Here is a 71278-nt window from a genome sequence, read left to right as displayed (position 1 = left end):
ATGACGAAACGTGACGGATGGTGATGTGAAAAAACTTTCATCACATCATTGTCCCTTCACGCATCCCAGCATATGCAAAAAAACCGTCACGTTCCCGTCATCGTCCGTCCATAGAGCGCCCCATCATGTCCCCGTCACCGTGATGACGTTACCGTCACCGGTGATGTGAATAAAACCCTACTTGAACGGAGGGGTAAATCTCCAATTATTTCTAGGAGGCGTTGGTTGGTGCGCAAAAAAAAGGGATTTCTGTGCAAAATGCCGGGAAATCGAAATGGCCACTTCACGTGGCGAAATCTCAGCGCTCTGGAAAGATTAGAAATAATTATTTTATATTTATTTTCTATCCTTTTTAACTTATTAGAAATTCCGTCATGGCCGTGATTTGTGATGGCCGTTCCGTCATGTCATGTGTCCAGGGCACCCATCACCGTCACGTCCCCGTCACGACTACTTCATCATCAGTCGCCTTCACCGTCACGACCACTTCATCATCAGTCACTGTCACGGACACCTACAACCGTCACCATCACATCATCCGACGCATGTCCGGTGACACGTGACGTGACAGATGACGCGTGCCGATCCCTAGTTTGTCTCCAAGACCCAACCCAGGACAGTCCCAAAAATCCCAACTTTCTCATCACAAAACAGCCAATTCCTCCCCCACCAGCGCTTCCAAGGACAGATGCTACGTCTCCTCCAAAACCCATCTCCCCTTCTTCGCCATCTCTCCACAAGCGCACTGCAAGACATTCTCTGGGGCAAAAACAAACCGCAGAGAAGAAGAAGAAGACTCCCCCCTTCAACCCACCTCTCAGACCATCTCCTCAACACCCTCAAAGCCGCGGTAGAAACCCATCGTCTAGACGAGGCCTGGACTGCTCTAGACCGTCTTCACTCCTCGACCCTTCTCCCCCCTTCCCCCCTTCTCTGCGCTCTCATCTCCTCCGCTTGCTACCACTCCAACGACCGCCATCACCTCTACAGAGCTGCCCAAATCGCCCACCGCTGGCCTCTCCTCCTCCACCACCATACCCTCTCCTCCCTCGCCATCTCTCTATCTCGTTCCCACCTTCCTGGGCTCTCTGGCGATGTCCTCAGACTCATGTTACAATCCAACAAGCTCCCCAATTCTCCTCTCTGGCCCCTCGCCTTCACCCATCTCGTCAGAAGCCCGGCAGGCTGCCATGTCGCTACCCATGTCTTGCTTCATCTCTGTGAGCTCTTTCTTTCCTCTACTGCTCTCTCCAAGAGATGGGATTTGCTCAAGCCTGATGTCTCTCTCTTCAATCTTGTTCTTCTGGGGTGCGCCAAGTTTGGGGATTCTCTTGTTGCCCACCAGGTGTTTGAGGTAATGCTGAAGATTGGTTTGACTGCGGATTTAACCTCTTTGGCTGCTATTGCTAAGATCTGTGAGATGAATGGGCTGAGGGAAGATCTGAGGAAGTTGAGTTCTTTTGTAGATTCTGCTGCTAGCTTGAGTTTGAACCATCACTGCTGCAGGTCTTTCTATGAGTCCTTGTTGAGCTTGCATTTTAAATTCAATGACTTGGATGCTGCTTCTGGACTGATTGTGGGCTTGTACCGGCGATCTGGGGCGGCTTTGCCGCGTGCCCAGATTCCAGAATCTGCTGTTCTTCAGGTTGGATCTGGGAATTTGAAGGCAGGGTCCAAGCTCTTGATAAAGCTCTCACCTTTGGAAAGGGGTCTGTTTATAGAGCCGGAGAGGCGGTCTGATTTGATTGTTTTGGAGGGTGGTAACGTCTTACCCAGCAAAAGGGCTGTTGCAAAGCTGGTTCTTGGGTATATCAGACAGAAGAAGACTGGAGATCTTGCAAAGGTGCTGGTTGAAATCCAGAAGGCTGTGGGATTGTCTTCGTTGCTGAACTTTAGTTTAGGCTTTGAAGTTGTTGTTTCCAGTGTTGAATTGGGCTGGCTTGAGGCGGCTCATGACGTTCTTGACGACATGGAGTCTGCAGGATTCTTGTCTCCGGAGGCGGTTTACGTGCTGCTTTTAAAGGCCTACTTTGACAAATCCATGGTCCGTGAAGCCAGAGCTCTTCTTAAACAAATGAGGGAAAGAAAATTGATCAAATTTCCAGATGAAGATGAAGATGAAGAAGAAGTCATAAACTCGTACCTTGCGCAACACGAAAAGCGCGCTTCGCCGGTTGCCAGCTCATCCCTGACTAAGCTCCTGGAAAAACAGTCCAAGGAAGGAGGAGATTCTCAAAGTCATTTGACTCATGAGTTTAATTTCTCAATTTTCTTCTTTTGCAAAGCAGGGATGATGGAGGATGCCATAAAGACTTACAGGAAAATGCAAGAAAAGAGGGTCCTGCCTAGCATTCAAACCTTCAGTCACCTCGTCAACGGGTACTCGTCTAAAGAGATGTACAGGGAAATAACCATAGTCTGGGGAGAGATGAGGAGGAGATTGGAAGAAGGGGTTTTATCTGCTGATAGGGATCTATTGGGGTCCTTTTTGTGGAATTTTATCAGAGGTGGGTACTTTGAGAGAGCTATGGACATTGCTACTTATTTGGAAGACTCAGGCATATACATTGATAAGTGGAGGTTCAGGGAAGAGTTTCTGAGGCTGCATAGGAATCTATACAGGAGTTTGAATATGTGTGATGCAAGGACCGAGGTTCAAAGTAAAAGGCTTGAGCATGTCAGAGCTTTTAGGAAATGGGTAGGCATTGATGGGGAAAAGAGGACCCGAGCTCGTGGTTAGTTTGACAATTTGTTCATAAATCACCCTTCTCTGCCTTGAAAAATGGTTGTAAATAGAAATTTGCTTTTCTCTGGAGGGGTTATACTTCGCAGCTTCAAGGCCTGGAATTTGTTTAAAAATCAAATCAATGGGAATAACAGTAATTTCTCTTGATGGTCTTCCCTTTTGTTTCTTTATTTATGGTCCATCTTTGTAAATTTTAAAACAAATTTTTAGAATAAAAATACAAAATTGAAAGGAGCCAATAGTTGACTGTAGATCTTCACCCCATTGATATTTAGATACCAGTCATTCTCATCTGAGAATTAAATTCACATCTATTCGTGAATCATGACTCTCTGTCTGTCTCTCTTTCAACCTCTCCCTTTCTGGATGTGTGTTTTTATGTCTCTCTCCCCCTCCCTTGCTATCTCTCTCTCTCTTTCTCCCACTATCCTCTATCCAATTTGTTAGTGAGACATGTCCTCTATGGGCTAATGGGCCCTGTTCTATAAGCCCATTAGCCCTATTCTCTATTCTATCTCTTAAGGGTATATATACCCCTCTTGTAGCTCTCATTCATTATGTCATTACATTCTATTCTCCTTCAACCTCTCTTCTCCCCCAGACCCTCTAGGGTTTACATGGTATCAGAGCTCAAGCTCTTGATCCTAGTGGAGGACTTGACATCATCCTCCGGGTACACGACTCTAGTCGTGTTCGCCATCCAGCCTGTGTGCAGCCCTAGCCGCACACAGACTGCCGCCCGCAGGTAGCAGTCCGCGCAGCCCTAGCCGCGTGTGCAGCCCTAGCCGCGCGCGCCGCGTCGCCGCGCCGCTTGTCGCCGCGCAGCTGCTGTTGGCCGCGCCCTTGCCGCCCGCGCCCGCAGACAGCAGTCCGCGCGCAGCTTCCGCGGACGTCCGCCTGCAGTCGTCGCCCGCCCAGCCGTCCCGCCCGCAGACAGCAGTTCGCACGGCCAGCCGTTCGCGACGTCGTCCGCCCGCAGGCAGCCGTCCGCGCAACCGTCCGCCCGCAGCCAGCAGTCCGCGCGGCCAGCCGTCCGACCTCTGCTGTGCACCCATCTGCTGTGCATTACGCCCGCAGGCCGCCGTTTGCCCAGCTAGCAGCCCGCCGATCGCCGCGCGCGCGCAGCGCACAACTACTCAACACTGCGATTTTTCGTCTAGATTTCGTGGCGCGGCTTCCGATTTCGTCGAGAATTCTCTGACGTCGACTTCCTCGAAAACCGCTTTCCCATAAAGTGGTTAATCCTCAGCATCCACCCGACGCGGGCGTCTTCCGGGCCCAATGTTCTGAAATGGAGCCGCTTGTCGAAGTCTCACGCGAGAGCTCGACAACTCTTCAAGCATTGCACGGCTCCAGCTCTTTCGACCTCCCACCCTCACTATGCTGCCTGGGATGCGGAGGAGCACTTTATCTTAAATTGGCTTCGCCTTCACACCCTTACTCCGGAGTTTGCGGGCACATTTCCTCAGCAGGCCACGGTCAAGGGTTTTTGGGATCAAGCAAACCTCTTTTGCGGCAAAGATGGGGACAATTGGCGTCTCCTTGACTTAGTGGACCAGGCATATTCCCTCCGCCAGGGATCCATGTCCATTATGGAGTATGCCCTGGCCCACAAACGCATCTAGGATGAGGTTGATCACTAACTCCCTCCGGACACCTCCAGCCTAATGTATCAACATACGCTACGTCTTCGCTTGCTGGGCTTCATCAGGGGGCTGAATCGAGAATATGAGCACATCCGACGCACTGCCATGTACCGCACGGAGGGTCTGCCCACCATTTCCGAGCTGGTGAAAGAGCTTCAAGAAGAGGAGAGTCATATCCTGAAGTTTGGCCGTCAAGCTTCCGAGGATCCACGGGACTCGACGACCCTCCTCTCTCGGCCCTCCTCCACCCCTGCATCGACCCAGGAAGGCGCTGCCCCGGTCTGTTCCTACTGCAGCAAGATTGGTCATGTGGAATCCCGCTGTCGGAAGAAGTACTTCGCTGAACAGAAGAAGAAGAAGAAGAAGAAAGAGTCGGCTTTGTTTGCTCAGTCTACTTCCGGCGCTTCTCAGCATGTTACGGCAGAACAGTTTGACCGTGTGCAGGTCGAGCTTGCTCGGCTCACGTCCCAGCTCTCTGCTCTTCAGACATCCACCTCGGTGCCCTCCTCGTCTTTCTTTGGTGCGTGCTCTACCCTACCCACTACGGAGTGGTACTGTGGTCATACCGCCTTTACGGCTCCCCTGGTTGCGGATACGACTTGGGTAATTGACTCGGGGGCAACGGAACATATGACCCCCTTCAACCACCGGTTTGTCTCGTACGAGCGACATGGTGGGGGCCGCACTGTTCTTACTGCGGGTGGTGGACGTCTTCCCGTGGCGGGTATTGGGGCAGTCTACATCGATGGTCTGGGAGTGGTTCAAGGGGTTCTGCATGTTCCGTTGCTGCGAGCCATTTTGATGTCCCCTCAGCGTCTTGTTGATTCTGTGTCTTGTTCTTTTCACCGACACACACGGAATGTCTCTGTCTAACAAGGTGGGGAGAACTACACCGATTAGACGCGAGCACGGGTTGCTGCTGCCGGACGATGGGGACCTCGCAGTGCTTCCGGTGCAGCCCAGTCTTCGCCGGCCGATGAGCAGCGGAGGGGTCGACTACATCTGACCCATCAGCGCCTCGGGCATCCGTCATTTGCTATTTTAAAGCGTTTGTTTCCGACTTTGTTTGTGGGTTTGGACCCGAAGACTATTGTGTGTGAGGCTTGTCAGTTGGCTAACCACCGCCGGTCGTCTTTTCCCTCATCTCAGTCTCATACCTCGACGCCACTCCTCCGCATTCACAGCGATGTCTGGGGACCGGCCCCCAAACCGAGCCTGCAGGGTAATCGGTACTTTCTGATTTTTGTTGACGAGGCCACCCGTGCACGTGGACGATCTACTTCGGGCCAAGTCCGATGTGTCGTGGTCTGTTCGACATTTTTGTGCCATGATCCAGACCCAGTTTGGCCGTGGCATTCAGCGCTCCGGTCGGACAATGCCCGTGACTTCTTCAATGCTGACCTCGGCGTTCTTTGCGGAAAGAGGATCTTGCATGAGTCCTCATGTGTTGCTACACCGAGCACAACGGTATGGCAGAAAGGCGGATCGGCTATGTGACCTCGACCGCTCGGACACTCTTGGAGAATTATACGGTTCCGTGGACATATTGGGGTGAGGCGATTTTGACGAGCACCCATCTCATCAATCGCCTCCCATCCCAATCCTCGACTTTGCTACGCCTCTTGACCGTCTCGGTGCGGCGTTCCCGGGTTCCATTGAAGACCGGCCTTCTTCCACGGGTATTCAGATGCACGGCGTCGCCCACGATACTTCACCGACCTTGTGACGGCTGGATGCTAAAGCTCTACAGTGTGTGTTGTGGTACTCGACTCTCCAAAAAGGGTACCGGTGCTATCATCCGCCTTCCAGGCGGTTCTTCGCTTCGCGAATGTTACCTTTGCCGAGCACGAGCCCTACTTTGGAGATTATTCTTCCTCACCCCGCCTTCCGTTGGATGAGGATCCTTCGGTTCCTCACTTGGAACCGGTTCCGTCCGCGGAGCCCACTGCTCCGACCGTGTCATCGTCTCATGATCTATCTTCCTTTGACCCTCCAGTCCCCTCTTCGTCATCTCTTGAGGTTCTTCCAGCACCTCCTATTCCCGACTTCGATGTCGCTCCCTCTTGGTCTCCTCCTGAGGCCTCTTCCTCTCCGATGGTTGACACTTCCTCTCCTCTCGGCGAGTCATTGCTGACTCCCGACGAGGATTCTTTTCATGACTGTTCTCCTGATTTTCCTCCTACTCAGGCTTCCGCTCCCTCTTCTTCCCGCGATGGACCTCCTTCCTCCGATGGCAACGATGATCATCTTGGCTGGCCCATCGCCCTTCGCAAAGGGGTTCGCAAGTGCACCCGCACTCCCCTTTATCCCATGTCTCATTATGTATCTCTCGCACGGCTGAGTACCCCCTACCGGCTGTTTCTTTCCCGCATGGAATCGGATCCCATCCCTCGCCGCATCACCGATGCTATCGCTTCTCCTCATTGGAAAGCGGCGATGGACGAGGAGATGCAGTCCTTGCTCAAGAACCACACATGGGATGTCGTCCCCCTCCCTCCGGGCAAGAAGGCGGTGGGTTGCAAGTGGGTCCACGCCAAGAAGCACCACGCAGACGGGACCCTCGAGCGCCGCAAATCTCGACTTGTGGCCCGGGGGTTCACCCAAGCTTACGGCATCGACTACTTCGAGACCTTTTCTCCGGTGGCGAAGATGGAGACTATCCGTCTTCTCTTGGCATTGGCGGCTCACTTCCAGTGGGTAATTCGACAGTTCGATGTGAAGAACGCCTTCCTGCACGGGGATCTGACTGAGGAGGTCTACATGCAGCAGCCTCCGGGCTATCCTCTCGGCCCGCCGGGCACCGTCTGTCGATGCGTAGTCTATCTATGGACTGAAACAGTCCCCACGGATGTGGTTCTTGCCGCCTCTGTCATGAAGGCTGAGGATACACCAGAGTAATGGGGATGCCACCATGTTTTTCCGGCATTCGTCCGGTGGTGTCTCCATTCTTGCTGTCTATGTGGATGATATGCTGCTGACGGGGTCTAATATGGTCGAAACTACACGTCTTGCTGCCGCTTTGGCTAAGGAGTTCGAGATCAAGGCCTTGGGCCAACTTCGGTACTTCCTTGGCCTTGAAGTTGCTTACTCCCCTCGGGGTATCTTCGTCTCCCAGCAGAAGTACTGCATGGACTTGTTGACTTTGACCGGCATGACGGAGTGTGCGCCAGCCAGCACTCCTCGACCCTAACGTAAAATTGGGGAAGGGGAGGACTCGCCTCGATGGATCACTATGAGTACCAGCAGATTGTGGGAAAATTGATCTACTTGACGCACACTCGGCCCGACATCAGCTTCGCCACAACCTCCCGAGCCAGTTCATGCATGATCCACACGCCATTCATCGCCAGCGGTCACTCGGGTACTTGCGTATCTGAAGGGCTGTCCAGGAAGGGTGTACTCTTTCCTTGCAGCTCGGACCGACGGTGAAGGTCTACACCGATGCAGACTTCGGGGTCCCTTGTTGATTATCGCTCCACGACCGGGTACTGCACCTTCGCTTCGACAGCCTGGTTAGTTGGAAAGCAGCGCAGGACAAAGTGTCCCGCTCTAGTGCCGGCAGTACCGAGCGCTTGCTGATGGGGCCTCGGAGGCTCGGTGGATCTATGGGATACTCCATGACCTACGGGTTGAGTATGCCGCCCGATTCACTTCTTCCGTGACAACAAGTCGGCAATTGCACCGCCAAGAATCCGCCAGCAGGGAAAGATCAAGCACATGGAACGTGACCGCTACTTCTTCAAGGAGCGGGTTGACGAGGGCATCTTTGACCTTGATTTTGTTGCTTCCTCTGATCAAGCTGCTGATGTGCTTACCAAGGGCCTATCCAGGCCTCTCTTGCAGCGTGCAGTATCCAAGCTCGGTATGGACGATATCCACACTTCGCTTGCGGGGGGCTGTTAGTGAGACATGTCCTCTATGGGCTAATGGGCCCTGTTCTATAAGCCCATTAGCCCTATTCTCTATTCTATCTCTTAAGGGTATATATACCCCTCTTGTAACTCTCATTCATTATGTCATTACATTCTATTCTCCTTCAACCTCTCTTCTCCCCCAGACCCTCTAGGGTTTACACAATTTTCTCTCCCCCCCTCTTCCTTTCTCCCTCTCAGAATTTTTCTCCAGAGCTCTCTGAATCGACTGCCCATCTGTAGGGTTTCTCATCATCAATGTTAATGTTATAAATATCATGGATATTGAAAATTAAATTGCCACATTTTAAGGTGTTTGATGTCATCTATGATGTTTAGGCGGTTACGTTTGATCGTTGATGTTGACTACTTTACCATTAACAGTTTATGTTTATGAGGTTACTGTTGAACAGATAACACACATGATTGACTCCATCCATCTATATCGGCCATCAACTGAGTGAAATTTTAGATAAAAGGGTGACCCCCTAGTAGACGTAAATGGTGATGTTTACAGATATTTGCTACCAGTATGGATGGTTGGAGGTGAAAATGATGTTGATGCATGTTGATGCTGATGATGTCATTGGCAAACCCTCATCTAATATTAAATTCAATGCCATACTTCGGCGTCATCAGAACATGCTGAACCTTATTTCGGCAATAGAAAGTCTGTCTATTCGAAAATTTTAATAACTTAAAACTTGAAATTATGGGAGAGATAGGTAAGACATATATAGAAACTTCTATAGCATTGGATGAGATATGTGGAGCTACACGCATAGCTTATAGAGTGTAATAAGTATATTATAGAGAACTTGGAGAGACGTAACTATGAAATACTTAAATCCAGATTTTTTAAAAAGATATATAATTTTTTCATGATTTAAGCTGTTTTGAGACACAAGATATACTCCAAATTCACTAATGCCATCGACTCTTCATTCCAAATCATCTTGCCATCATCATTCAGTTCAAGATTGGGATGATGATGATGTACCCATCATCATCTCCCCCCACTTGTCATCGTGCCCATCCACTCATCAGCCTTTGATTATCAATACAATGAAAACTGGGTGGACATTGAAGATAATAAAATCGTCATTGTTTGTAAGCATTGGTTATGAATTAGAGAAAACGACCAGAGTGCTATAGATGTTAGATGTTAACTAGCAGAGATGTGGTTGGAGGATATAGTCTATACAAAAATGGCCGAAGAGGGGAAATTCATCATGTACAAAAGATTTGAAATTTTTTATTTTTGATGCCAATCTCAGAATCATGCCATGAGATCAGAGAGACTATGATTTTTTTCTTTTGAAAAAATGGACTTAATATAAATAAAAATAGGAACATTGTATTGAGTGATAGCATTTTGAATATCAGTATCTGAAATGACTCTACATTGTACAATTTGATATATAGAGAATTCATACTCATTATAACAGTATTCTTACATAATGTACGAATGATCATTTAAAAATTTAGAAAAATGTAGTTTGACTAGATTCTCAATTTCTTTTGACATATAAAGACACCAGAATAAATCTCTGACTTCATTCTATCTCTTAATTTTGTCTTCCACATGGTTTGAATCTGGCTTAAGGACGCATTATTATTCACACTAGTTAATTTTTTGAAATTATAGTTATGTTATCTTCTGACTTCAAAATAAAAATTAAGGTAGTGTCATGTAATTTTTTTAAAGACGCATGAAAGGAATTCTTTGCAGTAAAAAATAATAGGTAGGTTATAATATCACTTTGCTTGCACCAATAAATCATTTAATTTCCCTATTAATCATGATATAACTATCAAAGTCCTAGTGACACTAAGCAAAAGTCGAAAACTCTTGGATACCCATTTGAATGAAGTGATTATATTAAAATCCAAGCCACTGAGAATGTTATGTACCTTTAAGTATATGACAAGTGGTCATTTAATATTTAGACAATTAGTAAAAATTAATCGCACACATTGTTAACATGCATAAAAAATACAATATTTTCTAATAAAGTTTATGTTTTCGATGTTAACCATTTACATATTTATACTATTTCAAATCATGTAAAGGTGACATTTATGTTGCCTCACGTTGAAAAAAAAATAGAATCATAATAAATTCACACAGATTTTTATGGTTAAAATTGATTTTTTCTCCATTGCCCTTGTTAGTCTAAAAATATTTTCATTACAGAGATGAAATCTGAGTGAATCGTAAGAAGTAATTATATTTCCCATTTACTAAAATAGACCTCTTATTCTAGCTATCAAAACCTTAATGACGCCTAGGGTACCCTTTTTTAACACAAATATGTGAACCAAATTATCAAGATAGAGTGTCATCTATTAAGCACTTAATACGTTCTTCAAATGTGATCAACATTCCTGACACGTTTAGGTTAAATTTAGCCCTCATGATTTATTCATTCAAAACATAATATAATCTAGGGCCCATGCTATGCCTTATTTTTATCATAATACATATTTGATGTGCTTTAAAGCCTTTAAAATATGAATATATTATGTTCTTAACACAAATTGTCGAAGATTCTTTCAGATATTACATTTATCATTATTTTCAAAGTATTATATTTACAACTAGCCCTGTTTGATGGACTTCATAGAAGTCAAACAGTCTAATTAGCGATGAATATCTTACGTGGATGATTACATGACTTAAATGGGAGAATTATCTATGGGGTGAAACACTATGTTGGAGTTTTCAAGGCACTGCCAATTAGAAGTCAACACTAAAATGATCACATTTATGAAGAAAAATATTCTTAGAGCCATATTGTTTAAATTAACATCTCAAAATGTTACCATGTTCAATCATATTGACTTGCATATTTTGACTACCTCATGGTTAATGAATGAAAATATTAATCACCCATATATTGATGAATATTATGTGGTCAAGACAATCAGACCACTATGTTTTATTTGAGTTAGTTAAAAGAAATGTTTATTCATTATTAATCCCGTGTGATGTTTATAATGAAGTCCATGAATATGTGAAATGACCTAGTGAATTATGATGAGATCATAATATAGTGATCACTAATCATTAAACATATATTATGAATATTCATATTCGATGAATAGAGATGTACATCAAGTTATCTGGATAGAATAAAACTACCTAATCCTACTTATAATGTACGTATGCCTGACCCTATGGCCGTTAGTTGTAGATCCTCTTTGGAGAAAAAGTAAATTGAACTGATCGATTTGAATACCTGAATTTTATTATACCTAAATGTAAATAACATTGATTCATTCAACAATTTGATAATTGATCCATTTACCTAAGATACCAAGGACATCTCGTGGATGGACGACTATGTTTTGGCTACGGCTTGTGAGTCTCTAACCATGGGATTCAAACAAGTCTTGCTGAAATATAGTAAGAAATGCATAGAGGTGATTGAGTGGCCAAGACATGACCGTCCACCCTTGATATAGAAGGATATTGACTCAAGAAGGAAGATGAAGTTAAATACTTTGACATGGTAGTGAGGATATTGGAGGTGGTGTCATCTAGTGATTTGGGTTGCACATCAATACTAACTGAATGACAGATTAGGGTTTGATCATTAACCATACCATGAGTCATTCAAGAGTCTCATCAAAGGATTATTCATGAACAGTAATTAATGATGATAAATGTAGAATGAGAGAGTTCATGTGATATCATGTATCTTCTAGCACAGGAGTGTAGCTTGGCACCCCACATGCTAGAAGCTTACCATATTGATTGTGTTAAATTGATCCTTAGTTAATCAATCTGTATATTGATATAGTTAATTAATAAGGTTTATCAATAATTTTTATTGGTCCACTAAAGTTATTGATTAGAAAAGATATATGGGCCTCGTGGGACACATGCAGAAGATTATAGAGGTATTAACGAATATACTTTTACTTGAGGAATTTTGTGAAAAAAAAATAGGGGCGGGGCACCCATCATCGCCAATACCCCCCTTACTATTACTTCTTCTTTTCCCCATAGCCAAAAAGAATATATTGTTGGTGCGAAGATCAACAAGGTCCTGAATAAGAGTCAGAGAAGAGGAAGTGGGGATCCAAGAGCACCTTGATCACACGAAAACTTTTAGAGGACGAACATGTGCACGGCTTCAGAAAAATCTCCAAGGAAGGCAAGACAAGGGTACATAACATTCGATTTGTTTAAGAGACCAATGTGGAATTATGTTAACGTATGCTGCACCGAAAATAGTTTTCTAGCCTTCTTTCTTATTTATCCAACTACTCCCTATATTCTCTCTCTATCCATACACCTATCTCGCCATCACTCCTCACTCTATATCTTTGTTACTCTCACTGTCTTCTCTCTCTATCCTTGTAACTATATCCCTCTCTTCACTCTATACCTCTATTACTCTCTCTATCCCTATAACTATACTCCCAATCTTCACTATATCCCTATAACTATCCCTCTGTTACTATATCTATCTTCTCTCTCCATCCTTGTAAATATATCTCCCTCACTCTTTACTCTATAGCTATGTTACTCTCTCTATCTTCTTTCCCTATCCCGTTGACCATATCTCTCACTCTTCACTCCAAATTACTATTGCTCTCCATATCTAGTCTCTCTCTCTATCTTTGTTTATCTCTCTCTCTCTTCTCTATATCTCTGGCACTCTCTCTCTCTTCCCTCTATATCTCTGGCACTCTCTTCACCATCTTTCTCTATTACTCTCTCTCTCTATATTCCCTCTACATCTCTGGCACTCTCTTCGCCATCTATCTCTGTTACTCTCTCTCTCTTCCCTCTACATCTCTGTCACTCTCTCTTCACCATCTATCTCTGTAACTATCTCTCTCTCTCTCTTCCCTCTATATTTCTGGCACTCTCTCTCTTCACCATCTATCTTTGTTACTCTCTCTCTCTCTTCCCTCTACATCTCTGACATTCTCCCTCTTCGCCATATATCTCTATTAGTCTCTCTCCCTCTTCCCTCTATATATCTGGCAATCTCTCTCCACCATCTATCTCTGTTACTCTCTCTATCTCTTCCCTCTATATCTCTGGCACACTTCTCTTCACCATATATCTCTATTATTCTCTCCCTCTTCCCTCTACATCTCTGGCACTCTCTCTTCACCATCTATCTATGTTACTCTCTCTCTTCCTTATATATCTCTTGCACTCTCTTTGCCATCTATCTCTGTTACTCTCTCTCTCTCTCTCTTCCCTCTACATCTCTGGCACTCTCTCTTCACCATCTATCTCTGTTACTCTCTCTCTTCCCTCTATATTTCTGGTACTCTCTCTCTTCGACATCTATCTTTGTTACTCTATCTCTCTTCCCTTTATATCTCTGACTAGGGATTGTCCGTCCGATATCCGTCTGATATCCGGTATCAGACATTCGATATCCGATAGATGATATCGGATGATATCCGTCCAATAGGTGAAGACGCAAATCGGAGACAGATATTGAATGGGTAAGGACGAGATGGATATCGGATTTCGATATCTGGATATCGAAACCAGTATCCGGATATCGATATCCAGTATCAACAGAAAAAATCAAAAATTTCATCATTTTAGATAATTTATGCTAGCAACGCCATGTGTTTTTAACATGTATTGTATCTCGTTTATTATATAGAGCTTAAACTTTTGATTTTTTACCATATGGGATAACAAGATTCGGAGTTTAACATTAACTCCGAATCCTATTGTCCCATATTGCTCTCCATATCTAATCTATCTCTATCTTTGTTACTCTCTCTCTCTCTTCCCTCAATATCTCTGTTACTCTCTCTCTCTCCATCATCTATCTCTGTTACTCTCTCTCTTCCCTCTATATCTCTGGAATTATCTTTCTTCTCCATCTATCTCTGTTACTCTCTCTCTTCCCTCTATATCTATATTACTCTCTCTCTCATGTCATCATCTATCTCTGTTTCTCTCTTCCCTCTATATCTCTGGCATTCTCTCTCCACCATCTCTCTCTCTCTCTTCCCTCTATATCTCTGTTACTCTCTCTCTCCATCATCTATCTCTGTTACTCTCTCTCTTCCCTCTATATCTCTGGAATTATCCCTCTTCGCCATCTATCTCTGTTACTCTCTCTCTTCCCTCTATATCTCTGGAATTATCCCTCTTCGCCATCTATCTCTGTTACTCTCTCTCTTCCCTCTATATCTCTGAAATTATCTCTCTTCGCCATCTATCTCTGTTACTCTCTCTCTTCCCTCTATATCTCTATTACTCTCTCTCTCTCTCTCTTCGTCATCTATCTCTGTTTCTCTCTTCCCTCTATATCTTTGGCATTCTCTCTCCACCATCTCTCTCTCTCTCTTCCCTCTATATCTCTGACACATCTCTCTCTTCCCTCTATATCTCTGGCATTCTCTCTCCACCATCTATCTCTGTTACTCTCTCTCTTTCCATATTCACTCTATCTTTCTGTCACTCTCTCTCTATCCGTATTAGCTCTCTCTCTTTCTTCACTCTATCTCCCTGTCACTGTCTCTCTCTCTCTATCCATATTCACTCTCTCTCTTTCTTCACTCTATCTCTCTGTCACTGTCTCTCTCTCTCTACCCATATCCACTCTCTCTCTTTCTTCACTTTATCTCTCTGTCACTGTCTCTCTCTCTCTATCCATATTCTCTTTCTCTCTCTCTCTCTCTTCAAGTCCATGCTTTTGTTACTCTCTCTCTATATACATCTTCACACTCTCTCTCTTCAACTCTATGCTTCTGTTTCTCTCTCTCTCTATAAATTTCTCTCTTATAAATTCAGAACCTTTGCTTATAAACTGAACTTGGTTCTCCCCAGAGAATCTCTCGCAGCCTGCACCCACCATTCCAGCGAGAGACAACCATCGCAGGGAATGTTCATCCTGCAACGCCGATTCTCACGTCCTCTCCAACCCCTTCTCTTCCCCTTCAATCTCCGATCATCAATCTCGATCAGAACCATCAAATCACAGACATCCTACGATCCAATCTCTACCCACCACCCTCTCCTCACAGCTCTGCCCAATTCCAGTTCTTTAGCTCAGATTCAACGCCTCCATTCAAAATTCATCGTTTCCGGCTTGACCCACCACCCCTTCGTCGCCAGCAAGCTCATCCAAGCTCTCGTCTCCCTCTCTTGCCAGGATTACGCGGACTTCATCCTCTCCACTACTCCCCATCCTACGCTTTTCACTTACAATATTCTCATCCGGGCACACTCGATTTCTCCTACCCATGTTCTCAATTCGTCGTTTTTGCTCTTCCGCAGACTCTTGGAAGACCATTCTCGAGTTACGCCCAATCAGTATACTCTGGCGTTTGTTCTGAATTCCTGCTGCTATCGTCAAGGGATGGTTGCAGATGAAGAACTGAGATCGATTGCTGTGTTTGAGGCGGATCAGATCAGGGGACAGGGCGTTCGTTTGGGTCTGGATTCGAATTTGTTCGTATGTAATGTGGCGATCAGAGTGTACGGCAGCTGGGCGATGATGGAGGAGGCAGAGAGAGTCTTTAAGGATTGTTCTTCCAGGGACTTGTTCTCCTGGAATTCGATGATTGGTGGGTATGTTAATGTGGGTGACATGAAGCATGCTATGATGCTGTTCGAGGAAATGCCGAACAGAGATGTGGTTTCTTGGAGTACTGTTATTTCAGGATTTGTGCAGGTGAATTTTTCTTGGAAGATTTAACTTGGTTTTCTATGCTCTTTAATTCAACTATGGGTATAAAGTTGAAGGAATAGTCTGGCTTGCGCAGGTTGAGATGTTTTTCTACACTGTTGGGTGTTTTTACATCTTTGTAATTAGTGAGCAGAATCATAAAATCCAAGTTAAATGAGTTTTGGTAGTCATTCGTTGGTGGTAGTGGTTGCAGACAATGGAAAAAAAATCTTCATTGTCTTCCAAAACCCATCATCGTTATCATCATCTTCATTGAATACCTGTCATCATTATCGTCATCTTCATCGTTTGCAGCATGGGTGATGGTGATGATTTTGCAATCATCATCATAATTTTCATCTTACCTGCAGACGAGAGAGGATGATGATATTGTCATCATATTGTCATCCTGGCCAGGACAAATGATGAGGATGATGACGTATACTTGTCATCATCGCATCACTGAGAGAGTAGAAAGAGGGAGAGAGATAGAGTGAGTCACATTTAGAGTAAAAATTGTATAAATTGAACTAGTTTTCACATTGTCGTCGTCCACATCATCGTCATCTTGGACACCAAAAGCTTTCTTGTCTACACTTCTCTTTGTCTCCCAGTTTCCCCGAGCTTTCTTTAAAATTTTATCATGAGTGCATTCTTTGAGAGCTAAAATTATTTATTGTAATGCTTGCTTTTAACTATTTGAAGTTAGTCTATCCTTCCTGCACTTTCCAATATGATATTTTAATTACATTTTCTTTTGATGTAAACTTACCCTTTGTAGAACTCTTGACGCTGAGGGTGGAATGCTTTTTTTTTTAATGTTTTGAATATCAGGAGGGTTCATTCATGGAGGCAATGGAGTTATTTCATCAAATGCAAAGGTCTGGTGTTACACCGAATGAGGTTACTTTTACTTGCATACTTACTGCGTCTGCCAACCTAGTGGCTCTGGACCAGGGAAGGTGGATTCATTCTTACATCAAAAAAGCAAAAATCGGTGTGAATGAGAGACTACTCTCTAGTCTTATCGATATGTACGCAAAATGTGGTGAGATAGTGGCTGCATTGAAAACCTTCAATGATGGATTTCTGAAAATGACAGTTTATCCATGGAATGCCATGCTTAACGGCTTCGCCATCCATGGAATGGCTGAAGATGCGATTGATCTCTTTGAGAAAATGAGGTCTGAAGGCATTGCCCCCAATAAGGTCACATTCATATCGCTGCTCAGTGCTTGCAGCCATGGCAACTTTCTGGATGAAGCCAATGCTTACTTTGAGTCGATGAGTGCAGTTTATTGGGTTCACCCTGAAATTGAGCATTATGGGTGCATGGTGGACTTGTTCGGTCGAGCCGGGCTTCTGAACAAAGCCGAAAAGTTCATATCTCTTATGCCCATGCCGCCTGATTTCATTATATGGAGTTCATTGTTGAATGCTTGTCGAATACACCGAGACGTTGCGAGGGCGGAACGAGTAGGAAGAATCATTAAAGAGTTGAACCCTGAACAGGCTGGATGTCAAGTCCTACTGGCAAACATTTACTCAAGGTCTGGTAAATGGGCTGGTGCCAGAAAGGTGAGAAATGAGGTGGAAGTCTTTCGGCCAAGGAAGATACCTGGCTGGAGCAGCATTGAACTGGGTGGAATCTTTCATCAATTTCTTGTAGGAGACAAGTCACATCCTCAAACAAAAGAAATCTACTTGTTCTTGGATGAGCTCAGCATCAAGTTGAAGAGGGCTGGTTATGAGCCAGAGCTTGAGGAGGTTCTTGTGGATGTAGATGAAGAAGACAAGGAGACTGCCCTCGGCATGCACAGTGAGAAGTTAGCCATTGCATTTGGGTTGATGAACACTGCACCTGGGACAGTTATTCGGGTTGTGAAGAATTTGAGGGTCTGTATTGATTGCCATCAGGCGACGAAGCTCATCTCTAAGTTGTACAGTCGAGATATTATTGTAAGGGATAGGGTTAGGTTCCATTATTTTAAAGATGGTTCCTGTTCTTGTAAAGATTACTGGTGATATGGGGCGTATTCTGGGCGACATTGAACCACAGATCTACATTAATCCATTGAAAGGTACTCATATGAATAGGACAGGTAAAAAGTAGGGTGATATTCTCTTAGGTTTTGATATGTTTTTAAATTTGAAGAATAACATACAGTTTCATATCTAAACTACACAAGCATTGTCTCTGTTTTGTGTCTTCTGAATTAATATTAATGTACTGTTTTATTCTTTTGAATACTAATGGATGTAAATAATTTATTGGAAAAAGAAATGGATGTGGAGAAGTCGGATCCTGCATAATTCGTTTGAGTGAAAAAAAATTCTGATAAATATCCCATGGAGATCTACCAAGGATCATGAAAAAATAGAAGAAGACGAAGAGGAACAAATGGGAGGCGAAAACAGCCTAAGCCTCAAGAGTTTTCAAATAGAGAACCTCTTATCCTAAAAATTGCTAAACAACTCAATAGTGACAAGAAGAACCTCAATGATCTTTCATCTGATGCATGTTGGATGTCTTTACACAGTGTATTTATAACCCTATGATTACTCAATAATCTGTTATTTTTCCTGCCTAAAGCTCAGTCGCTGATTGAGCTTACCAATGATTTATCTTCTGTGTAAGGTCTTAAGAAGTACTGTATCAGTTTCTAAGGCAGAAGTTCAATAATTAAACATGATCCGTTATTCTCTCCCTCTCTCACTTTTCGTCATCATCTACCTTCTTGTGCATTAATTTCACCAAAAGATAGTGGAAATTGATAAACTCAAAATTAGGTGTAAATTATGTCGATGTTGGATTTGAGTTTGTTAAATAAAATTTATATACCAATACTCAAGTAAATGTACTATATTGTGGGTGTGTAGGCCATCTCCACAAGGAATGGATCTTATGGAAATAACTTTCTCGATATGGTGATTTTAAGAGGACAAGAATGAATATGTATAAGGTAAGAGGCAGTGGTAAGGTGAAGATGGTGAGATGAGCAGGGGATAAAAAATATTTAATTATAATAAGATTGATATTACCGAAATTGGTAATAGTGGAACTTGAATGCAACGAGTGAAAACGAGAGAGGGGGATGAAGGAAGGCATGAAGAGATGATGATGAGAAAATGTGATGAATGAGGGGGAATGATAAGAAATATCTAAATTATGGTTTAATGTTTAAAGTAGGATTTGTTGGAAGACAATACATGATGAAGATGGCAGAAATAGGAGCAGGGATGAAGGTGGTGGAGGTAAGGAATGAGAGAGGAATGAGATGAAGGTAGTGTTTTAGGGTTTGTTAGGTAAATAGAGCGGGAAACACATGATGAGATGATACATGAGGTAAGTGGTGGATGATGATGGAAGGTAATGGATGGTGGTGAATAGAGATGATGGAATGAATATGCTCTACCTAAATGAATGTGTTGATGAATGATCAATGTTAGGCAATAGACTAACCTTAGATCTCTATCTTCCTAATGCAGATCGGCCTCCCCATTTCTCTGTTGACCTTCTCCAAACACTCAAGACACCAAGAACTCCCTCAATAGACCTTCAAAACCTCCCTTTCAATCTACCCCTATAAGAGGAAGTGATTTAATGATTTTTTTACAAAGATCGAGGGCTCAATTTGTAGATCCAACCATACAGATTGATCAGACTTCTGGACTGTCAGATATCAAGCACTAAAGTTGGATAGTTCCTACCCATAGATTTAATCCAAAGATTTCTCCCTCGTCGTCCTCGTCATCTTTGTCATGTTATTTTTAGGGTTTTTTCTTCATCATGGAATTAAATGCAATCATTCCCTGTATCATCCTCGATCAATGGCTCTTGTCAAGCTATGTGTCTTGAAAGAAAAGACGAATATTTAAATTAAAGTATAATATTATTTTATTAATATATTAAAGGAACATGCAGGTGACATGGCAGCGCATGAGCACACAGCCACGTCAATGCTTTTCTTTTAAAGCCTAATGAAAGAGGGACATGTGTGTGCCATATGTCGTGCAATGTATTATCATCACACAATATTTGACCAATCAAATGATTAAGAAAATGTTTATTTGAAAATTTCCACCCTCAACCTACGCACACAATTATTGTGAAAAGGGCATCTTTTTCTGATTGGGCCACACCACCTTGAAAATATTGAATTAAGAAAGATTAATTGTTAGCAGTAAATACCATTATGGCATTGCTATTCGGGATGCCATAGCGGTTTCACTTTTAATGATTCGCCGACACCAATCATTAACAAGGTTTAATGATTGTAGTCTCCAATCATTAATAGTAATCATTGGTTGGTAATTGATTGATGAGTCAAATGGCAACACATGGCATGGGAAAAACCAATAGAATATCATATAATTCATGTTAAATTAAATATAAATCAAGAAAATATGCATAAATTTATATTTTTTGACTTAGAAACATATATCTTTATGTATATCCTGTAGAAAAAATTGGAAATTTTTATTTTCTGACTCAAAAATTTATTTTCTTTGAGAATATAAGGTCTGAAAAATCCTTAAAAATACTTCAAATTTCACAAATTCAAAACATCATTCATAAAATGGTTTTAATTATTTTCGGCTTGATAACACACAGATCTAATCAATTTAATGCAGATAAATATGTAAATATCATCTTATAATATGTTAGTATTATATGTTGTAGGATATGGAGCAAACAACACACAGAGGGTGATTTTCATAATATAGTTGTTTTTTCTTCAGGTCTACACCCTTTTGGTACCAGAGTTCTATGTGTTTCAAACTTATGAACCCCTTGCATTTGTGATTTCCTTTCCGTATATTTTATCTCGCATGATCTTCATTCATTTTTTCCATTTAGACGTGCTTATATGCAATTGTTATACTTAGTTTTTTACTTTGAGAAGAAATGAGCTGATGATACTTTCTGTTTACTGCCTATGTTTCTTAGATTGGTGGAACTCTCTTAAAATTCTCTACAACTTCTGAATATCCTGCAGCCATTCTTTAATCTCATCAGTTTTATATTGAAACCTATCACCTTTTCTTTTATTTATTATGGGGCTATAGTAAGCAACCCTCTAACAATATGATACCAAAGCCATTTGATGAAGCTTGTTTTATGCTTTCTTCAAAGATTGTTATCGTCATGGATAGGCATTTTTATTTTTTCTCATGTTTTATCCAGATAATAAATGATAAAGCTTAAGAATTGATTGAATATTTTATTCATCTAAGATATTTGTGTACTTAAACCTTTTGCTCCACAGATGGGCACATGCATAGAACATGTCGAAAGTGGAGATTTATGTTGTTGGGCTCTAACAAATTCATACATATCATCTACCTTGCAGGACCATCGCATGAAAAACCTTTGAAGAAATTTAGAAAAGCTACTGACCCTTGCACATTTGCTTGCTTTGAAAGGTGCCACATAGGCAGCCCATATACTAGGTACCCAAATAAGATGGATGCTAAATGGGGCCATCTAGGATCATGAAATTTTGGGAAGATTCTTGTAAAAAGGTCCTCAGACCCAACACCTTATAAGCCCTATGCTTAAGTAGTCAATATACCTAGAAATGATGGAGTAGAATTTATGGACCATTATTAAGCTGGGCCAAACAAATATACCTTAAAGGCCATAAGTATATAACTCGACCAGGTTTCCAAGAGGGACCCATCAAGTGTACAAAGCCAACCAGGGTTGTATACTCGTCATGGGTCCCACTGGGTTATAATCTTAACATGATTTTGATGTACCTAAATAAAGAAATGTAAGTTTTTAAAATGGGGAATTCAAACCACTAGGTGGATCCATTAACTATGTTTTAAATCCTCCAAAGCTTACTTTACACTAAGTTGAAGGGACCCTTAGGATATTGTTATGCGCTATTTGTCAAAATACTCTGTGCATATTAATGTTCAACTCATGAATATCTTCCTAGTTTTTATTGGGTTGAATGTCCCTGAGTGTGATAAAACCAAATCAATACATTCAATGGAAAACAAATAATATAATAATAACAACACTTACAAAATGATGATGACATTACTTGTCCACTGATTAGACATGTGATTTATAAGTTTCTCAAATGAGATGTGTTGAGCTGCTTAAGTCTAAAACCTCTAAATGTATCCATACAAATCCTAGCACATTGAATATCCTCCCCAGTATTGAGAAGCTTGTACTATCTCCACCATCATCAGTATGCCGTTTCCAATTCATACTGTGGATTTGTGCAAAGGGGATGGAGAGGAACAAAGGGGAGAAGGGAGAAGAAGGCTAGAGCCTTATTCTCCTATTAATGATCAATTCTGCATGGGGTAAATTTTTTTAAGGTTGTCCCACATTTAAAATTTAGGATTTTTCATAAAAAACCCTAAATTTTAAACATATCTTCCAATGTCTAATAGTCCATTTGTGCGTGACCCCCTCGGTCGATGTAATTATCTAGTGAACGACTCAAATGGCCCAATAACTTTTATTAGCATTTCAAATTAATTATCAACATCACCGTACATATTAATTAATGTTGAATTATTTATTCCACTTGAGGTTGAATCACCAGCATGTGAGGTGCTAAGCTACACCTCGTGCTCTAGAAGATACAGAAGAGTGCATTGACTTGCACGTAGATAGTTTCTGTCATCAATTATCACATACATATGGTTCCACATTTGCTTGATGCTCCTAGGATGAAATAGGATATGGTAAATGATCGAACCCTAATCACTTACAAAAGTTTGTATAGATGTGTTAAAAAATCGTTGGAGAACTCTTCTCCAGTATTTCACTACACTAGTGAATACTTCATCACATTTTCTTCCTTGAGCTATCTCCTTTGAGCTACAGGATGAAGGGTGACCTATTTGATAACCCTATCATCTTTGTAAACTTCTTGCTTCACCTAAATACAAACGATTTAGAATTATATGATTAGGAACTTGTAGGTCATAGTCAAAGTACGATCTTTTGTGCAAGATGTCTATGGTGTCTCAGTTTTAAGGACTACGTTGACAACGATGATGTGTATCAACCCATTGGATAGTCTAGTAGAATACTATTGGGGGATTCTTTCCACTAAAAAAGCACCCAATATCTATCCTAAGTGTCTCCACACTAATGGTTATGGGATCAACCATACTTATTATATAAGTGGGACTAGATAATATTATTTTGTCAAGATACTTTGATGTCCTTCTCGAGTTTCATTTGAATATGAATATTTAGAGTACACTCTTAAAGACTAATGATCTCTCTATTATGATTTCATCATAATTCATTAAGTCAGATCATATATTAATTGACTCCATTTAGAAGCATCACACATGCACTATAATGAATACGCTCTATTAATGACTAATGAACACAATATTCACTTGCCAACCATTTATACTTCCTTTAGTTTCTACTACCCACACATATTGATTTTGTACCACCTAATATTTATTTCTTTAATAGAGAGACGATTACGAGATAACATTCTTTTTTCAAAAAGTTTGGATTACCCCACAAGCACTTTAATTTAGGGGATATTTCTTTTGTTAGTGTCTCTAAAATGCTCCACCAAATATTTGCCTAAGTAGGCCACTCCATAAGTCACACAAACTTACTTTTGGACATAAACTGCCAAACAAGTTCTTCCATGGCACATGTTATTCACCATTTCCCTTGATATTAACACGATCCACAGAAAAAAATACAAATTAAATATCTCGAAGGTCTGACCATATCAACAGAATAAACCAATTGTCAGAATACTAGGCACATCTCAACTATATGCAAGTACCCTTCTCAATATATCACACATAGCTCCCATATATGTTTTCCTAATTTCCACTTTCCCCACACACATAAAACTTAGTATCTCCTAAGTAATCTATATATTCAAAAGAGGGATGAGTAAAATTTGACACACTTATTTTTCAACTTTGGGTTACTCTTCTTTTGCTAGTGCCACTTCATAAGCATACTTTTTCAACACAAGTCACCATTCAATTTTTTTCCATGGCTCATCTGCTTCACCCATTTGCCTAGCAATTTGCTATGATTCACATGATCTACAACAAATCTACCAGTTTATACAGTGCAGGGACGCAGACGGGACGGTTTTTTCTTCCCAGGATGAAAAAATCATCCCGTCCGTGAGATTGGACGAAAACCGGGATGGAAATTCGTCCCGGGATGAACGAACGGGACGGTTTTCCTATTATCGGATGAAAAAACTTTCCCGTCCGAATGTCTCGGAGGATGGACGGCGAGGGATGGACTAAGATCCGTCGGATTAGCTTCCGACGGTTGAGATCTTGCGACGTGGCATCACTTAATTAATTCATTGACATTTTGCATCAAAGTCTCGGGACAAGAACTTGATCTAAGCTCCACAACCAAACCTCGCTCGCTCTTCGGGCGGTATTTATAGTCCTCATCCGATGCGCATCACCACCGTCCGATTCACACTTTTCTGCTCTGTTCGACGGCTGAGATTTGTCCACGTGGCAGGACTCGCGCTTTTGGGCTTTACGGTAGGCCCAATAAGACAAGATCCCTGCTTTTTTTGCACGCGCAAACTGACGTCGCCGAAAAGTAATTGAACATATGTCCCTCCGTTTTCTCTCTCCTCTATATTTCCCTAAAAAACTAAGAAAAATATATTAAAATTTTAAAACAAGATTTTTTTCCATCCGGGACGAGGGACGGGACGGTTTTTCTCCGGACGGGACGAAACTGGCAAAGTCAGGACCCGGATGATTTTTTTCTTCGACGGAAAAATCCCTGGACGAAGTTGGACAAAGTTGAAATATCAGGACGTCAGACGGGACGATCTTCATCCCGTCCCGTCCATGATCCACGTCCTGGATGATCCGGAACTATACTAGTATATTCGCGACAGAAATATCTCACAACTTTGAAGATTTCAAAGAAATAAAGCGCCATATTTTATCCTTAATAAATTAAATTTATCCCACGTGCGACTCTCTCTATCCACACGCCTGACCTAACTATCTTATCGGGTACAAAGAGATAACGACGGATCTTGTCTTATTGGGCCTACATAAAGCCCAAAAGCGCGATCCCCGTCACGTGGACAAATCTCAGCCGTCGAACAGAACACAAAACCGCGAATCGGACGGTGGAGATTCGCGCCTGATGAGGACTATAAATACCGTTCGAAGAGCCAGCGAGGGTTGGTTGTGGAGCTTCGATCGAGTTCTTCGCGGGGAGGAAGAAGAAGAGGAAGAGAGGCGTAGAAATCATCAAAGATGGCGTCTTTGCTCGGCGCGGGGAGCATTGCGGCGTCGGCGCCATCGTTTGGAGCTCGCCAATCCGGAAATCCGCGAAAATTCGCGGTTTCGGCGTCTGGATCGTCGTCCGTGGCGTCGGGATCGGCTTCAGCTTCTTCGTCGTGGAGCACGGAGAGTTGGAAGTCGAAGAGGGCTTTTCAGCTGCCGACTTACCCCGATCAGGATGCCCTAGAATCGGTTCTGAGATCGTTGGAGAGTTATCCGCCTTTGGTTTTTGCTGGGGAGGCGAGGAGATTGGAGGAGAGGCTGGCGGATGCTGCATTGGGGAAGGCGTTCTTGCTTCAGGGCGGGGACTGCGCGGAGAGCTTCAAGGAGTTCAATGGGAACAATATTAGGGATACGTTCAGGGTTTTGCTGCAGATGGCCGTGGTTCTCACCTTTGGAGGGCAGATGCCTATTATTAAGGTCGGGTTTTCATCCGTCTGTTCTGCTGATTTTGATCGATTTTTTGGTTTTTCTTTTGTCATTTCTTTTATTGGAATGAATTTAGTTGGAATGTCTTAGTTTTAATTTTTTTTTTTGTGTGTTATTGTTGATTCTTTGATGGGTCATCACTGCTATTGGAAGATCGTGTTAAGCACGAGCTTTCTTCTTTGGTCTCCTTTTTGTAGACTTATTGTTTCATTTAAACCAGGCAATAACCTTCGATTTGTGTCTACCCCTCAGCTAAAGTTCTTTAATATCGTCCTTCTTAATTTCATTAATGCCCAGAAAATGCAGCTGAAATTTCTAGAACTTTTTTTCTTTCTGTACCATGTAGGTTATTGACAGATCTTATTTCTTTAATGTTTATCGGTTAATAACGGATCATAATTACTGACAGAGGATCCGCTAGATGATACTAAACATCGGTCAATTGTAGGAAGAGTTTTCTCTCTGTTTTTTTTTTAAATATCCGTTGATGTTGTTTTCTCCTGGAATATGATTAAAACGAATATCATCAACCCGCATAGAATTGTCAGCGTAGAATGATCTTTTTTACATGCTCTCCATCTCGATAGAATTGTCAGGCATGATGCGATGTCCATTATGTTCTTGAAAGGTACTCAGTCGGTCGACATTTTCCAAACCATTTTCCTATATTGGTAGGGAAAACTATTATGTTTTGTCCTATTTTCTTATGCATGCTTTCCTAAGATTGACTACTTCTCTGGTAATCCCTATAGAATATGAATGTGCCATCCGTGCTTTCAACTAGCCATGTCCTAGAAAATTTAAAGATTCCCAACACCTCTCTGGGGTATTTTCGTTTTTTGTTCTTCTAGATGTTCCCTTTAAACGCATGTAGCCCTCCCCTTAGGAATTAGTTGCATCGGTTGAGGATTCTATGATCTATCTGGCCCTGTAAGCGTTGCTTTTTTTTCTATTCTATCATTCTCTTTTTTCTTCAGAGGTGGAAACCTATTCGAAGATATCTATCAAATCTCTGTATACATCTCTACCTCTCTTTAATTTTCTCTTTACCACTGTCTATATCTCTCTCTGCCTCTCTATCTCTATGTATATCAGTCTACCTCTCTATCTCTATCGATTTATCTCACTGTACCTCTCTATCTCTGTGCATCTTTCTTGATCTATATCATTCAGATTAACCTTTTAAAATTTATAAAAGAGTCATTTTCTGGTAACAGTAGTACTTGGCCATGCTGTTGGAGTAAAATGTTTAAAATTTGCCAAACATTAAATCTAAGTCGCTCCTAATTTATATGTCAAAGTTCAGTGAAACAAATTACGTCTTCGGATTGGCCATGTATCTCACTTCAGTGATTTCTTAGAAGGTTTATTTAATTTTTGATAACATTTATATATCCTTGAATTTTTTGTAAGAAATATATCCCATTTGTTTTAGATGAAAACTTTAAAAAATTTCCTATCTCTCTGTATCTTTTTCTTTCTCGACCTCTACCAATATCTCAATATCTATCTTTATGACTATCTCTATCTCCATCGCTATCTCTATTTTTGTGCTAATTTTTAAAGTCTCTATCAGGTTGGGAGAATGGCTGGCCAATTTGCAAAGCCTAGATCTGATAATTCGGAGATCAGAGATGGAGTAGAGCTGCCTGCCTACCGTGGTGACAACATCAATGGTGATGCTTTCAATGAAAAATCGCGCATTCCAGACCCACAGCGACTTCTAAAAGCCTACAGTCAGTCTGCTGGAACCCTAAATCTACTTCGTGCCTTTGCCACGGGTGGCTATGCCTCGATCCAACGAGTCACCCAGTGGAACCTCGACTTTCTCCAGCACAGCGAGCAGGGAGACCGGTAAGTGCCTGCATTCAGTTTATGCCCTTCTCTGATTGGTAATAAAACTTAGAAATGAACCCTAAACTCATATCTGTGATTCTTCATGGAATGGTATAATCGAATTAGTATTCTGATACGTCTGACTCGTATCAAGGAATACTGTGAAAGTTTGATTTTGACAAAGATTACCGATTATGGACAGTTGACTTCGAGTCCACGGATTGGTCTCAACGCATCTTACACATGCAAACCTAGACAAGGAAGATGTAGTGAGAGTCTCCTGCAAGACTCCTCCCTCCCTGAGGCAGCGGCCCCTGCTACTGCTCTGGTCTCTTGGTTGCTCCTGATCAATTGAAAAAGGATTCACGATCACGATTTTCACACCAGCTTGTTTTTTTTAAGAAAATATGGAAGGCCACCCGGAACCAGTGGCCAACCCGCTATCATTAAAATTTTTTTCACACCGCTTCTTATTTAAAGGATTCCACAGTAGTGAGCTGATCCACGCATGCGACTAACTGGTGGGGCTTTTATGTGCCTTCTGTGATATGTTCTTGAAGATAACACATTATAGTCTGTGGCTTTAGTGTCAAGATCAAGACACTCTTTTTATATTTTTGCCGCAGATTGCATGTTTACATCAGTGCTAGCATCTGAAACCTTAAACTTTGAACCCTATATTCAAGTCTGCGATGTGATATAATTGGACCTATTTGGCTTTTTTTGTGAAGACTTGATGCGGAACAGTCAAATTGATGTCCTTAAATTGTATGTTTATTTCTGTAAACCATTTAAACCTCAAAACCCTAAATCCTAGACACAAGTCTGTGGTGTGATGGAACTAGACCTCTTTGTCGTATTGTGAGCACAAGAACCGCAATTTTATCAGGACTAGAATTCTATTGCTTTTATTTCATGACGTCAAATGTTTGCATTTTACTTGAACTCTCTTCTCAGATTTGTCCATTTAACTTGCATGTTTTCTTCTGCTCTAAAACCCTAATTCTGAAACACTAAACCCTAAAAATGTGATTCAGATAGAATGGAATTAGAGCTCTATGACTTGTATACCAAAAAATAGTCACATCAGTCATAAGATCCTAAACCTGAAACCCTATTCCCTGAAAACGAGACTGTGACTCGTGACGAGATGTATGTCATCGGATGGAACGTAGTGAATTTTATTTGAAGACATTTGACGCGCCTCTCAGATTTGTCCCTTTAACTTGCAGTTCACGTCTGTCGTAACGTCCCAAATCCAACACCACAAATGCTAATACGAAATCTGTCTTTTCAGTCAAATGAAATCAAAACTTTATTACTTTTATGTGAAGAATTAAGGCACAGCTTAACTTGCATGTTCTCAGCATCCAAAACCCAAAACCCTAAACCCTGAACTCGAGTATGTAGTTCTTGACCTGAATATCGTCAGATGAACTGAACATTGAGTCGGTGTTTGTGATTGGCAGGTACATGGAGCTGGCACAGAGGGTGGACGAGGCAATTGGCTTCATGACGGCTGCAGGGTTGACTCCAGAGCATCCTCTTATGACCTCAACAGAATTTTGGACCTCCCATGAATGCCTCCACCTCATGTATGAACAAGCGTTGACTAGAGAGGACTCCACATCTGGGCTCTTCTACGACTGCTCGGCCCACATGCTCTGGGTTGGCGAGCGGACACGTCAGCTCGATGGCGCTCATGTGGAATTCCTACGTGGCGTGGCCAATCCCCTTGGCATAAAGGTCACATCATTAATTTATCCTGGAGGGAATTTTGGAAGTTTGAATCTGTCAGAAGTTTAGGGCTTATTACTGCTAAAATCTATGGCTGATAACAGCAGCTACTTATATTCTTGTCATTTAAGCTGGATCTTGATCTCCAACAGTATCAAAAAGGTGTTTTTAGTTCTTAAGTCAATGATTCATGAATATTTTTGTGCAGGTGAGCGACAAGATGGACCCGGCAGAGCTGGTTAAGCTGTGCGAGATCTTGAATCCGCACAACAAGCCCGGACGCTTGACCGTGATCACGAGAATGGGAGCGGAGAACATGAGGGTCAAACTACCTCATCTGATCAGGGCCGTCCGTGGGGCCGGGTTGATTGTGACGTGGGTCAGCGACCCGATGCATGGGAACACCATCAAGGCCCCGTGCGGGCTCAAGACCCGTTCTTTCGATGCAATCAGAGTATGGGCTCGTCTCCATTTATCTCTTTCTCTCCCAATTACTCTTTCTATATATACATCTATGGATACATCAATCCCCATATATCTCTCTCGACCCATGGGCTTCTCTCATCACTATTTTTTATCTTTATGCATATCTGCCAATCTATTCATGATAAATCGAAAGACTATCGTGGAGAAAGATGAGAACAAAAGTATCCCTTTTTACTCAAAGAAAAATCAAAATCAATAAACAGCATGTACAGTTCTGGGTTTATAGGGCTCGGAGGAAGAGAATATGACCGTTGGATTCAACGGTCATATTAGGGCATAGACTGAGAAATAAGGGAAGTGGGTTGGGCCCATTTATAACACATGGGCCCAACCCTTACAACATGAAGCAATGCAATCTTGACTGGGCTTAATGGGCCCTAAGTGGGCCTCACTGTCTAACACCCCCCCGCAAGTTGGGAGTAGATGTTAAACATTCCCAACTTGGACACAAGTGCTTGAAACTGTGGTCCTGAAATGCCTTTGGTGAAGAGATCGGCAACCTGCTCTGTTGTCGGAAGATAGTGGGGAACAATGTACCCCTCATCGATGCTTTGTTTGATATAGTGTCTGGCTACCCGAGCATGCTTAGTACGTTCATGTTGGACCGGATTTTTAGCCATCGCAATGGCCGATTTACTATCTGAGTATAAGATCATCCCCTCTCCAGGGAACAAATGCAAGTCTTGGAGAATGCCCTTAAGCCACATACCTTCACATACGCCCTTTTTTAGTGCCCGAAGTTCGGCTTCTGCACTTGATAGCGAGACTTCCTTTTGCTTCTTACTGCGCCATGTTACAAGGTTTCCCCCAAGAAAACTGCAATATCCGGAGGTTGACCGACTGTCCTCAAATGAACCTGCATAGTCTGAATCGGTATACAGTACAACGGTGGAGTGCCTCCTTTCTTGAAGAGTAGACCTTGACCAATAGAACCCTTAAGATATGCTAACACGCGATCAGCTGCCCTCTGATGAGATTCCCGAGGGTCAGTCATGAACTGACTTAAGGAATTGACTGCAAAGGCAATGTCGGGACGAGTATGATTCAAGTAGAGAAGTCTCCCTATGAGACGTTGAAATGAGTGCTTGTCCACGGGTGCGTCCTGCGCATGTTGTTCTGCTCGAAGCTTTATATTCACGTCAACGGGAGTGGCAACTGGACGACAATCTGATTTTCCGGTGTCCCTTAGCAAATCAAGGATGTATTTGTGTTGAGACAGTATTATACCTGACTTTGAGTAGGCCACTTCAATGCCCAAGAAATAAGTGAGGGGTCCGAGTGCTTTGATGTCAAAGGACTTGGCCAGATAGACTTCAAGTTTCTGAATTTCCATGGTGTCATTTCCAGTGATGATAATATCATCGACATAGACGAAGAATGCTGACTTTTCCATCCGGTTGTGCTTAATGAACAATGTATGATCCCCTCACTCTGACTATACCCTACTGCAGTCATAGTGTTAGAAAACTTACTGAACCAAGCTCGAGGACTGCTTGAGTCCATATATCGACTTTCTCAGACGACAAACCCGACTAACATCCTTGTCATCCAAGTATCCAGGGCGGCGCCATGTAGACTTCCTCCTCCAGTTCTCCGTGTGAAAAGCATTCTTCACGTCATACTGGTAGAGCTTCCAATCGAGTATTGCTGCTAGGCAATCAAGACTCTGATGGTGTTTAACTTTGCAACTGGGGCAAATGTTTGGTGTAGTCAATCCCGTGAGGATTGAGTGTACCTCGTGCCACCAATCTGGCCTTCAGCCTGGCAATCGTACCATCGGAATGGTACTTTGGTGTGAAAACCCATCTGCTGCCTACTAACTTCTTCCCTGGTGGTAGATGTACCATTTCCCAGGTATTATTTCTTTTTAAGGCCTGCATTTCCTCATCCATGGCTGTCTTCCAGTCTGGGGATGCCAATGCTTCCTTGACATTCTTCGGAGTAGTGACTGCCATTAAGGCAGAGATAATCTTACTGTATTCGACGGAGAGCCGAGAATAGGAGACGTAATGGCTTACTGGATATCGCTTCTTGCTGGTGCATTCTCTCGTTCCTTTGCTGACTGCAATGGACCAACCATTGTTGGTTGGTGCTACGGCATTCTGTGGATCATTATCCACAGGCTGTGCTGTTCCCGAAACATCTTCTTCTTCCTGAGGACTTGTACTATTTGGTTGGTCTTCCTCTTCAGCAGTTGCCAACGGATCTTCATCTTCTTGAAGGTCGGGTCCATTGTGGACGCTTCCTTGCGGTTCGTGGAGGCTGGGGAGGAGACCAATATTCTGGTTTCCTGGCTCCTGGCTGAGCTGGCCTGCTTCCGCTATGGTTTCCAGATTCCCTTCAATTCTGTCGGCTTCACCGTAAAAGGTCTTGGTTTCATCAAAGACTGCGTCGGCGGTGACGAACACCTTCCTTGAGCTGGGATGGTAGCAGCGGTACCCCTTCTGTGTAGAGGAATACCCAATAAAGATGCATTTGATGGCTCGAGGCTCCACTTTTCCTGCATTAAAAACATGAACATATACTAGGCAGCCAAAGACCTTGGCTGTCAGGTTAGTTTTCAAGTTGATATTAGGAAATTCCCTAGACAAGAGATCTATAGGTGCACTATAATTCAGAGTCCTAGATGCTGTACGATTTATCAGATGTGTAGCTGTAGTTACTGCTTCACTCCAATAAAACTTGGGACAATTCCCTTGAAATAACAGAGCTCGGGCAGCAGCCATAATATGTCCGAGTTTCCTCTCAGCAAGACCATTTTGCTGAGGGGTGTGTACACATGAGGATTGATGTATAATTCCCTTTCTTTCTAGAAAATTATTTACTTCTCCACTGAAATATTCTTTTGCATTGTCTGTCCTTAAAATCTTAATCCCTTTACTGAACTGATTCTGAATCATTTCGCAAAAGGCTAAAATTACTGACGGTACTTCAGATTTAGACTTCAATAGATATACCCAAGTATATCTAGTGAAATCATCAATAAAGATGATGAACCACTTATGATGTTGGAGTCCCATGGTAGAGCATGGCCCCCATACATCACTGTGTATGCAATCGAACGCAGCGGAAGTCCTATGGTCATTTCTAGCGTAGGTAGTTCGTTTATGCTTAGCAAATTGGCATGATTCACAAATCAAAGTTTCAACATTAATCCCCTTAAACAACGTAGGGTGAGTTTGTTTCAAGAGATGAAAGGATGGATGTCCTAGTCTTCGGTGGAGGAGTACAGCCCTGTCTGCACTCTGTGTGTGGAAAGTGATGATCTGGGCCCCTTCCTCCACTTCGTCTAGTAGAAGAAGTCCTCCTTCCCTTCTAACAGATAAAATCCTCCTCCCGGTGTCCTTTTCACACAAAAAACATAGATCTGTGTCAAGAATAAAGCGCCAACCTGTATCATTAACTAGCTTTGTCAAAGATAACAGATTGGCTTTCAGATCAGGGACATGCAATACATTTTCTAGAATTTGACCTTTTACTTGGATTGATCCCTTCCCTGCTACTTTTAGGATCCCTCCATTAGCAGTGAAGACTTTGTGATTGTACAGATTTGATTCATAAGTTTTAAAAATGGTTCTCTTGGGAGACATATGGTCTGTCGCCCCAGAGTCTAGGATCCATGGATCTGATATTGAGGTATTATTAGAGAAAGTTGTGAAAGCATAGTGTTCACCTGATTTGGCCAGGGCCGTAGAGCTGAATTTCTGGATCAGTTTGTTCATTTCGGACTGCATGTGAATCAACTTTTGAAGTTCACTGCCCTCATTCTCCTTCGGGGCAGGAGTGGCTTCTCCTCCTTCGGGGCAGGAGTGGCTTCTCCTCCTTCGGTAGTCATGTATGCTTTCTTCTGCTGCCCCGGATTCCAGGTTCCCTTCCGAATTTGCTCCTCCTTCCAGGCTAACTTTCTACAATCCCTTTTGATATGTCCTTCCTTCCTGCAGTACCCACAAATCATAGGCTCTGAGGGGTTACCTTCCTTGGGAACCGTGGAAGACTTGGTGTTTTGTGATGAAGCGGTGACAGCCGGGCTCTGGGTGCTCCGAGGTTCTCCTTTCTTCACCAAATGTGCGACTGTGACTGGGGCAGTGGGCTCTTCTCCTTTTGCATTCAGCTTCCTCCGACGTTCTGCACCTTGTAGTTCTGAAATTGCTTCGGAGGGAGTCGGGAATCGCTCGATGTACCAATTGGCTTCGCAGGCCTTCATATTCAGGATTCACACCAATCAAGGTCAGAGTACGAAATTTTACTTCCCGTAGGTACGAGGGAGACGTCTTGTCTCCTGTCGGCCAAAGGAGGTCAAGCTCTCGCCAAATGGCCTTGAGCTTAGCTGCAAATGACGAAATTGTTAAACTGCCCTGCTTCAGTGTGCGCTCCTGGTCGCGCAAATCCATCACTCGATAATCACTATGGGTTTCGGCACATGACTTCTGTATCTCTTCCCATAGATCTCGAACGCAACTTATGAGAATGTAATCATCTCTCTGCTCTTCTTCCATATTCTTAATCATCCAATTTACGATTAGTGCTTCTTCAGGGATCCATAGAGACATTTTAAACTCATCCTCATGGGGAGGATCATCTGTCAGATGTCTGCCCAATCGTGCTGCTACAAGTGTTCGCTGAGCCACAGTTATCCACTTCTGTCCGTTAATCCCGTTGTACTTCATATCCAAATCAGGTAAAACTGGCCTGATTTGGAGCGAAGTATCAATGGGTTGAAGTATGGATGATAGCTCAGCTTCTTTTTTTAGATCCTGTTCCACCTGTTTGGATCTAGATTTGCCCCCCATGTGGACTCAACACCTCAAAAGCCACAACAAAAAACAATCTATGTAGATGCGTAAAGTGAGGGCACGAGTGACCCGGTGTACTTCTGAAGTACTTGGGACTCCTTGAGTGAGTCAATACCTTCTGAAGTGCTTGAGACTCAACCGCCGAACAGGTCTTCGATCAGCCCCGTCGACAGCAGAATCAAACTGAAGTCAATCTTGAAGGATGCCCCGCGAAGAAGAAAGTGACACCCAATCTTCCACAGAACCAGATTCCGGAGACCGGAGAGGAACTTGCCGGTTTCCGGTAATCGGAGATGATCGACGGCAAACTGTACTTCCGGAACGGATTCCGGAGACCTTCGACGTCGAATCGAAAAAAAAACGAACGACACTTCCGGCGATCGACGAACTGCACTTCCGGAACGGATTCCGGAGATCTTCAACTTCGAACGGAAACAAAAACGAACTGCACTGCCGTCGATCGGCGAACTGCCCTTCCGGAAAGGATTCCGGAAATCTTCAACTTCGAACGGGAAAAAAAAGAACGGACCCTTCAATCGCGCTCTGATACCATGATAGATCGAAAGACTATCGTGGAGAAAGATGAGAACAAAAGTATCCCTTTTTACTCAAAGAAAAATCAAAATCAATAAACAGCATGTACAGTTCTGGGTTTATAGGGCTCGGAGGAAGAGAATATGACCGTTGGATTCAACGGTCATATTAGGGCATAGACTGAGAAATAAGGGAAGTGGGTTGGGCCCATTTATAACACATGGGCCCAACCCTTACAACATGAAGCAATGCAATCTTGACTGGGCTTAATGGGCCCTAAGTGGGCCTCACTGTCTAACAATTCATCTCTCTGGACCTATGTCTGGAGCAATGCAATAGTTTCATCCCTCAGTTATGTATCAGTTTATAAATCTCTCTGCAACTCACATGCTAGTAACGCCTTTTTTTGACCACCAGGTTTACCATTTATCCATCTAACTAGATCCCCCACATTACGATTATGGGTTCATTGCCTTCTTTATCTCGCTATTTATTTTTCCATGCGTTCATTTATCTAGACTTATAGTGATAACTGTATATCTATCTACCCATTTGCTTCTCACATCTCTCGATTAAGTTTATTTTTTTGAAGAATTATCTCTCTATTTATTTATTGATTGATTGATTGATTTCTCAGCCTATCAACTTAGCTATCCATCTCTCTCTCTACAGAGATGGTAGTCGCATCTTTCTATGATGAATTGCTTTCTCTCAACCCAAATATGCCTACATTCTTCTCTCTCCGTTATTTCTTGTTACTTCTATCTGGAGCCATATCTATCTTTCTATGATACATCTTTTTCATGATCACAAGTCTTACCCTTCCATCCGACATACTAACATCTCTGCTTATTTTCCAATCCGTCCTCATCACTAGACCCAAAGAGAGTTGCGTCACTCTTTGGATCTTCTCTAAATCATACTAACATTGAATTTGTTATCGCAGTCAGAGCTGAGGGCCTTCTTTGACGTGCACGAGCAAGAGGGAAGCCACCCGGGTGGGGTCCACCTGGAGATGACCGGACAGAACGTGACTGAGTGCATCGGCGGGTCGAAGACGGTGACCTTTGACGACCTGAACTCGCGGTACCACACTCACTGCGACCCTCGTCTGAACGCCTCTCAGTCTCTTGAGCTCGCATTCGCCATTGCCGAGCGCCTCCGCAAACGCCGCATCAAGTCCTGGAGCAAGTCTGCCTTCGGCCTCCAGCTCGAGGGCGCCGCCGCTACCTAGTAACTCCTCTCTCTTCCTCTCTCTGTCTTTGTCTGTCTGTCTGTCTGTCTCTCTCTCTAGTAGAGACTCGAGCATGTCTGGTTAGACCATGTTTGATTGTTGTGCACATTGGGGTGGGATGCGGTAATCTTATTTGTGATCTTAGTTTTGGGAAGAGTCTCTGATCTTGAGGACTTGGCTAGATGAAGTTTCCTAAAAATGTGTTTTATGTGTGAATGGGTTTTTTGCATATATACCCAACTCAATGATGACACCTTCTACATCAGAGAGAGAGAGAGATGATGTATGGATTTATCTCTTGGTGTTTGCTTGTAGCAAAGACTGGGCATGTCTAGTGTGACCATGTTTGACTGTTTGGGATGGGACACAGTAATGATGGCTATGGTAATTGTTTTACTAGTTTTTATGAGAATAATATCTGGTCATCTGGGCTTCTCATGAGTTTTGCTTCTAGTAAGGATCTTGTATTGGCCTATGGGGAGAGTTTCTGGTTCTATCCCTTGTCTCCTCTGTAGTTTCCTTAGGGCATGCAAAGATTTTTGTTGATAAAAAGGGGGAGGGTAGTGTTTTCCAACTGATATCTGTCCGATCTCTGATATCGGACAACTGATATCTGATATCAGCAAAAAAACCGGGACGGTGTCTGATATTGGATATCGGATATCGGTCAATATCTGTCTTTTAGATGTGGACGGATAGCGGTGACGGATGTCAGTTGGCTAAGGACGACAGATCTTGGATACCAGATATCGGTTATCAGTATCCGGATATCGAAACCGATATCTGGATATCAATATCCAATATCCGAATATTTTTTCCGAAACCGTTGTAATCCCATATGGAAGAATGCTATGATTTTTTAAAGTTTAAATCCTGTCCAGCCGTTTTTCATATAAACCCCAGTATTATGTTGCGCATGCAAATGAATGCTGCTTGTGACATTATAAGAGAAATGCTCCTCGGACTCTATATTCTCCAAATTGTAGGAAAACTATATGAAAATAAAATTGTATCCTTTAAGCCCCTATAATTAATTTATCTGGATTCATACTCATGCAACGTGTAACATAATTTTTTTAAGGGGCCTATTTCTAAGAAATATTTAAAATATTTTCCTCAAAATTAGAAATTAAATTGAAAGCTTATTTTTATTAAAGTTATATCATGTATGTGGTGAAGATGTCTCCTTATCCACCAATAAATCCCTGATAAAATGAAGAAACTTTTTGGGAAATGTTGAAAATTCTACAATTAATGCCCACACTATATTGATCTTATACATGATTTATATACATACATGCAATCAATATAGACAATATCACATTAGTGAATTAAGTGCAAATTTTAAGTATTTGTATTAGTGTTTATGCGGGATCTACAATCGGTAAATCGAAAATTTTTAATGTTGAAAAAATCTAGAAAATTTTAGGGAAATGTTAAAAATTCTACAAGTAATGCCCACACTATGTTGATCTTAAACATGATTTAAATACATTCATAGACACAATATAGCCAATCGGTAATTGAAAATTTTTAATGTTGGAAAAATCTAGAAATTTTTAGGGAAATATTGAAAATTCTACAATTAATACCCACACTATATTGATCTTAAACACGATTTAAATACATACATACATACACACAATATAGCCAATATTTATAATAGTATTTTTGCAGGATCTACAATCGGCAATTGGAGATTTTTAATCTTGAAAGAATCTAGAAAATTTTAGGGAAAGGTTAAAAATTCTACAATTAATGCCCACACTATATTGATCTTAAACATGATTTAAATACATTCATACACACAATATAGCCAATATCACATTAGTGAATTAAGTGCAAATTTTAAATATTTCTATTAGTAATTTTGCAGGATCTACAATTAGTAATTTGAATATTTGAATGTTGGAAAAATCTATAAATTTTTAGGGAAATGCTGTAAATTATGCAATTAATGCCACACTATATTGATCTCGAACATGATTTAAATACATACATACAATAAATATAACCAATATTTACATTAGTGAATTAAGTGCAAACTTTAGATACTTATATTAGTAATTTTGCAGGATCCACAATCGGTAATTGGAAATTTTTAATGTTGAAAAAATCTAAAAAATTTTAGAGAAATGTTGAAAATTCTGCAATTAATGCCCACATTATATTGATCTTGAACATGATTTAAATACATACATTCACACATTATAGCCAATATTTATATAAGTATTTTTGCAGGATCTACGATCGTTAATTGGAGATCTTTAATCTTGAAAAAATCTAGAAATTTTTAGGGAAATGTTGAAATTTTTTAACACAAAAATTGTGCAACAAAATTGACTACTTTTGTAATATTTGACCATCAAAATACGCCCTTTGCCTTAGAATTTCCCCACGGCTCCATTAATAGTTTGTACTTACTTGGTCATCACCTGCATAGCGAAAGAGAACAAATAAAACACAATGCTTATGTAAAATATGCATTATACGATAGTCAATGTAAGGGATGTGTACCTCGAGCCGATGCAACTACTCCATCCTGGCCATCCCCGCCATCCGAATCCAACTCCACATCATTGTACCATCGCTTGTTGTCCGCACGCAGCCAAAACTTCACAGTGATGAGTGTTTCAATGCTTATAGGTGACAAACGTGCTCTCTTGTATGCGACAATAGGGTTGCCTGTAGAGACCATGAGCTCCGCAGGAGCGATTGTTGAACATACGGACAATAGCTCTCTTGTAATGGAGGCAAGTAAGGGGAAGCGTTTTGCCCCTATGCTGGCCCACCAAGATAGTGGGGTGAACACTCCTTCATTAGGCACGACCCTTGTTCGGTATTGGTTAAACTCGTTCAGTGCTGACCTTGTTGACACAGGTGTAGGTTAGACTTTTCGCATAGTGCTATGTAGCCAAGAGTCCAACTCTCTACCTTTTGGGTGCTCAGCTTCAAACTGCCCACCCGTTGCATGCCTCGGCAAGTCACATGGTAACAAATATCGTACATACGCAATGGTTGCCTCTTTGAAGCCCTCATGGAGCATTGATCCTTTGTGTAATGGGTCCATCAATGTTGCGCCGGTGATTGCATCATTCGCCCACAAGATTTTTGCATACTGTGCTAGCTTGCGTTGCATTGACTTGCACGCTTACGCCATGTTACAACGATCTCTTTCATGCAACCGTCGTATGCAGGTGAAGAAAGTGCCCTCTTCAATTTTATAGATCACATATGGCCGGCGTCACTATCTTGCAAACATGATCGGTGGATACAACATACCGCCCAAGGATGCAATAAAAGTATTTCAACAACTCCCACTCATCCTTAGACATCTTTGTTGACTTCCCCTTTCGACCAAAATTCTTTGACACTTCATCAATCACATCATGTTTCTTCACGGCAGCGTATAACATAGCATAAGTGTTGTTCCAATGGGTCGGACAGTCCAACATGACCATGTTAGAATCTTCAACTTCGGGGTCGTTTTCACATGCCTTCGCATACTCTTCTCTCTGTTGAGTAGAGCTCCGAATACTGTGCACTAGTGTCCGCACCTTCTCAACTGCATCACCCAAATATAACAGCCGATGTGCTCTGTCATTGTGTTCAGACACTGAGTATATATCTCCATGCATGTTGTCCTCGTTGTCGTCATATTGTTCTGCTGTTCTAGTCACTTCACCTTCATCAGGCTCTGCTACTTGGGTCGAAGGAATGCCGAAGCTTTTAATTGCCACTTGGACGACAATGTTCAGAATGTGTGCAACACATGGGATGTGCCTTCTGGCACTAAACGTCGGGTTGACGCTCTTTATCTTCTTTGCAATCAGTGACAACATCCTCTTATTTGTAGAGGCGTTATCAATAGTCACACCGTAAACCTGCATAAACACATGTCACGTATAATATCACATAATTAATTACGAAGATAAGTTCGATGTTGAATGATGACCTTTGGTCGTAGGCAGAATTCTTCCAGGACCTGGAGAAAGATGGACGCCATGGTGTCCTCATCATGCTTGTCGACGATCTCTTAGATGGTAAGCACTCGCTCTCGATACACCCATTTCTCGTCCACCCAATGAACATTGATGTCTAGAAGTCCAGTACCGTTCTACACGGTCCACGCGTCTATAGTGAGGGACACTCTGTCCACATTCTCCCATAGCTTCTTCACATCTTCCTTCATGCGTCCATGCATTTGGATTGTCCACTACTTTATGACCTTTGCACTGGGGGGATCCAAGTCCTATTGTGTCGCGTAGCACCACATCTCCTTGAATGCAACATTCTGAACGATACTCCACGGTGAATCCGTCAAACATCTGAATGGTGCAATGACATTCTTCATCTCATCAGGCATATGCCCTCTTATAGGTCCTCGTCAGCTTGGCTCTCCGTGTTGTTGGTCGTTCATTGCCTCCGTTATTTGTGGTTGATCATTGTCGACCACCACCAGGCCCTTAATCTCTGCATGACGAGCATGATGACTAGGAAATGTCTCCAAAATATGTTGGTGCTCTTGTCAGCTTGCCGCTTGGTCGTTTTTCTCTTACTGTGCGGGTTCTTCTCATGACGCAGTAAGCATGCGTAGTACCCATCACCAATGTGTTTGAAGTAGTTAATGATGACTGAATGGTTCGAACGAGGGTGACTCTGTACGGCACTATATGTTCCTGCGTTGGTACCTTCAGGACAGTTGACTCCTGCCCTAGAGCAGTCTTGGGGCGCGACACTACCTCTAGGTGGGTTCATGGTTCTGAGAAACATAATTTGTTTATCAATGATTGGTTTTTACATCAATGCATGTTGATGCACTATGCTTGAAACTCTTAAGAGGGTATAGCAATTTGCAACTTCGTACGCAGTAAATATGAAAAACAAAGAAGATAAGACAATAAAGAAAACAAACAATATAATAAGTAAAATTAATAAGAGATGAGAGGAGGAAAGAGGAAGAAGGGAAGAGATGATCAAACTAAATTAGGAGTGGAAAAGAGGGAAGAAGAGTCTAAGAGGGGAAACAAAAGCTATAGGAGATAAGATAACCATAGACAGAAAGAGGAGAGGAGAAGGAGATAGAAAGATAGAAAAAAAAAGCGAAGGATGAAAATTTTGCACAAGCAGTGAAGAAGAAAATTTAAAAGAAGATGAGAAGACGGAATAGGTAGAAGGGAAGTATGAGTAAAAAAAAAATTAGGCATGGAGAAGAGGGCAGGAGAGTAGAAAAGGGGAAGAAAAATTAATTTGAGAGAAGGGATGAGCAGCCAGGAAGAGGAAAAAAAAAGAGAATTGAAAATAAGGAAGAGGAGAAGAAGATAGAATGAGAAAAAAAGCAGCAGAGGAAAGTTTTGGAAGACCATTGAAGAAGAAATTTTAAGAAAAGATGAGAAGGAAGAAGAAGGGAAGAGAAGTGTAAAAAAAAGAGGCGTGGAGAAGAGGAAGAAGAGTAGAAGAGGGGAAGAAAAATAAATTTGAGAGAAGAGAAGAGCAGACAGGAAGACAAAAAAAGAAAAGAATTGAAAAACAGGAAGAGGAGAAGAAGATAGAACAAAAAAAAGCAGCAGCGGAAAGTTTTGGAAGTCCATCGAAGAAGAAAAGTTAAGAAAAGATGAGAAGAAGGGAACAGATGTGTAAATAAAAGAGGCATGGAGAAGAGGGCAGAAGAGTACAAGACGGGAAGAAAAATTTGTTTGAGAGAAGAGATGAGCAGACAGGAAGAGGAAAAAAAAGAGAATTGAAAAACAGGAAGACAAGGAGAAGATAGAAAAAAAATCAGTAGAGGAAAGTTTTGGTAGACCATAGAAGAAGAAAATTTAAGAAAAAATGAGAAGGAAGAAGAAGAAGAAGGGAAGAGAAGTGTAACAAAAAGAGGCGTGGAGAAGAGGACAGAAGAGTAGAAGAGGGGAAGAAAAAGAAATTTGAGAGAAGAGAAGAGCAGACAAGAAGACGAGAATAGAGAAGGGAAAAATTAAGAAGGGAAGGTAAGAAGCAAAATTAAGAAGATAAGAGAAGATGAAAAATTAAGAAGACAAGAGAAGATGAAAAATTTAGAAGGGAAGAGAAGAAGAAACAGGAAGAAGGGAAGAGAAGAGGATGATTTATACATATTTAACAATTCCCAAACGCATTGAAGAATATTAAATAAATAATCAACACAGAAGTATATATATAATGGGTGAAAAGGTTCAAACTAAAAAAAAATTAAAATTAAAAATACTAGAACGCAAAGGCTAAATGCATTGAGGAATATAAATTAATTATCACTACAGATACTTTAATTTGAAATAAAATTCTTGAAATACATGCAATCAAGCTGGAAATTTCAACATTTTAATGAAATGAACCCACATAAATACAATAAATAATAAGAAGGAGAAGAAGATGAGAATTAGCGGAACAAGAAGAAGATGAGAATTGGTGGAACAAGAAGAAGATGATAATTGGTGGAAGAAGAAGAAGATGAGAAATAGCGGAAGAGGAACAAGAAGTGAATTCCAGGGCGAAGAAGGGGAAGAAAAGGAAGAGTGTGAACTGTGAAAAACGGGAAGATCAAGTGGAATATGGGGAGTGGGAGTGGGGAAGAACGGGAAGAAGAACTTACCACCGTTCGCTATCCGTCGATGCCGCCGTCCGCTGACCACCACACCGTCCGCCGTCCGCAAAGGCGCCAAATATTTCAAATAAAAAAACAGGTAAGTATGTTATAGATGTTGGATATCAAAATTTGATATCCAACATCGACAACTGATGTCATCATCCTATCCATGAGACGGAGGTGGATGATGACATCGAGACGGATATCGATATCGGATATCGTCACTGTAGCAACTGATATCCGATATCGATATTCGATATCTAGATATCGAAAAAAAGGATACCGGAAATCCTCTTTCCGGTATCCGATACATAATCCGTCCCGATACCGTCATCTGATACCGCTATCGGGACGGGCGATCACTAGGGGAGGAAGTCTAGTCATTTGCAAGGTCCACACTCTTACATAAATGTTGAATCTCTAGGGACATGATAGCTTTGCTCCTGTATCTCTAAACTACCACAAAATATGCTCCAAATTTGAAGAGTTCTACATTCTTATATAATAGTCTTTTGATGGTGTCTTAAATGAATACATGCTTTTTCTATCATTTGTCTTTCCTAGTGTTTTGTAAAGTGGACAGATATTTTGCATGAATGTCAAATCCATGCAAAATATCTGTTTTTGGTGACTGAGGAGTGTTCCATTCTACTAAAGGTTTTGTGCTGAGTTAAATTTTGAGGAGATAATCTCTTTCTTTCTCTCTCACTGTGTTGCCTCAATCTAAATTTTCTTTGAATGGTAGTTATTGAATCATTTTTCAAACATTTATTGTCTTGATCATTGGAATTATGTCACGATAAAGTGGTATTAGGAAATCTTTCAGGGCCCTAATTAGTAAAGGAGTTTGAATTTCATAATGTCTGAATTATACCTGACTCAGGGGATTCTTTTGACCTGCATTATGGAATTCTATCTGCTTACATAAATAGCAAGTAAATAATTTGAGTGAGAAAATTGGCTCCAACTTTTGAGTGAAATAAAAAAAGTGAACCCATAATGTGGGATGGAGATATATATATAGAGGAATGAAAAAACCCTAGATATTTTAACTTCACTTATTTATTTTAAATTGTATCAAAGGTTCTAGTTGTGAAAGGAGTTGAAGGTGTGAGGTCCACCTATGGTTGACTTTGACCAGCATAATTCATCTGATGAAGTTTTAATGACCAGTTATTACCTCTTTCATCAGATGAATTCTTATTTCTTAGAACACAAGCCTGAGAATATTAGTTTCCAATTATTGACTCTTCACATTATGTATGTTCATCATCCCCCCACAGGCATAGATATTTCATGTGCTGAGAATGAATTTTATATGTTACTGAAAATAGTATAAAATGAATGAAAGGGAAAACTGGATAGACTTCACTTTGAAAGAAAATTTAAGCTTGGTATTCATATAATGTTGTAGGCTTCTTCGTGAAGCTTTAGCCTTAAAAATACAATTAACATATCAAACTTAAAAGTATGATCATGCTTTGGTTGATCATACTTATATCCATATTAAAACTGAAATTACAGTTTTCAGGAGATTGAAAAGAGTGAGTAATAAAAAGTGTATGTGAATTTGAAAGATATGCTATGAGAGGACAGGAGGATAAGAGAGGGAGAAGACAACTAGGAGGAAGTGTTGGGGAGAGACATGAGGTATTGTTAACACATTTAACTTGTACTTCAAGGACCTATTTGTCCCTTTGGTCTCTCATAAAGGGATTTTTTCTCTTATCCAACTTCCTTCTATCACAGGCCTAATTGGGGGTCTCTAGTACATTCCGTTTTAATGAAGGCTTCTCTCATTTATTCAATAAAAATATAAACTCAAGATTAATGGTGTAGAATAATGGTAATATGTTGTTTCATAAATAAAATAATTTAATAAATCGAGGAAAACTAAAAAGCTTTGACTTAGTCAGGTTTTCTATAAAGACTATTTAACAGAATATTAAAACATCAGGATAAATCAATTGTACAAAACAAAATTATTCTGCGAGTTTGATGTCATGAGAATAAAAAATGAAAAATAAACACCTAGTTCAAGTAAAAGGATATTTCATATATCCGCACTTGAAGTTTTATTTTAACGTATATAAACACAATAACTTATGTTTGGATATCCTCCTGGGAATGATAAAACTGTTTTTCCCATGAAGAAGGATATACCCCATCTATGCTAACATGATGTCATCTAATCTAAATAGTAGAGCCCATACCAGCTGCTTTCTTGGGTTTTTTGGCTACATTGATGATCTAAAATTGATTCATACAATGTACATGTTATGAATCAAAATAGATTTTATCACCTTGGGTTCCTTGAACAAGTCTCTTTGAGCCGTTCACATGTACGGCTTGTAGATGTACCAATCCGATCCTTCGAATGTTCTATCTCCTTATCATTTCCTCCAATATCACTGACCGATTCCTCCAATATCTTTTTGGCCACATCACTGGAGATTATGTGGCCAAAAAGACAATGCTACATTCTACATCACATTTAATATATATTATTTTTAAATGTAATGTACATGTGATACGCATAATGTAAGTCCATGAATACGTTCAATAAAAATGTTAATCATGACAAGATCATAATATGCAACACTAGCTTTTAAACATGCGTTCTAAACATTCATATTCGAAGGATACTCGAGACACACATTAAAATACTTGGATAATATAAAACTATCTAGTCCCATTCATATGATGAGTATGGTCAATCTCATAAGCATTATTGTGGAGATATTAACGATAGATAGTGGATGCTCTTTCAGGTAGGGAAGGTCTTGCAGTGAGGTCCCAACAATTCTCTCATCTGTGTGAATTTTTTTGGTTGCACCAAAACACTTGTGCAATGTGCAGCGTGAAGTTGTGCTCACATCACACATGACACAAATTCACACAAATGATTGAGAGAGGGAGAGAAGAGTGTGTGTTTGTGTGTGTGGAGAGAGAGAGAGAAATGCGATAAAGAAAGAGAGAAAATGAGAAAGGAGAGAGTGACATGTAAAGAGGGAGAGAAGAGTGAGAGAGAGAGAGAAGAGCTAGCAAGAGAGAGGGAAGCGATAGAGAGAACATCAATAGAAAGAGAGGAGGGTGATTGTGAGAGATGGAAAGAAAGCTATTGGGAAAAGAGTGAGAGAGAGAGCAAGAGAAAGAGAGAGAGAGAAAGTGGTGGCGGGGACGTCATCGCATCGACACCGGATGCACCGCCACCATCAGCCGAAGTCAACGTCTCCGCCACGGACACACCGCCGCAGTCAACCAACGTCAACACCTCTGCCCGGGACATGCCACAACCGTCTCCGCTACGCACGTCTCCACGCACGCACGCTCCTTCGCGCATCATGGCACGTCGCCAACGGCAGATCAACAACTACCCCTTGGCATGACATGAAGCACGTCTTGCATCTTTAATTTCTCATCTTTAAGTTGTATTTTCTCTTTCCTCCAAGGCCTATATGTATAGGCCATTGTTTCACGAAACAGTTAGGCAGTCATAATTCAAGAATCGAGTTTTTGTTTAACTCTTCTTGGAGGACTGGCCAAGCCTCCCTATCCCTTCCTCCGCCGCCTCCGCTGCCGCCGCCACCGCCTCACGTCGTCGATCGGCCTCCTTCTCCTTCTCTCCATTCCTCCCCTTCCTTCCTTTCCCTCTTCTCTCCCCTTCTTGTCCCTCGCCCTTGGCAGCCCTAGGTCACTGCCCAGGCCGCACACCTTGGGCCACCAAGGACGCCCCAGGCTGCCCCATCCAGGGCTGCCCAAGGCCGCCCCATCAAGGCCCGCACAGGGCCTCCCCAGGCCGCCCACACAGGGCCGCCCCATCAAGGGCCGCCCAAGGCCGCCCCAGGCAGCCCACCTTGGGCCACCAAGGACGCCCCAGGCCACCCCATCCAGGGCTACCCAAGGCCGCCCAAGGCCGCCCCATCAAGGTCCGCCCAGGGCCGCCCCAGGCTGCCCAAGGCCGCCCCATCAAGGGCCAACCAAGGCCGCCCCAGGCAGCCCACGCAGGGACGCCCAAGGCCGCCCCATCAAGGGCTGCCCAAGGCCATCTCCAGGCCGCCCAGACTCTCTGCCCAGGGCCGCCCCAAGGACCGCCCCAGGCAGCCCTTGCCAGGACTGTCCAAGGCCGCCCAAGGGCCGCCCAGGCTGCCCCTGCCAGGGCCGCCCAAGGCCGCCCTTTGGCTGCCCGCTTGGGGCCACCCAAAGGCCACCCAGGCCGCCCCAACCAGGGTTGCCAAGGCTGCCCCAGACCACCCAAGGCCTCCTGCCCAGGCCGCTTAAGGGCCGCCCCTGGCTGCTCGTCTAGGGTCACCCTAAGGCCGCCAAGCCGCCCGGCCAGGCCTCCTGCCCCGCCTCGCCGTGTCTGCACTCGTCCGTCTCACTCTCCACCAGGGCTGTTCAACGCCCAAAACATCCAGATCCCGTCGTCCAGTGGGCCTCTCAACGCCCGGATTCGCCCAACCTCGTCACGATCAGAATTTTCCGCATCCTCTTCACGCACTACGGTGCCGAGGTACGCCTGAACTCTTTGGTGTCGGAGTATTCTCCGTCCAGTATTCCTCGAGAAGTCTCCACCGCGGTCAGATTTATTTTGATTTTGATTTTCCAAAAATTATCTTCGAGTGTTTCTATCGTGACGTGAATTTGGGTATTGATTTTGGTGCTTCGGCATCATCGCGGTGGGTGAAGATAGTACTCTCGTCCTCGACGAGAATCAGAGCTGCACCACCAATATTTCATCGGTTTTAAGAATTCGTCCGTGTGGATTTTCGTGGTCTGTTTTATCCTCCCCATTCAAACCCATCCAGCACCCCACATCCTTTGTTGTCGTATCCATCCCTTCAGTCGCCCTTTCATTAGTTGTCCTACATCAGAAAGCTATAGGGAGAAGAGAGAGAAGAGCAAGAGAAGAAGGCTAATAGGGAGAGAAAGAGGAAAATAGAGGGAGAGGAGAGAGTGAGATGTTGAGTGAGGCAGAGAAGAGCTAGAGATAGAGACAAGAACGTTAAGTCGGCTATCTATCGTTAATATTGCGGCAGAGACGAGAGAGCGAGTTAAAGAGAGAAGAGCGAGACATCATGTGAGATTACAACCAAATTTTAACCAAAAACAATCTCCAAATATCAGGACACATCAAACATCATCTATCAAGCCAAAGATCTTCCTGCTTCAATGGGTATCAAGATTGAAACCAAATTTAGCCCAAAAACAATCTCCAAATATCATGACATACAAAACATTATCTATCAAGCCAAAGATCTTCCTGCTTCTATCAATATCAAAATTGCAACCAAATTTTAACCAAAAATAATCTCCAAACACCAGCATTTTAACCAAATTTTGACTATTCCATCAAACGTCATCTATCAAGCCAAAGATCTTCCTGCTTCAATCGGTATCAAGATTGAAACCAAATTTTAACCAAAAACAATCTCCAAATATCAGGACACATCAAACATTATCTATCAAGCCAAAGATCTTCCTGCTTCTATCAATATCAATGTTGCAACCAAATTTTAACCAAAAACAATCTCCAAACACCAGCATTTTAACCAAATTTTGACTATTCCAAAAGTCCCACAAAGACACCACCCAACCAGATGAACCTCCGAAAGTGACAGGAACTAAGCCTTGAGATCATACGGTGGAGAGGCCGCATGGGGCCGATGCAATCCACACTCTCTCGACCGTCCGATCCTCCACATCAGCCTTCCCAAATCCACGTGGCCAATAAGGATCAAGCTCATCCACAGAAACCGCAGCAAGCGCCTCTCTCTCTCTCTCTAGATCTTCACCCTCTCTCTCTTCTCTATCCTGACCCGTCTTCCTCTCTTTGCCTGCTCCCCAGAAAACCCACGACGGGGAGAAGGAAGAGAAGGAACCCATCTCAGGATTGAGCCAAATCCCATCGTTTTTCTCTCCCAAAGCCATGGCCTTGTTCTCCCCCCACCTTCCCTCTACCTTCTCCGCTTCTTGCTCGAAGCTGAGCTCGACCCAGAAGCCCATTCTCGCCTTCTTCCCCAGGAGAAGCCTCTCCTTGTTCGTAGCGAGGTCGGCCGATAATGGGTCGGGCTCGGCCGGCTCGGTCGCAGTGGAAATTAAGCCGGAGAAGAAGGAAGGAGACGACGTGGCCGTCGCCGTAGAGGAGAAGCCAAAGGAGAGCAAGCCGGCGGCGATGGAGTCTAATGGGTCGGCGGTGGCGGCGGTTTCGACGACTCCGATGTTCCAAGATTCGAGGTGGGTTAAAGGAACTTGGGATTTGGAGCAGTTCAAGAAGGATGGGAAGGTGGATTGGGACGGCGTCATTGATGCTGGTACGGGTTTTCTTCGATCCGTTGTTTGATTTGAGTTTCATTTGATGCTGGTATGGTTTTTGATTTGATTTTGATTTTGTTGGAACGGAATTCGTGAATTGTTTGGGATTTGGGGAAAATGGTGGTTTGTGATTGTGTCGGTTGAATTTTTTTGTAAGAGTTGAGATTGCTGATTACTGCTGATTCTTGATTTGGGGGTTCTGATGTTCATCTTCCAGTTTTATGATTGTCCGTTAGAACTATATCTGCATGTGTTAATGATATTATTTTTTATCATGGCTGATTCTTGATTCGGGAGTTCTGATGTTCATCTTCCAGTGGAACTTGAGTAAAAAGAGTTTTTGGGTTTTTATGATAGTCAGTTAGAAGTATATCTGCATGTGTTTTTATCACGGCTGATTCTTGATTCGGGAGTTCTGATGTTCATCGTCGAGGTGAACTTGGGTGAAAACAGTTTTATAGTTTTTTTATGATTTTCATTTAGAACTATCTCTGCCTGGCCGGCAAGATTGATGTTTACAGTTTATTTTCGATTCGGTGCTTCTGATGTTCATCGTTGTTCTGGAACGAAATTGGGTGAAATATTTTTGATGATTATTGCGTACATGTTTTTTAGGAATTTCACTGGTAATATTTCGGAATGAGAGTCAAGAGTTTTGCTTGTCTCTCACTATCGATTCTGGGTTTCTATTCTTCATCTTCATTTGGGACGAATTTTGTATGTACTTTACAGGAGTGGGTGGAAACATTTTTTATGATTTTTGTAGAATTTCTTATGAATTAGCTATAATTTTCTCTGCATGTGAATCGAGAATCCATATCATTCTGATTCTCTATTCCGGATTTCTGATATTTTTCATCTTGTGATAATACTTTCCAGGAGTAGGCGAAAACAGTATTTTGAAAATATGTCTTTTTACAATTTTTTGTCGATTTCCTCTGAAACATCCTGTATAATTGTCAAGAATGTGGTTTAAATCTGGTTCTTGATTTTGGGTATCTTTGTTCTGGAACGAAATTCAAAAATCCATATCAGGATATGATGAATGCGTTGTTTTATGATATTTTTACACTTTTTCTCTTAAATTTCTCTAGAAATAACTATGCTTGTGAAGTAAGAATTTGTCTTATTGCTTATTCTCATACCGGATTTTTCATATTTATCATCGTGTGAACCAAATTTCATAAATACATTCCAGTATTTGGTAACTACAGTGCTTGATGATTTTCTTACAATTTCTTATGGATTTTACTTGAAATATGGCTTAAAGCCGATGCTCGATTCCGTTCCAGGATTCCGGTTTTTCATGTTACATGATTTTTCTACAGTTTTTTTATGAATTTCACTAGACATATCTCAGCATGGAAGTCAAGGTTGTTATCTTACACCTCATTATTGATATCTAAACAAATTTCCCCCATTCCTGTCTTTTCCTGGGTCTAATTCATTTTGTTTTCACCTTATGTTTTCTGTTTCGATTGTATCTCTATACTGTTTATTCTAAATATTATTATATCCCCCTAATTGAGCTTGTGCTCATCGTAATTCCCCAAAATATCTAAATAAGTTATTTACGCACTCTAAAAATTGATTTTTTAAGCCAACATGTGAATTTTAATTCTCGGAATCTTTTCTATATTTTTTATGATAATCCTTTTGCAATAAATACCTGTGTACATGTTTCCTCTCTAATGAAGACCTGTTGCAAATAATGAAGCAAATTATAAATTTAACTAGAAAGAAGCGTATAAAAATCGTTTTTATTCATAAGTAGTTAGTAACTTATGTTTAGCTGGTCCCATGATGAAGATGAATCATCATCATCATAATCATCATTTGTACAGTCATCTCCTCATCACTCATCAGGCACCAAAAATGGGTTTTTCTTCAAAAAAAAAAAGTCTACCTTGTATTGCTGATAAGTTTTTAGTTTTAAGGGATGATTGGTTTTTTTAACTAAATAAATGTCTGTTTTTATTAGGGTTCGGGCTCTTCCTGTGATGATTATGATGATGAACGACGATGACAACAATGATGAATCCTTATAAAAATTAATGAAAAAATGTCCGGATGAAGATGACTATGAAGAAATTATCAAACATAGTTTTCATATTGGGTTAGGGTTTGACTGATTCAAATGGCTGCTTTCTTTTGCAGAGGCAAGAAGGAGAAAGTGGCTGGAAGACAATCCAGAAGACTCGAGCATCGATGGCGGTGTCGTCTTCGACACCTCCATCGTTCCCTGGTGGGCGTGGGTCAAGCGATTCCACCTGCCAGAGGCTGAGCTGCTCAATGGTAAAATCTCTTTTATCTCATAATTTACTCACAATTTATTTTTCTGATCATTAAATTCATAACACCATGAACCAAGTTATTTAATGAGAAGATTAATATAGCAAATAGGATATAAGGGCCCACTTCACATTTCCCATATAGCAATGGTCAAACATCATATCATTCTTTTAGCTGTTTGGGGGTGCTTAAGTTTTGAAATGCAAAATTTTATTTAGTATAAAATCCATATTTTCATAATATCCAGGAACCATGGATAACAAATATTATATGCCTCGTATGTAATGTAATGACAGTTGAAATTTAATAAACTGCTTTCAAGCCATTTGAAATGAAATCCTATGAAAAGTTTCTCCATCTGGTGAACATTTTTTATGGGAAGAATTTGACAGGATATAGATCATAACTAGGCTTTCAGATGGCGATTAATTCGCCACGGTCACCGTCGTCAGTTTCTTTACGAGACGAACAACAAGATGATGACAATTCGCCATCATCCACATCATAATCATCATCATCATCTTCTTCATGGTCATGATTTAATCAGAACCCTAATCATAATTGTCTCCCAGCTGATTAAATTTTATGAAACTCTGGAAAATTTGCAGGGCGCGCCGCCATGGTTGGGTTCTTCATGGCCTACTTTGTGGACAGCTTAACCGGGGTCGGCCTCGTCGATCAGATGAACAACTTCTTGTGCAAGACCCTCCTGTTCATCTCTGTTCTTGCAGTGCTATTTATCAGGAAGAATGAGGATGTTGAGAAGCTGAAGAAGCTCTTTGATGAGACCACATTCTATGACAAGCAGTGGCAAGCCACATGGAAAGACGAGAACGCGGCCGGCCCGCGTTCTTAGGTTAAAATAGAAGAGAACTGGTCATGCCTTTGAGGCTGGATGATCTTCTTTAGGTCACTTTTTTATCTCTCTATCTATCCTTGCTATGGAAATTCTTTTGTCGCATGATTTTCCTTGGTCTGAATGTAGGGACATGCAATATATATCAATATAACTCATGGGAAACTGTAGGTTATGATCCTGATATGTTATGTGACAAGATTTGAAGGGATAGATGTGAGTCAGTTCCTTGATGTATGGTTGCATGAGGTCATCTGGGAGACATGCAACAGGTTTGAACTGCAATATGTGGAGAGAGATATCCTTACATGTTATGTGACAAGATTTGAAGGGATAGATATGAGTCAATTCCTTGATATATGGTTGCATGAGGTCATCTGGGAGAAATGCAACAGGTTTGAACTGCAATATGTGGAGAGAGATATCCTTACATGTTATGTGACAAGATTTGAAGGGATAGATATGAGTCAATTCCTTGATATATGGTTGCATGAGGTCATCTGGGAGAAATGCAACAGGTTTGAACTGCAATATGTGGAGAGAGATATCTGCACTTTGAAATTTTACTCATGATAAGTGGCCACTTGGACATGGACCTGTCATATAGAGACATTCAGCGGATGTGAATTCCAGAACGGAGAGGAAGAGAGAGAGATGGACCCGTACATACATTGATGATTTCTCCCCCTTGTATAGAATGTCATCAAGGATGATAGATACTTTGAAAATGCACTCAGTTAAACATTTAGACACGATTATCATCGATTAGCTCTTAGCAAATGTGAATTACAAAATGAAGATATTCAAATACAGAAAGAGAACCATCCAAACATTATCTCTCTTTCAGTCAAAGTATCTATCATCAAAACACTATAACTGAGTACTTTGAAAATGTACTCAGTTATAGTGAACATATCAAACATCATCTCTCTCTCATGCATGAGATGTCAGACGAGATATTCTCAGTCTATGCTACAAGCAAACATATGAAGAGAGAGAGAGAGAGAGGGAAAGGGCCACATAAAGAATTTGGACATAGAAATATCATCGTAGAAGACGTTCAGCAGATGTGGATTCCATAATGAAGAGAGATATATATAGAGAACGGACCATTCATATATCATTCTACCTCTCTCGACCATAAACTCATTAAGACACAACACGCATTTAGAACATTTCATCTAGCCAAGTCCTCAAGATCAGATTTTTTTTCCCCACAACAGAAAAAGAATGATATAATTAAGATCCTCGCCATGATTACAGCGTTTCCTTCCCAAGACTCAGCTACAAGCAAAAAACTGAAGCGAGAGGGGGGGAGAGAGAGAGAGAGAGATCGACGGATAGATAGAAATTGTACTCCTGACAGCTTGTCATTAATCCATATGACGTCATCACAAATACATTTAGGGAATGGGAATTCCATAATGAAGAGAGAGAAAACCAATCTTACATCATATCTCTCTCATAATAGATGCCACCATCAAGCTGGGTTTTATGAATGAACTTATTCCAACATTAAAATCTGACATGCACATAAAAATCTCTACACCTAATCAAAGAAATTGAAGACAAAGGTTTTGAGATTAGCGAGAGAACAACATTTCTTGCTATCAGACCCTCCCCAGAAGAGAGAAGAATCGATCTGATTCTTCTCTTTGCATATCTTTTTTCTTCTTCCATCTTATCGTTCTTTATTTTCTGTCCCTGGATGTTTGCCAGTTTCGCTCCGACTAGATTCTCATGAACATCGAAATCACGAGCATTCATTTCTTGATTCTTGTTGGAATCCCACATCGGGAATACTATTTCAAGGGAGAGTTATTGGAGAATTCCCTTCTTGATACTCTCGTGCCCTTGTGGACTTGGCATTCATGCAACTGTTCTAGACTTACAGATAATGCAACCCACACAAATAAAACCCTATTTAGCCACTCAAAGAAAATGTAGGCCAAGTCTCGATATACATTTATATATGATGAGAGACAGTATTTCTTTTCATAAGAGCATTATTAAAAAGTAAAATTCCTCATGCACTTAAATCATTGCAGATTAAGTGGAAAACTAGAGAGAGATAAAGAGAGCGACCTCACAGCCCGGAAAACGATTTCTCCAACGATGGGGTCTTCTCCGGGGCAGAACGCGCCTCCTTATCATCAACAGAGCCTGCAGATGGTAAAGAGGAGTAAGAGTTACTATGGCTCATATTGGATGGTCCGTGGTTGCTGATCCTGCTTGCGAGAAATCGCCTGATGACCCCCCTCAGAATTGGAGCCATCGTCTCCGGTTCATGCTCCAAGTAGTACATGATCCCTCCCATGCACATTGAAAATAGTGCCACCTGCACCAACAACCATGGTTCTTACTAAAAAAAACACATCATTCCAACTTCTCCCTTCTCAAAAAACAATAAATCCAAATAACCTGACAGAGAAATGATCTTGGAAGGGTGAAGAGAGTGAGAGAGCAATAGAGAAGGATAGGAGTAACGATGGTTTCACGCTTTGATTGGCTCCTGTAAGGTTCATGGACAGATAATGGACAAAGTAATGGGCCGGCATTTTGATCAGTCGCCCATCAGAGTCTGCAGTTTTGTCCCGTTTCCGTCCAAGGGATTGAATGGAACTGGTTACAGAACGGGCGTAGGACGGTTGTTTAACTTAGTGTAAATCACCTGCACCATATGACGGAAGGGAACGGGCATAATGGAACGGAAGGGACAGATGACTAATGAGAGTAAGAGGCAGAACTAATGGCTGAATGTCATCTGTCCACGAGCCATAGGCACCTGAACCCCGTTTGGGACAATCTACCATCCAATTCAGCTTAGTTCTTTACTGCCCTCATCAGGAGAGGTCTACGAGTATTCAAAGTAAAAAATTACTCATAAGGAAAATGGAAAATACAACCGGAAGAGATTAGGGTTCATATGGAAGTTAAAATAATAGGGGAAGGGAAGGGAGAGAGAGCAATAGAACAAAGGATACAAGTAAAAATTGTTACAGCCTCTGATAGGGGCCAAAACCCCCTCTCTAAGAATCTCTTAAGTCAATTCAATGAGTTCATGACTGCCCCCCTGAGGGGAGGGCTTTAAGCATTTAAAGGGAGAAACTATGAAGGAAAATGATTAAAACACTAATAGGATTTGGGGATCGTATCATTACCTCAGCATTTTTTAGGTCTGGGAGCAGATGCCGGTTCACAAGAATATACCAGAGCGAGTCAGCGGCCCGGGGAAGAACATAAAGCGCCAGCTCCCCTCGCCTTGGCTTCTTCTCCATGAGTATGGATAGAGCGGCCATGCCGCCAGCAAACCAGTAGACGAGCTTGTGGTCACGGGAGGCGACCTTTCGGTGGAGACAGATCAGTGCCTTTGGGCCGGCACGGCAGATTATTTTTATTAGTGGGCTTGGATTTTTTTTCTTGTTGTGGAATTGGGAAAAGATGAAAGGGGTTTTAGGGTTACCTGGAAGATCCCTACGAACCCAGAGAGGAATGATGTGGAGCGAACTGCTCCAATGATGGCGCTCCATGAAACGGTGAGAGGGTTCTCCATGAACTAACAATGGGGAGATCAAAGAACATAATTCGGAAGTGATTTCCCTGCAATTCTAATCTTGTCACAAAGCACAAGCTTGTTGAAAATTTTTGATGCAACTTGGAAACAAATCTATTCATCGAATTTCATAGGGAGAAAAGGAGTCAATGGATAGAGCGCAGAACATATATTTGCAATAATTTACAGCGAATCTTCACACAAAGTTTGAGCATCTTGAAAAGACGATGAGGCTGCCTAAAACACGATGGGGCCAAGTTTTAATGGATAGAAAAAAATAGATAAACTTTAATGACATAAGTTCCCAATACATTTTCATGCAACTCTAATACTTTTCTTAAAAGAATGATGAGGCTTGAAAGAAACTGTACTCCTTATTTCGTTGGGAATAAAAAGAAAAAGAAATTTGTTTATGGATAGTTTATGGAACAGAGTTTAGCAACATTCTTTCCGTGAGTCTAATCTTATCTGAATGCTTGGTCTTTTGGGGAAAAAAGTGATGCGGCCTAAAAAAAGTTAGCTCGGAATTTCAATAGATAAAAAAATCAAAGAAATTTCTAAGGCATATCAAAGAACATGGATTTGCAAAAAAAAAAACTTCATCATTTCTACTGTCACCAAAAGGTTCAAGCTTCTTAAAAAGATAACTTTTTTAACGGTCTTCTTGAAAAGATTATACTGCTTAAATAAAATCTTAATCCAAAATTGAAATGGATGACAGAAATTATTGCAGAGAAAGAGAGACAAGGGTACCTTGTTTAGACGGAGGACAACGAGGGGAACAAATGTCAACGAAAAATACAAAGGGAAAGTCTTTCGAAAGGTAGCTGAGGCCGCAAAGGTGTTATGCGCAAGGCAGGATTTTCTATCAGGGTGAATGATTGAACATGGGATTATGGCTGGGTGTTCGACTAGGTTCCGTGACATGGAACCTTGTTTCCCAGACAAATAAGCAGAGAGAGCTGCAACGTCTACGGTGTAACCCCTGCAGCTGTCCCTCACAGCCTTGTAGACTGGCTCTGCAACTGGACCAGTCTTTAGGATAAAGTCTTGGTATGACTTGGGCAAGCTCTCCGGCCGCATCACGAAGGCATACATTATCTGAAATGGGGTGACTTTATTTATTAATAAACCATTTTCTTTATTATAAAATGTGATGCCGATATGTTTGTAACTAGAAAAAATTGTGTTTGTAAATTATGCCAAAGTATATTGCCAAGGATATCGGAAGAGATCTTGATGCTTTTCATGGATAATTGTTTTTAAGAATGCAATTCAAAATGCGAGAATGATCATAAAAATAGTGTGAGAATGCAATTCAATGTGCGAGTAGAATAATTCAAATGCTTCACTCCGTTCTGGGTCGAAGAACCTGATATGGTGAATAGGAACAATATAGAATCTAGAGGAATGGGTTTTGTTCCACCAATATTGGGAATTGGCGGGAAGCAGATTGACGAGGAGGGTGCCTCCCTCTCCGCTCTGGCCATGGTGCTTCCCGCGCTGCAGCCTCAGCTGCCGTGTAATTGATTTCTTGGAAAAGGGTCTAACTCCAGCAGCTGCCCCTTTATTTATACAGCCCGCTCCACCTATGTACCCCGGCTAACCAAGCCCTTTTAATAGCATGACGATGATACATTCTTGAGAAGAATGTATCACATAAACTACGGTAAGGTTTGTGGACTGACAAGACAATGGGAGGAATGAACAAAACAAACTCAATGGAGGGAGGACGATTGTAAAACTAGAGTAATCTACAGGCGTGGAGGGTTTTTGTTCCATTCTCTGCTCCAAGGTCAGGACAGATGACTAATGGGTGATTAAATTTTGTTCGGTTTCGTTTTTCATCTGTCCTCGAACCTTACCCTGTGCATGGATCATTAGTGAAAGAAAACATCAAGCTGTCATCATGATTCAAACTGACTTTCTCTTGGAATCTAAATAAAATTTTGGATTTCTAAGCTCAAATGACAATTCTGTGTGTTTGAAAGTTAATTTCCAGGCTCTTTATTTTCTCCACTTTTAAAATGCTATCACATTAATATTCTTCTATTTTAAACTTTTGAGCAGAACTCCACCCATTTTCCTGTTGTGAATTGTTGATTATCCTAGGAAAGATGAAGATACGATTAAAACAATGCTAGAGAGGGTAAAGCAACATACTTCTGACTTGTTCTTTTCAAGAAAATATCAAAGACGAGCCAACAAAAAAATCAGGTCCACATCAGCTCAAGAAGAATAAGGGGCCCAGGAACCTATAAATAATGTCCGGGAAGGAGGCAACAAGCATTAAGTCCTGAAGCAGTTGGGGTCCTGTTCAAGAAGTACGAGGAAAGGCTGGAGAGCAGGAGGAGCCTGCATCCAGAAGGAAGGATCACTTGACCCTTGGTCCTGGTATCTAGTATTCAGCATTCTTGTATTCACATCGCCCAAACAATCGTATCTCCCTCTCTTGTTCTGATCGAGAATTACATTGAATTGATGAGAGTTTCATTCAAGAAGACAGAAGAAGATCACATTGTCCACTCGATATCCTTTGATGCTATCAACTTCCCATCGTAATAGATCAAAATTCGTTTTCCCACCCGTGGAATCCACCTTCCCTGATTATGTTCTTGAAAAGCTACTTTAGTTTTATCAAGATATTTTTACCCATACGAAATTGTTAAAATCAAGAGCATTAGCTTTTTGATATAATACCATATTACCTAAAGACCACGGAAAAGCTCCTATTAAGAGAAGAAACGACTAAGTGAAATAGTTAATACAGGACATGGTGGAACGAGCAGTTATCGAAAAATGTTCAAGTTCAACGTCACCTGAGCGCAAGATAATGCAAATAATAGGGAGTCTCCATGACTCCAATGGCTTCCCCAAAGGTGAAACCTATTCTTGGACTTGGCAGAATTGTATGCACACTGAAGACATGTAAACAGAAAATCATTTAAATTTCACAGGCGACTACAAAAAAGAAAAGATCCGGTTAAAGAAAAAAAGTTCATTGAAAGAAAAAAATATGCCTGGGCAAGCCTAGCTGCTAGGTACAGTGCCAGGGTTCGTCTCCTACTAGAGTCGTCCAGAGCCAATATGGATAACCCCGCAACTGAACCTGCTAACATTCTGTTTCATCACCCCTTAAACCATGTCATGAAGACTGATGAGGAATAATGGCCAATAATTCATAAATAACTCTGACATATGGATGGCATTTTTCGGAAACTTAGAACACTTGAATTTTGAAAAGCCATTATATCAACAATGCATTATTTGCACAGCGTTAGAATAAACAAGGTGTAGACATGACTAAGGTACACGATGGGTCAGTAGATATAAATCTTCACGGCGTTGTAGACAGTGAAAGGCAATTGAGCTGTGTGCAGCCTTAGTTTGTAAAGTAGTACAGACATTAGAAAGCTTCCATACAATGGCTCTTAGATGTGACTAAGGTATATTATGGGTCAGTCGATATAAGTCTTCATGGTGTTGTGGACAGTAGAAGAAAATTGAGTTGTGTACAGCCTTAGCCTGTAAAGTACTTCACAAATTTGAAAGTTTCCATACATGGTTCTAAGATAGCCCCAACTCAATAAAAAGAACAATAGGTTCTAATATCCTTCAAACATCCATCCTTCAAAAAAATGGAACCGATTCAAAATGTAAAATATCACTTGATACAGAAACCTCATAATAGTTCCTGGATCCAAGATCCGAAATAGAGATCAAGAACAACCATGAAAAGGGAATAGAAGAGAGGACAGAAAGTCAAAAAGGGATAACTGGAGATCTTTGGTAGAGGTCTCCCTTCTGGACAGCGGGCCCGATCCTGCTATCAGCCACAGGATGCTCCCCGCAACCACTTCTCACAGAAAATTCCGAATGCCTTGTTCCTTCCTGATATGTTTATTTATAGGTTCTCTCATGTGCAGTATAAAGACACACGTGCCTTTTATTGATTGGCCTTTCTTTCCTTCTTCAGTAACTTTTGGGGAGGAATCGTTGTGTATCAGATTGTGCATTGGCCAAGTCAAGAAATAAAATCTATACCAACGATCCATAACATGGTTAAAAAATAGTTGTCAATTTTCCTCGCTTTTCATAATGTGAGAAAAATGGGCATCCCATGCTGTTTAAACATGTATCAAAGTGATGGAACCATTCACAGGCTATAGCGTGGATATGCATCTGCAAACTAAGGTATTTCTTGAACTTACACATTCAATGGTGTCTCTTTCTTCCGAAATCTTCTCAAGAAGCATCGAAGAGCATGGTATGAACCAGTGAAGCCACCAAAAACCAACCCAATGCGGCATGCTTCTTCTCTTACTATCAAATCCTTCTCAGAGACAAGTTGCTGCCAACGAACGTCAACAGCTTAAGGTTACAAAAGAATAAAATATTCTAAAAAGTTTCTATTGAAAAATGAACTTTTAGAGACGAAAAAAAGTACTACTAAAGAATTTGAAATAACAGGACGTCGCAACTCACTGCATCTTTTTCAATTTGTTAGAACGTGATCGTTGGGAATTTCAACAGATGGCAGTATCCCAATTTCATATCAAATATTTCTGAGATAAACTAAGTAAAACAAGACTACAAAAATTATAGCATAAAACATTCTAGAGACTTTCTGTAGAAACTGGAGTTTTCTATATAAAAAAAGCACTATTGCAGTGGAAATTCGACAGATGACGGTATTCCATTTTTGAATGAAAATGCTAATGTCACTAACTAAAATTTTCAGACAAAAACTAAGCAAAGCAACATTACAGCCATTCGATCAAAGGAACTAATCATCAGAACATCCATCATTAGCGTCCTATAGATACCAATCTCCAGAAAAGAAAAAAACTTTTCGTTTAGACAAAAAACTCACGAAAATAACATCACCGAATCATTTCAAAAAACATGACGTCGAATAATAAAAAATTGGTAAAGGGAACTCCGACGGCTAACAGAATTACAACTATTTACGAAAATTCACAGGATAAACTAAATTTTCCAGACACAAACTAAACTCAACAAGATAAGAGCAATTCGATCAAGGAGAATAATATCCCATCCATCTCGACCTCCAAAAAAATCAAAATTAATACCAAATCCATCTCGATCAAGGAGAACAATACCACATCAATCTCGACCTCCAAAAAAATCAAAATTTAACCGACCACGGACAGAGCAGACCAACCCCACCTTGAGATCAAGAATCGACGAGTACGACTGACCCCGGGCGAGCTTGAAAGCGCGGAGAAGAATCCCGATCCCCACTCTGACGCCATATGACAGCAGGAAACTCTGGCAGAGGTTTCCCAATGCGTGGGCGGTGCAGGACTCGCCGGCGTGGTCGCAATCGGGCGCCTCCGCCTCTTCCTCCTTCTCGCCATGTTTGCGACGGCGATTGTGGCGGTGCAGCTCCTCGATCGCCTCTCGCAGCCTCTCCTCCGCCTCCCTCAGCCTGAGCTCCGCCGCGGCGGAGGAAGGCGACGCCATAGCCGCGAAGAACAAGGAGAAAAACCAATTGGAGAAGACGATCTGAACAGTTTATATAAGGCCCAAGACAGGCTCTGTCAGTTACGTAACAGACTCATTCACGGCCCATTAAGAGCCCATTAAGAGTCTGTTGAACCATTAGGGCTCTGAACTTGTCGGGTGTTACCGATATCGGATGACGATATCGATAAGGATTTTGTGCAGAATTCATTGGTTTTGCTAGCTTGTAGCATCTAGTTTTGTTTTTACAATTTGTAAGACACGTGATAACGTGTGATAATCCTCTGCCTCGATCCACTTGGAAACGCCACAGCCGTGGAGAACAAGGAGAGAGAACAAGTGGAGAAGACGATCTGAACAGTTTACGTAGGACCCAAGACAGCTCTGTCAGTCACGTAACTGACTCATTCACGGCCCATTAAGAGCCCATTAAGAGTCTATTGAACCACTAGGGTAGACTTGTACTCGAAACTTGTGGGGTGCTACCGTTCGGATTCCAGATATTGGATGTCGATAATGATAAGGATTTTGTACAGAATTTGTTTGTTTTACATGCGTGTGATAACGTGTGATAACGTTAGGAGCCCATTAAGTGTCTGGTTGAACAATTAGGGGGTAAACATGCACTTGGAACTTGTAGGGTGCTACCGTTCAAATACCAGATATCGGATGTCGATAACGATAAGGATTTTGTACAGAGTTCGTTGGTTTTGCAAGCGTGCGATAACGTGTGATAATGTTAAGAGCCTATAGAAGGTCCGTTGAACCATTAGGGGGTAGACGTGTACTCAGAAATTGTAGTGTGATACTGTTCGGATACCAGATATTGGATGTCGATATCGATAAGGATTTTTACAGAGTTCATTGGTTTTGCAAGCGTGTGAACGTGTGATAACATGAATGGCCTATTAAGGGTTGGTTGAACCATTAGAGGGTAGACATGCTCTCGGAGCTTGTAGGGTGCTACTGTTTGGTCACCGGATATCGGATGTCGGTAACGATAAGGATTTTGTACATAATTTGTTGGTTTTGCAAGCGTGTAGTGTCTAGTTTTGTTTATAAAATGTGTAAGGCGGGTGATAGTGTTTGATGGGAACTGAACCTGTGCATTGTGGAACCATAATCCGCTGCCTTGGTCCACTTGGCGACGCCATGGCCGCGGAGAACAAGGAGAGAGACCAAGTGGAGAAGACGATCTGAGCAGTTTACATAGGACCCAAGACAGCTCTGTCAGTCAGGTAACTGCCTCATTCACAGCCCATTAAGAGCCCATTAAGGGTCTGGTCGATGTGCTCTCGGAGCTTGTAGGGTGCTACTGTTCTGATACAGGATATTGGATGTCCATAATGAAAATGATTTTGTACAAAATTCGTTGGTTTTACATGCATGTGATAACTTGTGATAATGTTAGGAGCCCATTAAGTGTCTGGTTGAACCATTAGGGGGTGGACATGCACTCGGAGCTTGTAGGGTAACTGACTCATTCGGGTACCGGATATCAGATGTCGATAACGATAAGGATTTTGTTCAGACTTTGTTGGTTTTACATGTGTGTGATAATGTGCGATAATTTTAGGATCCCATTAAGTGTCTGGTTGAACCGTTGGGGGGTAGGCGTGCTCTCGGAGCTTGTGGGGTGCTATCGTTCGGATATCGGATGTCAATATTGATAAGGATTTTGTTCAGAGTTTGTTGGTTTTACAAGTGTGTGATAACGTGTGGTAACATTAAGAGCCCATTAAGGGCGTGGTTGAACAATTAGGGCGGTAGTCGTGCTCTCGGAGCTTGTAGGGTGTTCCCGTTTGGAAGCCGGATATCGGATGTCGATATTGATAGGGATTTTGTACAGAAATTGTTGGTTTTGCAAGCTTGTAGTGTCTAGTTTTGTCTATTAAATGCATAAGACACATGATAACGTGTGATGAGAATTGAACTTGTGTATTGCAGAACCATAATCCTCTGCCTTGGTCCACTTGGCGATGCCATGGTCACGGAGAACAAGGAGAGAGACTGAGTGGAGAAGACGATCTGAACAGTTTATATAGGGCCCGAAAAAGCTCTGTCACATCGCGTAACTGACTCATTCATGGCCCATTACGAGCCCATTAAGGGTCTGTTGAATCATTAGGGCTCGGAACTTGTAGGGTGTTACCATTTGGATGCCGGATACCAGATGTCGATAATGATAAGGATTTTGTACAGAATCGGTTGGTTTTAAAAGCGTGTAGCATGTAGTTTTTTTTATCAAATGTGTAAGGCGCGTGATAACATTAAGAGCCCATTAAGGGTCTAGTTGAACCATTAGTGGGTGGAGGTGCTCTCGGAGCTTGTAGGGTGCTACCCTTCATACGCTGGATATCAGATGTCGATATCGATAAAGAGTTTGTGTAGAGTTCATTGGTTTTGCAAGCGTGTGATAATGTGTGATAATATTAAGAGCCTATTAAAGGTTTGTAGAACCATTAGGAGGTAGGTGTGCTCTCAGAACTTGTGGGGTGCTACTGTTCGGATACCGGATATCAGATGTCTATAGCGATAAGGATTTTGTACATAGTTCATTGGTTTTACAAGCATGTAGTGTCTAATTTTATTTATAAAATGTGTAAGGTGTGTGATAACATTAAGAGCCCATTAAGGGTATGGTTGAACCATTAGGGGGTAGACTTGCACTTGGAACTTGTTGGGTGCTACCGTTCAGATACCGCACATCGGATGTTGATATCGATAAGGCGTTTGTGCTGAGTTCATTGGTTTTGCAAGCATGTGATAATGTCTAATAACATTAAGAGCCCATTAAGGGTCTGGTTGAACCATTAGGGGTTAGACGTGCTCTCGGAGCTTGTTGGGTGATACCGTAGTGAATCAACCTTATTGCCAGTTCAGTATAATAGCATTCAGGGATTTGTACGGATCAATTCAGTGAACTTTTTCTACTAAAGAGCCCCCATTATCTATCCTTAGTGTCTCCACACTAATGGCTACGAGACTGGTCATACTCATCATATGATTGAGGTTAGATAGTGTTATTCTATTCGGATACTTCGATGTCCTTCTTGAGTATCCTTCGAATAGGAATGTTTAGAACACATGCTTAAAGACTAGTGATCTCCGTATTGCGATCTCATCATAATTCACTAGGTCCAATCATATATCCACCAAAGTGTAGCGTCTAATTTTGTTTGTAAAATGCGTAAGGTGTGTGATAATGTGTGATAACAGTAAGAGCCCATTAAGGGTATGTTGAATTATTATTGGGTAGACATGCACTCAGAACTTGTAGGTGCTAGTGTTTGGATACTAGATATTGGAGGTCGAACCCGATAAGGATTTCATACAGAATTCATTGTTCTTACAAGAGTTTAGCCTCTAGTTTTGTTTATAAAATGTTTAATGCATGTGATAGGAATTGAACTTATGCATTTTGGATTTATACTTCTCTCCCTGGATCCACTTGGCGACATCTGCCCTTCCAAACCTTAGCTAACAATAGTTAAACATTATGAAGTCAAGTCAATATTTATTAATTTATTGATTTTTTATTATTTTATTTAGCCTTTTGCAATTTTGAAGATCAATCTAACAAGTCATGGTATTAGGGAATGCATAAAATCCTTATCCAATAATTATCGTCAAATACTGGATTTGGATAGCAAGGACTTTTTAGAGTATCGTTATCCATGAGTGTTTCTTGTTTTTACTTGGTTCTCATTTTTCCATATCCTATACAGGTAATGAATATTGTAAATTAAAATTTTTAATTTAATTATTTCATATTTTCATATGTAGACAAGGTTGACGATTAAGTTGAGAACTTGGGGGAAGAGATGTTGTGAGCAATGGAGGTGGAAGTGTGAAGCGAGGGGATGAGGCGAGTGTGAGGCAATTAGTGATGATATGAGGATGTGGAAGCCAGAGCGGGCAGCGGTGGCTGGATAACAAAAAGTTATATGTCCTTCACGCTACCCAACATATATTTTGTATCAATAGTGTTATAGTCAATGTTATTTTCATAATGATATCATTGTCCCAATATCATTTCAAGAATTTTGATATCCATTTATAGTTCTGATGTTCACTCTAGAAATGCTATCTGATATTGACATCCAATATCAATAAAGTCAACATCGTAAGTGTATTTAAATATAGAGAAATGGATATTGTGATATTCAATAACATATATCTCATATGAATACCGTTTGTAGCCCCATACTTGGAAAATATGATATATCCCTTATTAGAACTGAATCATCTTGATTTCCAAATGATAAAAAGTTTTATGGTTTAAATTTGTATTACATCAAATCCTTGTATCAAATACATATTTAATCTGTTTTATCTAGTTTAGAGTAATTTGATTCTTTTTTATAATCAAGACTTGTGGGTTCTATGCCCTCAATCTAGATGAAAACTAAAGATATTCCTGCATCAGAAAACTTTAAATGGAATTTAAACAACATTCAAAACATATTCAACAAATCACACGTGCATGGTCGGATCTGTGATTTCTCCGTTCATCTAGTGAGACATGTGGAGCTGCTCAAGTGTGTAGCCTCTAGATGTATTGATGAACCCAAATTTAGGGCTTAAAATATGTCATTTATGGGATTTGAGTTTAATCAATGAATAAGTATAAATGTATACATAAAAATAGTAGATTATGGATGAGTTGGGGCTGTCTCCATAAGGAACATAGGTTGGGATAATTAAAAGAAAGAGAGGAAATACATATGAATAGGAGATATGAAGTGGTGATGAGACGAAGACGGTGAGATGATATGGTAATGATGACTAGGTAATAAAGTTGAGATATAGCAAAGTAAGAGAGAAGATATCAATAGATCAAATAAAAGTGAGAGAGTAGCTAGAGGGAGGTATATCTAGGGGTAAGGTATGAATAAACGAAGGTGATATGGATAGGAAGATGATCAACGGATGATATGGGGTTTCATGTTTTATATGAGAATATATGAGGGGGCATATTAGAGATGACACCAGGTGTGTGTTGATAATGGATGATAATAGATTGAGATGGAAAAGATGAAATGGATATGGATCTATGTAGGTAAAAAGGTTGATATGGATCAATGTAAGGTGATAGACTAACCTTAGATCCATATCTTCTGCTAAAATCAAGGGATTTTTCTTGATGCATAACAGTATCCCCACTTCTGTGTTAATCTCATCCAAGCACTCAAGACACCAAGAAAACCCTTGATGGACATTCAAAACCTCACTCTATTTGAATATCTCTCTCTTGGAGAACTTGAGTCAAAATATATGTACAAACAAAGATCTGGGGCTCAATTTATAGATCTAGCCTTACAGATGGATAGAGGAGAGAGATCAAGGCTTGAATTTGGAAAATTCTTAGTCATTGATTTAATCAAAATATTTCTCTCACCTTATCCTTGCGACTGTCGTCACATCCATTTTAGGTTTTGTCTTTATCATCACACCAAATCAAATGATTGGCTCAGAAACTCCTAAGTCATCCTCTATGAGTGACTCACATCAAGCCACATATACCTAAAAGAAAAATAAGAAGAAGGGCACGCATGACGCGTTGATGCATCAACCCATGGCACATCAACACACTTCTCATTCAATATCCAATGTGCTTAAAACAGGTCTGCCCGACGTGTACACTCGGCACCATGTGTCTCGTAACAAGTGGATTGAAGAAGACGGGCACGTATGACGCGTTGATGCATCAACCCATGGCACATCAACACACTTCTCATTCAACATTCAATATTCAATGACGCGTTGATGCATCTGCCCCACGTGCGCGCACGGCACGATGGGGGAAAATGGTATATTCTAAACATGCACTCATTGGTCCATGCACACATTTCTTGCAATAACATAGCTACTTTTTTATTAAGCCACATCATCCTATAGTTAAAATAATAAATAAATAAAAACATCGTCAGTAAATAATGTCAGTGTGGCATCACTAATCGTGATGCCATAACACTATCATTTTAATGATTGGTTGACGCCAATTAAAATGAGATCTAATTATTGGTTGAACCCAATCATTATCATGAATTATCATGAACCCAATCACCAACCCAATTATGAGGTGCATCTCTTGGAATGTACATGGTCTCCATGATGAGGGGAGACGTGGTGTGGTTGGAGGGTATTTGCGACAATGGGGGGCTGATGTGGTATGCCTACAAGAGACAATGCTGGAGAGGAGTGATGTCAAAGAGTTGAACTTGGTGGGGCGAGGGTTCTTGGATGGGTACGTGGCAGTCAATGCAGTCGGCAGGTCAGGGGCCTTATTGGTGGCATCGAACACGGTGACCTATGCTAAGGAGGTCTTGGACAGGGCAATATGTGGCTGCAGTCAAAATCAAGAGAAGGTGCGACAACTGTCACTATGTGTTGGCATCGGTCTACAGCCCAGTGATTGCAGCACGCCGGTACGTGCTATGGGAGGAGCTGGAGGTCGTGGCCTTGCTCTTCCAAGGGACCGGCATACTTATTGGAGGGGATTTCAACATGACATTGGAGTCGGGCGATAGGCCAGATGGAACGGGAGGGCAAGATCCAGGTTGAGAGGAGTTTTGGTCCTTTATATCAAGGGCGGGCATGCAAGAAATGGTGCCGATGAATTGCATCTACACATGGAGAAGTACGAGGAGACCTAATACTCTCTCCCGTTTGGATAGGTTTATATGCTCATTAGAGTTATTGGAGGAACACCCGTTGGCCGATGTGCGTGCACTCCCTAGATCGTTGTCGGATCAGGCCCCAATTATATGGCAGAATAATGTCGGCCAAAACAGACCCACATACTTCAAGATGGATAGATCATGGTTGCGGGAGAAAGGGTTCAGAGAAGAAGTGATGTCTTGGTGGTCATCTCAACAGAGCCAGGGCACATCCATGATGTAGTTGGCAACCAAACTGGCAGGCTAGCACCTTCATCTAGTAAAATTCAATAAAAAGATTCGAGAAGATCGTCATCGCCGTAGAGAAGAAGCCCTGACACGAGTTCAGCAGATGGATGCCTTGGAAAATATATGGGGCTTAATTGATATTGTGCGCACAAAGAGAAAGAAATGCAGAGGGATAGTTGAAGACGAAGACAAGAAGCTTGAGCTTGATTGGAGACATCGATCTCGCCAATTGTGACTAAGGATAGGGACGCCAATACTCGATTTTTTTATTTAACGGCAAATGGCAGATGACGCTCAAATCAAATACTCTGGTTGAAAGAGGGGGCACGAGAATTTGTCAGGACACAGGTGATTGGAGAACCGTTGGCAAACCATTTCAGAGAAGTGACCAAAAGAGGGGCTCAGAACCAGTGGAGATGGAGCTGTAGAATTGCATCTAAGTTAACACAAGTCCAACAAGATGAGCTGGTGAAGCCATTCCTTATGGAAGAAGTGAGGAAGGCAATCAAGGGCTTGAATGAAGAGGGTGCAATGGACCCTGGTGGATTCCCAGTATTCTTCTTCAGCAAATTTTGGGAGGTGGTTGGATCAATGGTGATGAGTACACTACAAGAATTCCGGCGTGGTAATTATGTCTTGGAGCGACTAAACCTATCATACTTATTTTTGTTGCCAAGCGCTCTGGTGCCGTCAACGTGAGGGACTTTAGGCCCATTGCACTATCGAATTCCATATATCTTATCATCGCAAAGGTGCTCGCGAACCGGCTAATGGTGGTAATTGGAGACCTAATCGGACCATTTCAATCAGCTTTCATCCCAATTAGACAACTGATGGACAATGTGGTGGTGGTAGGGGAGATCGTATCCGCATGGAAGGCGAACAAGAGTAAGGGTTTCATATGGAAGGTTAGCTTTGCTAAAGCCTATGACTCGCTCGACTGGAGATTCCTATGGTCTGTTATGCGCAAACGTGGGTTCCCCGATGAGTAGGTGACCTGGATGAAGTGATGTGTTACGTCTCACTCATTCTCAATATTGGTCAGTGGTCGAGCTGAGGGGGGGTGGATCCGCCCACAAAGGAGAGTTCGACAAGGCTGCCCGTTAGCACAGCTATTGTTTCTACTTGCGGTGGACACCCTGTCCACCTACACACTCAAAACCTACGAGCAAGACCTTTTCAAGGGCTTTCAAACAGTGAGCTACCTTGAGGGCATCCCGCTTCTACAGTATGCCGATGACACCACATTTTTTATTGAAGGCTCGATGACATAAGCTCGTACTCTATCGGCATTACTCGATCTGTTTGTGAACTTCTCAAGACTGCAACTCAATCGAGCTAAATCAGCATTCGTGGGCTTCAGACTTACTTTAGAGGAAGAGACACAATGTGCCATAGCTTTAGGCACAACTTGAGGATTGCTCCCAATGTGTTACTTGGGTCTCCTGCTGACAGGGTGGCGTATTCTAATAGTTGAATGGCATTCAGTGGTAGAGAAAGTAGAAAGGAGGCTTGAGGGATGGAAGAATAAGGTACTTTTGAAAGGGGGACAACTGGTGCTTCAACATTCGGTGCTTTTTGCAATCCCGATGTTCTACTTATCAGTATTTAAAATACTAGTGGGAGTGGTGAATCGTCTGGAGGGGGCGATCAGACGGATCTTCTGGGGAGGCACTAGAGAGGAATAACGAAAGGGGTATCGCTAGGAGCGTGGGAGATCCTATGCAGACCAGTAAAGCACGGAGGGTTGGGGATCCTTCACTTGGAATCAATGAATTTGGCACTGTTGACCAAGTGGGTGGAAAGGATTGCTACTTCAACGGAGGCTGGTTTTTAACATCTTGAGAGACAGATATGGCTCCGAGATAGATTGGGAGAAATGCTGGACTAGAGTCAGAGGAGAGTCCCCTTTCTGGAGCGGTCTACGTCAAGCAATACCTCGTATTCGCGAGTTCTTTGAGCCCAGATTGGGAGATGGGGCAACATTTCACTTTTGGACCGAGAATTGGTCCAACCACAACCCTCGGAATTTGAGGTTCCCAAGGCTATTTGCGCTAGCAAGGAATCCATAGGCCACGGTCAGGGAATGTTGGGATGAGGCTTTGGTCCCTATGTTGATAGAAGCTTAATTAGAGCCACGGTTTGGGGAGTTGATGGAGCTGCAAGAGTCAATTCTACCTTTTAGACCGGTAGCTGATTCCCGTGATGGTAGGATATGGAGGGGGTCATCCTTCTCGGTGAAAGATGCATATTTGAAAATCTGAGGAACAGTTCAGGACGACGAGACGACCAATAAGACCTGCCATATGTTGATGACACACAAAGTCCCCCTTAAAGTGCACCTCTTCAGGTGGTTGTTGAGGCGTCGAAGGCTGGTCACACAAGTCTATTGACAAAGATGGACCCCTACGGCTCCCATTGGCTGCCCTATGTGTGACAGGGGAGAGGAAAATTGCTCCCACCTGTTCTTCACATGTCAGTTCGCACAGGGCATATGGGCATCGCAGCATTTACCAGGGGTGGATATCTCCTCGAACGAGGCCTTTTGGGCTTCAGATTATGACGGGAGACACGGAAACTGACTTGATTGGGACCGCTTGCTCGCGGTGCTCAGGACAATATGGATACATCAAAACGAGGTAGTGTTTAACGGGAGGGCGGCTTCGGTGGAGAATGCCGCTCATGATGTGGAGGCGCTGACGTCATTTTTGGGTGGAGGGAGAGGATAGCCTATTTGAGTTTGATTGTACATTGTTTGTACACAATTTTTATCGTTAATGATAGCGGGTAGGCCACCCATTCCAGGTGGTCTTCTTTGTTGTTCAAAATATATATATATCATGAATTATCTATTGGTCATTATTTGACGAATTAGAAGTCAACACGTGGTGCAACAAATTTTAAACTCAAAAATACATTAAGAATTCATATATATTCAAATATAAAGCCAAAA

At 41.8% G+C, this 71278-nt stretch overlaps 5 protein-coding genes and 1 long non-coding RNA gene across 7 annotated transcripts; 4 read left to right on the top strand and 2 right to left on the bottom strand.

Annotated features, from left to right (window-relative positions):
- The first annotated feature begins 950 nt into the window (after nucleotides 1–950).
- LOC144712281 (pentatricopeptide repeat-containing protein At4g17616-like) lies at nucleotides 951–2898 on the top strand. The gene is made up of 2 exons (XM_078586512.1): nucleotides 951–1220; nucleotides 1319–2898. Exons 1-2 carry the CDS (start codon nucleotides 1095–1097, stop codon nucleotides 2738–2740), a joined length of 1548 nt encoding a protein of 515 aa, XP_078442638.1. The 5' UTR covers nucleotides 951–1094; the 3' UTR covers nucleotides 2741–2898.
- Nucleotides 2899–15016: 12118 nt separating this feature from the next.
- Nucleotides 15017–18215, top strand: LOC144712296 (pentatricopeptide repeat-containing protein At3g62890-like). Its single transcript, XM_078586531.1, has 2 exons — nucleotides 15017–15973; nucleotides 16802–18215. Exons 1-2 carry the CDS (start codon nucleotides 15182–15184, stop codon nucleotides 17990–17992), a joined length of 1983 nt encoding a protein of 660 aa, XP_078442657.1. The 5' UTR covers nucleotides 15017–15181; the 3' UTR covers nucleotides 17993–18215.
- A 6945-nt stretch (nucleotides 18216–25160) lies between these two features.
- LOC144712317 (phospho-2-dehydro-3-deoxyheptonate aldolase 1, chloroplastic-like) lies at nucleotides 25161–36464 on the top strand. The gene is made up of 5 exons (XM_078586554.1): nucleotides 25161–25681; nucleotides 27267–27544; nucleotides 28996–29272; nucleotides 29472–29717; nucleotides 36023–36464. Exons 1-5 carry the CDS (start codon nucleotides 25235–25237, stop codon nucleotides 36308–36310), a joined length of 1536 nt encoding a protein of 511 aa, XP_078442680.1. The 5' UTR covers nucleotides 25161–25234; the 3' UTR covers nucleotides 36311–36464.
- A 2119-nt stretch (nucleotides 36465–38583) lies between these two features.
- On the bottom strand, nucleotides 38584–40164 carry LOC144712095 (uncharacterized). The gene is made up of 2 exons (XR_013583729.1): nucleotides 38828–40164; nucleotides 38584–38745 (listed from the first exon to the last, which is right to left on the bottom strand). It is a non-coding gene; the product is annotated as an uncharacterized LOC144712095 (long non-coding RNA).
- Nucleotides 40165–48704: 8540 nt separating this feature from the next.
- On the top strand, nucleotides 48705–52558 carry LOC144712097 (light-harvesting complex-like protein 3 isotype 1, chloroplastic). The gene is made up of 3 exons (XM_078586277.1): nucleotides 48705–49225; nucleotides 51384–51521; nucleotides 52127–52558. Exons 1-3 carry the CDS (start codon nucleotides 48841–48843, stop codon nucleotides 52372–52374), a joined length of 771 nt encoding a protein of 256 aa, XP_078442403.1. The 5' UTR covers nucleotides 48705–48840; the 3' UTR covers nucleotides 52375–52558.
- On the bottom strand, nucleotides 51250–61439 carry LOC144712096 (Mitochondrial import inner membrane translocase subunit Tim17/Tim22/Tim23 family protein). 2 transcript variants are annotated; one of them, XM_078586276.1, is made up of 9 exons: nucleotides 61118–61439; nucleotides 60139–60278; nucleotides 58948–59047; nucleotides 58747–58845; nucleotides 56681–57028; nucleotides 55838–55930; nucleotides 55536–55742; nucleotides 54460–54712; nucleotides 51250–52970 (listed from the first exon to the last, which is right to left on the bottom strand). In XM_078586276.1, the coding sequence occupies exons 1-8, from the start codon at nucleotides 61412–61414 to the stop codon at nucleotides 54461–54463; spliced, it is 1536 nt and encodes a 511-aa protein (XP_078442402.1). In that variant the 5' UTR covers nucleotides 61415–61439; the 3' UTR covers nucleotides 51250–52970; nucleotide 54460. The 2 variants fall into 2 exon arrangements, with proteins under 2 accessions (XP_078442402.1, XP_078442401.1); XM_078586275.1 differs by lacking the exon at nucleotides 51250–52970 and having other exon boundaries at nucleotides 54319–54712.
- Between the last annotated feature and the right edge of the window lie 9839 nt (nucleotides 61440–71278).

This window comes from Wolffia australiana, chromosome 14, assembly GCF_029677425.1.
Source record: "Wolffia australiana isolate 7733 chromosome 14, ASM2967742v1".
NCBI classification, from domain to species: Eukaryota; Viridiplantae; Streptophyta; class Magnoliopsida; order Alismatales; family Araceae; genus Wolffia; species Wolffia australiana.
Note: the sequence above shows the minus strand (reverse complement) of the source record. Positions and strands in the feature narration are given on the sequence as shown.

Coding starts and splice junctions, on each gene's coding strand:
- LOC144712096 (XM_078586276.1), bottom strand. CDS start 61,414: ATGGCGTCGCCTTCCTCCGCCGCGGCGGAGCTCAGGCTGAGGGAGGCG. Junction 57,029..58,746: donor TTGCATTATCTTGCGCTCAG/GTGACGTTGAAC, acceptor ACCCCATTTCAG/ATAATGTATGCCTTCGTGAT. Junction 54,713..55,535: donor CAGACCTAAAAAATGCTGAG/GTAATGATACGA, acceptor TTGTTGGTGCAG/GTGGCACTATTTTCAATGTG.
- LOC144712317 (XM_078586554.1), top strand. CDS start 25,235: ATGGCGTCTTTGCTCGGCGCGGGGAGCATTGCGGCGTCGGCGCCATCG. Junction 25,682..27,266: donor GGCAGATGCCTATTATTAAG/GTCGGGTTTTCA, acceptor AGTCTCTATCAG/GTTGGGAGAATGGCTGGCCA. Junction 29,273..29,471: donor CCAATCCCCTTGGCATAAAG/GTCACATCATTA, acceptor ATTTTTGTGCAG/GTGAGCGACAAGATGGACCC.
- LOC144712281 (XM_078586512.1), top strand. CDS start 1,095: ATGTCCTCAGACTCATGTTACAATCCAACAAGCTCCCCAATTCTCCTC. Junction 1,221..1,318: donor CCATGTCTTGCTTCATCTCT/GTGAGCTCTTTC, acceptor GGGTGCGCCAAG/TTTGGGGATTCTCTTGTTGC.
- LOC144712097 (XM_078586277.1), top strand. CDS start 48,841: ATGGCCTTGTTCTCCCCCCACCTTCCCTCTACCTTCTCCGCTTCTTGC. Junction 49,226..51,383: donor GGACGGCGTCATTGATGCTG/GTACGGGTTTTC, acceptor TTTCTTTTGCAG/AGGCAAGAAGGAGAAAGTGG. Junction 51,522..52,126: donor AGAGGCTGAGCTGCTCAATG/GTAAAATCTCTT, acceptor GAAAATTTGCAG/GGCGCGCCGCCATGGTTGGG.
- LOC144712296 (XM_078586531.1), top strand. CDS start 15,182: ATGTTCATCCTGCAACGCCGATTCTCACGTCCTCTCCAACCCCTTCTC. Junction 15,974..16,801: donor TTATTTCAGGATTTGTGCAG/GTGAATTTTTCT, acceptor TTTGAATATCAG/GAGGGTTCATTCATGGAGGC.